The sequence below is a fragment of the Alosa pseudoharengus genome, unplaced genomic scaffold (assembly GCF_046254945.1).
Source record: "Alosa pseudoharengus isolate Yale_2024_CS ecotype anadromous, Long Island Sound unplaced genomic scaffold, YU_APseudo_1.1 YU_APseudo_1.1_scf_1, whole genome shotgun sequence".
Taxonomy (NCBI): Eukaryota; Metazoa; Chordata; class Actinopteri; order Clupeiformes; family Clupeidae; genus Alosa; species Alosa pseudoharengus.
The window spans coordinates 34,971,995-35,044,083 of record NW_027468564.1 but is presented as its reverse complement, the minus strand read 5'-3'; the positions used below and the strand labels follow the sequence as shown (position 1 = coordinate 35,044,083).

The window sequence follows — 72,089 nt, the reverse complement described above, 5'->3', positions numbered from 1 at the left end:
ACCATTACATTTCCACTCACATTATTAACCGTTGGTGGCAGGGATGCACAGAGTAAAGCGGGGAGTGAGTGTGGACTGCTTGTGGCTTGTTCGATTTGAAGCCACGCAGGAGCAGTGCCACTCCACTCTTTCAACCATAAAGAGATAGCATTCAGATTTGCAGCCCAATAATATGAACGGAGGTTTGGTAAGGAAAGTCCACCACAGGTTTTTGGTCTCTCCAAAAATTCTTTCCTTATGCGTGCTGATTTATTATTCCAAATAAAAGGAGAGATTGTTTGATTAAATGCCCTAAAAAATGTCAGTGGTATAAAAATAGGTACAGCTTGAAATAAATAAAGATATTTGGGTACTATGTTCATTTTTACAGAGTTTATTCTCCCAATAAGGGATAATGGTAAAGTGGACCAGCGTTTGATGTCTTTTTTGGTCTGCTCCAGAAGAGGGGCAAAATGTTTCTTAAATAAATGATGGTAGGACTTGGTAACTTCTACTCCAAGATATGTAAAAGAGTCACCTGAGAGCTTAAATGGTAGGTTGGGATATGTTTCGGCAGTTTTATTAATGGGAAAGTACTCGCTTTTGTTATAATTAATTTTGTACCCTGATATTTTTCCAAAGTTCTCCAGGACAGTTAGAGCTTCAGGTATGCTCGCGATAGGATTGGTGGTATATAATAATAAATCGTCTGCATAGAGTGAGACTGTGTGTGTTAGGCCACCACGCACAATACCTTGAATGCGACTATTGCTTCTTAGAGCTATTGAAAGTGGCTCTATAGCTAGAACAAAAAGTAGTGGACTTAGTGGATCTCCTTGTTTGGTCCCCCTGTGTAAAGAAAAGTAATCAGAGGAGACTGAATTGGTATAAACTGATGAAGTTGGGTCAGTGTATATCAACTTAATTAGTTTAATGAATTTACGGCCAAATCCAAATCTAGACAATGTATGGAAAAGATAGTCCCATTCGACCCTATCGAATGCCTTTTCGGCATCAAGTGATATTACAGCTTCTGGAGATTTGCTAGGTTTAGTATATATAATGTTAAACAGGCGCCTCAAATTAAAATAGGACTGCCTGTCCTGGATGAATCCAGTCTGGTCTTCTGAAATTAAATAAGGAAGGGCTGACTCAAGGCGGAGTGCAATAACTTTTGAGAATACTTTACCATCACAATTTGTCAAACTGATGGGTCTGTATGATGAACAGTCAAGCGGGTCTTTGTTTTTTTTCAGCAGTAGTGTGATAGATGCCTGACGGAGGGTGGGCGGGAGAATTTTATTTTTTAGTGCTTCCTTATAGACTGAGAAAAGAAGAGGGGCGAGTTGGTCCTTACATTTTTTGTAGAATTCTGTGGGGAATCCATCAGGGCCAGGGGCCTTACCACTTTGTAGAGACATTATTGCAGTTAATATTTCTTCTTGTGTGATTGGCTGTTCTAAGTTCACCTTGGTTTCAGAATCAATTGTAGGAATATCTAAATTAGAGAAAAAAGTGTTGAATTGGTGCTGATCAGGTTCTAGGTCTGAGGAGTATAAGTTGGAGTAAAACTCTCTGAATTGATCATTGATGGCTTGATGATCCTCAGTTACTGAGCCATCAGATAATGTAATTTGGGAGATGACATGAGATGCTGCTTTTTGACGAAGCTGACTGGCCAGTAATTTGGAAGGTTTATCGCCCTCTTCGTAGAATCTAGAGCGGGATTTAAAGATTAACCTTTCTGCCTCAGTAGTTGACAAAAGATCAGCTTCAGTTTGCAAGCCTATTCTCGCCTTGACAAGATCTGGAGTTGGAGAAGCCGAAATGCGGCTATCCAGAGCCTTAATTCTAGAGGACAGATCTGCAAAGTTATTTTGGTGAATTTTCCTTGTGTAAGCATTATGAGCAATGATCTGCCCTCTAAGATATACCTTAAGTGCTTCCCATAATGTTGAAGCTGAGACGTCATCAGTAACATTTGTATCTAAGTAGATATCTATTTGTTCTTCAACAAACAAAACAAAGTCAGAGTCAGCAAGCAGAAGTGGATCAAGCCGCCATGACCGTCTTAGCCTTTGAGGTGGGAGTTTTATAGTCATACTAACAGGGGCATGATCAGAGATCATAATTGGATTATATTTACATTCAGAAATAGCATTCAGCAGAAAAGGATCCACTAGAAAAAAATCTATTCTTGAAAATGATTTGTGTGCATTAGAAAAAAAAGAATACTCTCTCTTGGCGGGATTTTTAATTCTCCATGGGTCTATCAATTTATGCATATCCATGAAAGATTGTACTACTTGTGCTGACTTATTTGGCCTTGACACAGAGTGAGATGAACGATCCCAAACTGGGTCCATTACCAGATTGTAATCACCAGATAAAATAAGACGATGACTGTCTAGATTAGGAATAGAACTAAACATTCTCTTAAAAAAACAGTCATCGTCAAAGTTGGGGGCATAAATGTTAACTAATATGACTGGTAGCTGAAACAGCTTTCCCACGACCATTATATATCTACCATTTGGATCGATCAGAAACAGTATTAGTTGCATGAAATTGAATATTTTTATGAATAAGTATGGCTGCACCTCTACTTTTACTATCAAATTTCGAATGAAACATCTGTCCCACCCAATCCTTATGAATCCTATTATGATCTCTATTACGAAGGTGGGTTTCCTGCAACATGGCAATGCCTACACCAAGATGTTGTAGGTGTAAGAGAACCTTTTTTCTTTTAACAATATGATTAAGACCCTTTACATTCCAACTCAGAATATTCACATCCCTGTTACCTGGGGTTGCACTGAAATTATTTTGTGCCATTGATGCTCCTCATTTCAGATATTTCAATATCTATCCTAATTGAATGATAAAATGTAATAGTGGATGCACAGAAAAAATAAAAAACATACACATCACACACGCAGTCACATTTAACATATACTGAACAAAACCCCAGTGCCATAAAATGGCAACCCCCCCTTAAACACTTTGAATTTCCGCAAACTCTCATTTGCATTCTTCCTGCTGTTAGCAAGAATTTCTAACATTGTGAACCACGAAAATGCCATGTAGTTACACAGCTAACGATAATGGGAAAAACCAACGATTGTCCATCATAAGTCCTTAGACTTTAAGTAGTTGCATTGATGGTCGTGAGCAATGGAACATAACAAAGTAGAACATATGTATTTTCTCGTAATGGTGCAACTAGAAGTAACCTATTCTGCATTCGACCCGTCACCTTGGTCCTCATCCGAAGCCGCGGGTAGAGAAGATTGGCTAGCGATGTTGTGGCTGATGTATGCGTGTGCTTCCTCGGGATCGGTGAACTTTATGCGCTTCTTGTCATGGCTGAACTGTAGTGTGGCAGGGTAGTACATGGCGAACTTGACCTGTGCTGCGTGGAGCAGCTGCTTGGATTCGGAGAAGGCGGCGCGGCGCTTATTAATGTCTGGGCTGAAATCGGGGAAGATGTGAATTCTTGTTCCATTGTAGGTAAGTGTACCTTTCTCGCGCGCTAGGCGCAGGATCCGCTCCTTGGTCTGGAAGTGATGTAGCTTTACGATCAGTGGTCTTGGTCTGTTGCCCTCTCCGGGCTTAGGGGCCAAGCTTCTGTGAGCTCTATCCACGGATGGTGGTGTTTGAAAGTTGTCTTCCCCAAACAATTCCAGAAGTAGCTTAGCAATGAACTCCGTTGGCTTGGCTCCCTCTGTATTTTCTGGTATCCCCACTATTCGAATGTTCTGCCTTCTTGTGTAATTTTCCAAGTACGTTACCTTGTCCCTCAGCTCACGATTCTCTTTAGCTAGGGAGGCTTGTGACAGTTCCACACAATTCAGTCTTTTGTCAAGATCATTAAGTCCATCCTCCACACTCGCGATTCTCTGGCCAAAAACATTGAGCGTTGTATTCAGAGAGGCTATAGATGTCCGGTTTTCCTCTCGAAACGAGTCGATTGAAGCTTGTATTGCGTTAACTGCTTTTGCTAGCGCCGCCATGCTCTTGGAATTAGCCTCTGCTTCTGAGTTAGCCATGGTGTTGGCAGCGGTTCTTGAAGTCGACCTAACTTCTCTTGGCTCTTTAGGGGTCTTATGCGACATCGTAGAAACACCATAAACGACGTAGTGCGCAAGATATCAAAGTCTGGCTATCAGTAAGGTTCACAATATATGAATATAAAAAGATTTTGCAGGAGCTCCCGTAGACACGTCTACTCCTTAGGCATGCTCAATAGCGCCCCTGGAAATTGATCTTAATGCCATAATTAAAAAAAGAGTAAAAATCCAACCTTTAAAGACACTAATTTTCTTTGTGAATGAATAATGTGTCGTAAATAAATAAATGCTCTGCATTAAGATCAATTTCCAAAAGATGTTTTTTTTTTTATTCCTCTTAGTCAACTTTAGCATGGGTGTCCAAACCTTTTCACATGACTGTAGTTGGGACGCATTTGAATAAGCAGTGTTGTACCTGTGGTACCTGTGTATTGCTGTGTGGGGTCCTTGAGGTTGTTGTTGATTGAGTCTTCAGTCTCCTTTATTTCAAACACATAAACAAAGTCTAAACTATTGTGTGCAGACACAGAATAGCTACAGCTACATCTCTATCTCTCTCTTTCTCTCTCTCTCCAATATATATTTTATTCTGTAAAATAAGTCTCTGTAATTATTCACAATAAACCAATATAAAGGTGTTATGGAACTTGCCTCCAGCATGTGACTACCACCAGCAGGAGAGCTACAGCCGAGATGCCCCCCAAAGCACTAAACAGGACTCCTCTGGGCAAGCCAGGATCTAGAGAGAAAGATTTAGAAAAGCAATGTTTTGCTGACAAATTACTGTCACTCTAAATGTCAATTACTCTAATTCAGTTACTCTAAATTACTGTGTGATTTCATGAATGATTTGATGATTTCAGAAGCATAGGGAAGAATGTTAAAATTCACAGTTGTTGAAGTCTTGTCGATCCCCACAACATCTCATCAGCTGCATTGTGAAGTCACATATGCGACCCTACTGTCTGATACTGTAGGTTGAATCTCCAACTTATTGTAGTAACGTAATGTAGCAGCACGTAACAGTAGTAGCACAGTGCTCACAGTGGACATCCACAAATGGATGTTACCCCACCTGGGTAACACATGTATTGGCGCTTGATGGTGGTTTGGGCCCCCACTGGCGACCTCAAGGCAGTGCTGCCTTGCCTAACCCTGACCCTAATCCTAACCCTAACCCTGACCCTGACCCTAATCCTAATCCTAGCTGCCTTGAAGTCGACAGTGGGGCCCCAAAATATATTATTTGTATAAAACAAAATATTTGTATGGGCAGATAAGGTTTAAAGGTTCAAAGGTTAGATGTTGTCTCTAAAAGAGTCTGTGTATTTCAAGTAGAGGTCTGCGCGGGACTGATTTTTCAGTCCCGCGCCCGCCCGCTCCCGCAATATTCTGTCCCGCTCCCGCATTAATGTGTCATTTTTAGTCCCGCTCCCACCCGCATCTGTAACATGATGTCCCGCTCCCGCCCACTAAAGCCCGCATGCAGGAGGGATAGCCTATTCAGTTTTTCTTTCTGTCTCACGAAAGGAGCACACACACCTGAGAAAGACTCCAGATGTCAGTTTCTTGGTTCTGAATGTAGGCTAACAACTGAAGTAGGCCTAGTCTGGTGCCCTCTTCCTCTGTCATGCTTTCGATTTCGAGTTTTGACAATGAGCACAAGGAACAAATTAAACCTACGTAAACGACAATATAGGCTATAGCCTAGGCCTGCTATCCGTCAGTTATGCTTAAACCCCGTTTTTAATGCTGCCTAACAGAACATCCAGCTGAACTATAGTTATGAACACTACTTTAATAATTTCCATATATATCAAAAGTTGTTCCGCGCCGCACTCTTTTGCGTCGGGACCCGCGGGTCCTGCGGGTCTACCGCGGGAGTGCAGACCTCTAATTTCAAGTTTCACACTTACATGTTACATTTATCTGTACTGCTGAAGAATTGTGTTTCCCAATCACATTCACAGCCACACAGTGGTAGAGTCCACTCTGCTCAGAGCTGATGTTGACAAGGCTGTAATTCTGACTTGATCCAACTTGTGATGAGCGATCTTCAAGCATCTTGTACCAGGTGTGATTGTACACTGGTGGGTTGGCATCACTGCTGCAGGTCAGAGTCACTGAACTGCCCTCTTTTATTTCACCAGAGGGACTGACTGATACTGAGGTGTTTTTTGGAGCATCTATATATAAACACAGAAATCGACACTGATCACAGCAGAGAAATCGGTGTTGATTTTTTAACACCATGCAGTAGGTAGATATTTGACAAAATGTTATTCGAATTTCACAAAACAATTAACAAATATATGATCATAACACATAGGTAACACGTGTATAGGCAGGTTTAAATGTTGATATGTTGTCTCTAAATGTGTCTGTGTATTTTCAAGTTCAGCACTTACTGGTCTGTTCTGTCCGATCACATTCTCAGCCTAACAGTAAAATAATCCACTCTCTTTAGCGCGGATCGTTGTAATATTCTGACTTGATACTACTTGTACAAATCTATTTCAAATCTTCTTGTACTTTCTGTCCAACAGACAGTCAGAGACTTAGTACACAGTTCTCTCCAAGTCTTACCATCAACACTGGGGTGCCGCAGGGCTGTGTCCTGAGCCCAATGCTCTATTCACTGTACACTTTTGACTGTATTTCCACGAACCCAACAAACACTTTAATTCAATTTGCAGACGACACAACAGTGGTGGGTTTGATTTCAAACAACAATGAAACCCATTCATTGTGAGGAAAAAACAGGCTGACGGAGTGATGTATGGACAATAACCTCACACTCAAGACAAAAGAACTCAATAACCTCAAACTCAACACCAACAACACAAAAGAACTTAATAACCTCACACTCGACACCAACAACACAAAAGAACTGAATAACCTCAAACTCAACACCAACAACACAAAGGAACTCAATAACCTCACACTCAACACCAACAACACAAAATAACTCATTATTGACTTTAGGAGACAACGGCAGGACCACACTCCTCTTGCCATCCGGGGAGAGGGAGGTGGAGAGGGTTGGCTGCTTCAAGTTTCTGGGGACTTACTGTACATTAGTGATGACCTCACGTGGACAATGAACACCTCGACCCTTGTGAAAAATGTGCAGCAGCGGCACTATTTCCTACGAACACTGAAGAAGAACCACCTGTCTGTAGAGCTGCTCAGAGCCTTCTACCAATGCTGCATAGAGAGTGTCTTTACATACTGTCTGACAGCCTGGTATACAAACTGAGGGAGTTCACAAAAAACCCCAAAGGATCATAAAAACACTGGACTCCCATTGGCCTCTCTGGAGGACATGTTCAGGACTCGTTGCCTCCACAGAGCCAACATCATCCCAGAGGATTCATCTCATCCATGTTATTCCTGTTCTTTTTGTTACCCTCTGGAAGGCCTTACAAAGCACTGAATATGCACACTTTCAGACTGAAAAACATTATCTATGCAAGGGATTACCTATCAGGTAACCTAGAGAAAAATTTGAAATTATGAAATATGACTAAGGCATTAAAATGCTGCTTGTTTGTCAGGATACTTTTTCACTGATTTATTTTAAAAATATGAGCTATGAGTGTGAATGTTATATATTGCATCCCCTAATTCTGTTTTACTGGTTTATTTGACAAATAATCTATATGGATTTGCTCTATAAAGACCTTATGTCTGTTGATTGTTTTGAGAGCCTATTGATGTATCTCAGAATAAAGGAATGTCCACAACATTAGTGATGTTTTTTTTTGTGTGTGTGAATGTATTTTACTTAACTCATTGAATGTAGCTGGATACTCATGAACGCATGTCTCTAATAGCCACAATAGGAGTAATTTTAGCAATACCGTATTTTGTGTGGCCCATTACGACCCAGTGGATCATGAAAATGTGCCAAAATTCACATTCCTTGCTTGTTGTTGGTACATTAATCCCATTCAGATTGCCACTTATTGTTATATATTTGTCATATTGAATATCCATATTTATTCTGTTTTATTATATTCTGTTAATACACTGCATATATCTATATTATTATTTCTACTATTATAATGTTACTGCTACATCTACATAGCCTACATTATTCTACTTATTGTATGAGATAACTGCTAATACACTGTACATATTTATATTTAATTCATATTACTCTAAACCACGTTCTGTAAATCAACTGTATACTACTGTTTACACTGCACTATATTTCTTGACCTGTCTCTGTATGTTTCATCACCTTTCTATACTTTACCTCACATTGCAACACAGCTCAGATCTTTGGTTGCTATGAAGGCCAGTTGTTCTAAATGGATGGTTGCTATGGCCAAAGGCCAGTTCTATCTCTGCTGTTGTCAAGCCGTTGTCAAGCGGGCATATCGTAGAATTCTGATTAACCTTATCTTATTTAAAACATCTCGTTTTACTTAGCCCACTTCCATACAGTGGGTCCCATTAAGAAGTGGCCACTTCATTCACCGTGATTACCGTGATTCACACAGCAGCATTATTAAATTAATCTGTCACCATACGCCTATGCCTACGTTTGCAAAGAAAACATTTTAATTTGATTCACATGAAACGTTACATTTCATGTACATGTTGACAATGAGTAGGCTAGTTTTGGTTGTTGGTGGTGTTATTGCATCCCTTAGTTATGCCTACAATGCAAGTTCCCTCGCGATTGGAAGCTCCTGTAGACAATAGTAGACGCATTTCAAAACATTGCGTTAGGAGTCCTTGCCACTTAGCTGTTGTGCCTGTCGTCTTCTGTGTCGTTTGGATCAGCTGTTGTGCATGTCGTCTTCTATGTTTGGTTTTAATGTTGTGCATGTTGACTTCTGTGTTTGAATCAGCTGTTGTGCATGTCGTCAACTGTCATTTGATTCTGCTGTTGTGCATGTCGTCTTCTATGTCGTTTGGTTTTAATGTTGTGCATGTCGTCCTCTCTGTCGTTTTTTTTAAATGTTGTGCATGTCGTCTGCTCTGTCGTTTGATTCTGCTGTTGTGTGTGTCGTCCTGTCGTTTGGTTTTAATTTGGGTTTAATGTTGTGTCGTCTGCTGTGTCATTTCATTCTGTTCATCTCGTTTTCTCTGCTATAGTGCAGATGTGCCATTTTTCAAGTCGCCCTCCCTTTCGTTGTATCCACAGACCCACTGCCCCCCCCCCCCCCATCAAACGTGGATAAACCAATCGCAGCTCAGCACCAGGCACTCTCGGCCAACTTCAGCCCAGACAGAGCTCGAACTACCGAAATTCTATCGAAATTGGTTGCCCACCCACTGCTTTTCGATGGATTTTCCATCGAAAGAGAAACACCTGTAGACATTCTCTGACCCTGTAGAGCCATGGACTGAGTTGCGACACTTTTTGATGTTCGGCATGGTTCATGTGCACCTCAACAGTCCCTATATTTCAGTGTTTCTCAATTTTTCAGACCCAGGACCACTTCACCAAAAAAAAAAAAAAAAATACGGACCACCTAGCTGAAAAAGAAAGAGTTGTATTGCTACCTGTGGCCATCAGATGTGCCATCTTTCAAGTCGCCCTCCCTTTCGTTGTATCCAGACCCACTGGCCCCGCCCATCAAACGTGGATAAACCAATCGCTGCTCAGCACCAGGCACTCTCGGCCAACTTCAGCCCAGACAGAGCTCGAACTGCCGAAATTGGTTGCAGTTCACCTTTAGTTCCTCTAGGGGCGGTCGCAAAAAAAACGTCCCCCCACTGCTTATCGCAAAAAAGTATGGATTTTCCATCGAAACAAACACCTGTACAAATTCTGACCCTGTAGAGCCATGGAGTTGCAATACTTGTTCCGTCATGGTTCATGTGCACCTCAACAGTCCCTATATTTCAGTGTTTCTCAAACTTTTTCAGACCAAGGACCACTTCACCAAAAAAAAAAAAAAACGGACCACCTAGCTGAAAAAGAAAGAGTAGACCTACTTCAACAGTATATTATACAATAGCTTACTCACTGAACCACCTTGCTTATCGTCTTTGCACCTTGCTTATTGTGTCAGAGGATTCATATGATTTAAACTGGCATAGCTTACATAGGCAGTGTTGCAGAACTGTTTGGAATTACATACAAGTTGGTTCAATATTGAAAATGTTTTCAATAAAACAGTTGCAACTCATATTTCAAATAGCTGGTGAGACTGCAGCATAAAAAGGTGACTGATACATTTTAGATATTTTATTCATTTTTCAATGTGTGAAACAAGTGTGTGTTAACAAAAAAAACAGGGGGAAAAACAACAAAAATACCGGAAGGGAGGTGTGGTGGGACTGCAACATAGAAAAGAGGTTTGACACTTATTTATATTTTCAAAAAAGATTTCAGTTCCTAATGTCTGAAGTGTGTGTGTGTGAACAACAGAAAATACACAATGTGCAAAGGAAGGGTAGCTGTCTATAAACTCTGCACACCTATAACAGGGACAAGCTAAGGAGGATGCAGCACGTTTGATGGAGCCAGGAGTGTTAGGGGAGATGTTGAAGCTGAAGCATCCTTTTTCGTGGCCTGAAGATTGGTCACAAGGGCAGCTGGATACCAGTTCAAAACGTAGCAGTGACTGCTGCATTAACATTAATCCTGGAAGTAAGCCAGGTACAGAAGTGCATTCTCACCAGTAGCTTGTCCGAGGACTGCCCGGAGAACACTTTCAGCTGCATCAGACAGAGGAATCCTGTCCCAACGCCAGTGGAGTTGACACAGTTGTCCAGTTCCTCTCGATGGTCAAAACCGGAAGCTACCAGGAGGATGGCTGTGACCATCCTCCTGGACTTCCAGGATATCAAGGAGACCATCTGCAGTCTTGGTCTGAGGGAGGAGGAGAGGAGCTGATAAACGCTACAGCAACACCTGACTTAACAAAAACAGATACTACTGTATTATATCATATTGCAGGATTCATTGTTAAGAGGGTCAACAGCAATTTACTTTGAGTAATGCCAGCATGCTGTAACAGGAAATGGCAATGACGACACACTTCTTTCATGCCATGACCTAAGAAAGAAATTGTCAGCACATACATCAGAAGCAAACCTTGAGAGCAAGATTCAAAGCAGAGAGACAAGGAAGTGTCGTGGAAATTATCCACTTCCCGAAACCTCCAATCCAACTAGCACTCTGATGTCAAAGACCCGAAGGAGAACACCAAGACGAGAAATGCTGAAGACTGTTGATCCTTTATTCACCGTATTGCAGTGATGATACAATCCAAACAATGTCAGGACTGAACCGTCAGGCAAGAGAGTGATGAGTTGCAGCTGCTACCCCGATGAGATCCGATCTGAATGTGCCTGAGCTCTCTCTTTTATGCTCTCAGGGGCCTGAGAGGCGTTCCTATCATCAGGAGCGTCACCAGGCCCCTTCTAGCCAATCAGAACGTTTTGGGACTTGAGATATTGGTGGAAACTCCTTCTCATATAAACATTAAAAAAATGTGTGTTGCTAGGCAGAATACATGTGATCAGGTTCTATGTGTAATCTGTTGCCAGGCAGGGTATGTTTTGATTTGGTTCTATGTGTCATCCCAATTTTGGTTTCACTTCCCCTCCCTGGAAGGTCCCTGCATCTCCTCTTCTGCTAGCCCCTTCTATTTATGCCCTTCTGGTAAGCACCTTTCTTTCCCAGGCCCTGTTTTTACTTTCACTCTTAGCCTTTGACCGCTCAGTCTCATGACTTTCAGTAAATGTTGCATAACAGTTGCACAAACAACACCTTTATAGTAAATGGAATGTTTTCCAATAAACCAGCACACACACACACAAGTATTATTATTATGTCTAGATAAAATCACCACATATTCCCCCCTTTGAGGCTAAATCAGCCTCACTATTCAGCATAAGCAGTATTTAAACACAGGAGTGTGTCATGACCCCTTATATATCGTCGCGACACCTCAGGCTAGATGCACATGAGCAAGTTACAGGGGAATAGTGTCTATTATTAAAAAACCTAATGTTAAACATGAAACCTTAAACCTTATGTAAGAACTAATAAGAATGTGTCGGCATCACTGCCCTTATGTGAGTGAGTAATAACATTGATAAGCAAACCCCGAACGCCCAGATCAAGTGACAGAAAGGCCAATTGTTCGTTAAGAACGAGTTGTGAAATCTCCCCATTTATTGACTGAAACAAATGGCTGGGACCCGAAACGGATACGTCCCCAAAGTGACCTGAAACCTCATATATTTCAACCAGTCACTTTTTGCACACGAGGTTAAGTAAAACCCCATGCTTCATGGCACTCAATGCACTAGGTATGGTAGCAGGCATTGGCGCGGCCTAATCCGTCACTCATCTATGCCCTACGGGCGCAAGGTTATTCCGCAAACCTTATATATAAGAGTAAATGATAAATCAAGAGCCCTGGACGCCCAGAGCAGGTGACAGAACGACCAATTCCTTGTTATGAACATATGGCTAGGACCCGAGACGGATTTGTCCCCAAAGCGGCTAATGTGCTAGTCACTTTGAGCATAAAAGAATTTTCATGCAACGGCCATCGGTGCCAAATCGGAGTTACATAACAACTTCATGCTCCCACTCGTCACTCACCTATCCTTCTCCCAGGTATATGGCTCCTTAAGTAAATTCTTATATAGAATATGTAAATGGCGTATATATGGCCCTTGTCTGGCCTTTACGCACCACGCACCACCCCCCTTTGTTACTCGCAACGTCATCCCCTTACTCCTCCGGATTCCTCCGGGCATTCACACTAGCGTGAGAACGGGTGAGCGCGCCGGCCGCAGGCGCGCCACACCGAGGGGACGGGCCGCCATGCTCTGCCTTAGGTTGCCCCTGCTGGCCATTGGGGTCGTACCCGTCCTCGAGCACTGACCGCGCCACATACCTGCCACACCACTAGGCGGGCCAGGCCCGACGTACGGTAAGTTGGGGTGAGGTGAGCGCTTCTAGTAGCAAGCCTTGGTTATACCTGGCCGGGTTTGGATGGCCTTGCAGTTGAGGGCTAAAACCTCATATAAAATTGAATCAAGATTACTTAATGCGACTTGTTCGTGCGACTTATTCGTGTCAGGTCACAGCCCATAACCCTACCTTTTTACTCTGTCACCTGGGCGTGCAGGCATGTGTCTTGTGAATTACCTGTCAGTGTTGTGTATGTGAGCGTGAGTCAGTGTGCGTGTGTAGAGATGGGTGACTCGCAGGACCCCACCTCTACTCGTACATGACCGGGAGAGGAAACTCCGGGGGAGGAAACTCCTGTTCCTGCCCCCGCTCCTGTTCCAGCATTCGAGCGAGGAAGTCGCTCTCCATTACATGACCCTCGTTGAACTCGTCTTCCATTATTCGTCCCACACTGGTTTGCACTAAAAGAATTCTCTCACTTTCATCCTCCTCACCCCATGGTGTCATTACATTCTGGACCAAGAGCTGTCTGGCAACCACCTTTGAGCAAACTTTTCCACAACATTGAGTAATACAGCAAAACATTCCTACCACTAAGGCTGCTCCTAGCAATAACTTCCCCAGAAATGCTACAATTTTACCCCCCCATGACCCAAAGGTGTCCGTCAGCCACCGGGTTACAGGGGCAAAGATTCCTGAGATATCCGGGATTCCATCAAACGTCAGTCCTTTTCCAGAGTTCTCGTGGGCTTCCTTGTTTACAGCCTTGAGTCTTTTCATTGCGTTTGTGAAGTCGTCCATGTTCTCGCCTTCACCTGGGACGTACGTACAACACGAATCTGTTCCAACGATCGCGCACACTCCACCTTCCTTTGCTAGTATCCAGTCCACTGCTATCCTGGTTTCCATTGCCATTTTTGTGGTGGCGTTCAACCTCCTGTCAAACGCGTTAAACGCGTCTATAGTGGCATTCATGAACCGCAGGGCGTTGTAGTGGATATAGTTGATCCATTGAACATTCTTGGCGATGCCTACGGATGCTCCGTAGAAGGGGAGGGCGGCTTCAAATCCGGCGAGTACCTCGTCCCGTGCCTTGAACTGTCTCGGGACGTTGTGGGGTTGTCCGAATACGTCCATATACACTCCATCGTCAGCGTCTCTTCGGCTTCTCCTCTGGTTCCCTTTTATCGGCGTTTGCTGGTTGGCCCCTGGGCCGGTTGAGTTCAGTGTTGAGTTGCGTTCTGACCAAGGGACTATGTAGGTTTGCTGGGCCAGGGTGACCCTGGCACACTTTCCTCTCCAGTATTTTGGAAGGGTGTTTCGCAGTCCCCATCGTCTTCCACAGGCCCACCATAAGTCTGCCAGCGGAATATCCTGCTCGTGCATCCAATTCACGCTCAGCATCGTGGTGTTTACTTCGACTCCAATCCTCTTCCCGTTGTCGCTGCTTTCTACCAGGCGAAACGAGAGGCTGTTGGATTCGTGGACCCACTTTGCTGCACAGCGTCCTTCAAATGCTCCTACATCCTTCGCGCCCCCCCTGACTGTGCTTTCAGTGGGGTGTACTTCAAAGCATTCAAACCCTACGTCTTCTGGTATCTCATAAAGGTGGTGGGTTTTCCTTGCTACCCTGGCCCCCATGCCCGGGTAGTCTCTTCTACATCTTGCCTCATTCTCTTGGGTCTTGTGTGCCCCTTTCCCTTTTGTTTGCTCTGCATATAAGGGGCCTATACTAATCCACCCCTTCCGTAGCTCCTCACTTCCCAATCGTACAAGGCATCCGAAAGGAGAGAGTTTGTCTTCCTCGTATTGCCTTCCTGACTCTTGGTGCACTATATCTTCTTCTCCAGTTCCTGGTGCTGGCAGCACTGTCAGCTTTGGTTTCACCGCCGAACACACGTAACACCCTCCTTCTGGTTTTACTGTCTTTGCTGTGTATTTGGCCCATTGCATCCATGAATTATTCTCCCAGGCGCCCAAAGCGCCCGTGGATCTTTTCCTTCTGTTCTTGGTTTGAGTCCCATTAACCTGTTCCTTTTCCAAGACCTTGGGAAGCATGCTTGTACTATTTACATTCTTGCTCTCATTTTTGCTTTGAGTCACTGCATTGTCCAGCACCGGGATGTATTCGTTACTTCCCGATGCTTCTGGTTCTGGGGTGTGTGTCTCATCTCCTGATCCTTCTATGTACAACATATTGTCCGTGTCTAGGGCACTGTCTTTGAGCAGCTCCTCTCCATCTCCTCGCAGAGAGTCATTGGGGGTGGCAGTCTGCACCCCCTTCGTCGCTCTCGTCGTTTTCTGGGGAGCCCGGGAGGGGCCAGTCAAGGGCCTCTTCGAAGCCTCCAGTCCAATGGGTACCGGGGGAACTGTCCCAGTTGGTCCTCTGGAGAATTCGTCTTGTTTCCTGGCTGGTTCCTGGGCGGTCATCCCCGGAGTGGGGGCCGCCCGTGTCGTGCCCTGAGTCCGTCGGCCTCTCCACCACAGGCTCCGCAGGAAGCCGCGAGCCCTGCTGAGGAGGTGTCCGGGGGGGAGGCGTATGGACAGTGGGTAGTCTGAGTGCGTCGAGGGCCTTGGCCATTTCTGCGGCAGCTTGCTGTGCTCCACTCTGGTCGTTGGCAGGGGCGTCGGCTGGGTATGGATAATCCCAGTCGGCGTAGAAGTCCCCAAAGTCGATGGTGTCGTTCCCTTGCTGGTGTGATGGTGGCGATGGCGGTGCTTCTTCTTCCGGCCTCGGCGCTTCTTCGGCGTCGCCTCCTGTGAGGTCGGGTGTGTCCGTGGCATGAGAGCGGGCTGTAGGGTCGGCTGGTGGACCACCGCTGGTTGAGGCTGTGGCAGGTCTGGGTACTTGGGATTCGGGAGTGGCTCCCATCTCAGGTGGATGTCGCCTTCTCCTCCTCGAGCCTGGCTCGGCCCCAGCATCGCCAGCACCTGTAGGCACAGATAGGGGAGGGAGAACAGCAGGCACCCTAGGTACATTGCGCCCAGGGCCATCAGCAGGAGCCGGCAGTATCCTCTGCCTCGTACTCCTACGCGTACTCGGTCCTCCCCTTTGTTCCCCACCACCATCATCCTCCCCGGGGGAGTCTGGTGGGGGTCCTGGCGGGCTCTGGTCCCCATCATCGTCCTCCGACTCCTCTGGACCTCTTGCTCCTTCTGGTGGCACCGCCCTGTAACAAGAGTTAAGGTGATACCACAAATCTGATCCTTGCACTCTTACCGCCCGGGGGGTAGCCTGGGTCACTCTGTAGGGCCCCTCTGCTCTGGGGTCGAGACACGATCTCTTAAACACCCTCAGGTACACCCAGTCTCCCACTTGGATCGGTCCTGGCTCAGTCCTCCGCTCCCGCGCTCTCTCTCTTCTCTTCTGTTCGTTGAAAACTGCCCTGTGAACTTGAGAAAGCTGTTTAATATAACTGCTCACCTCTTGTTCTAGAATTTCCAGCGGGGGCCTCTGATCCCCTCTGAACCGTGGCGTGGGCATCGCCCGCCCCGTCACCATTTCGTGCGGGGTCAGATGCGTGGTTCGATTTTTTTCACAACGCATTTTCATCAGCGCGATTGGTAGTGCGTCAACCCAATTTAGGTTTGGCAGGTTTGGGTCGTCGTGCGCGCTTCGGACGATCTTCGCTATTTTATTCTTCAGCGTTCCGTTCGCTCTTTCGACCATCCCCTGAGATTGCGGGTGGTAAACACAACCAAACCGAGTCTTGATGCACAGCGCCTGTGCAATCTTTTTCCATGTGTTGGCCGTAAACGCTCGGCCATTGTCGCTGCTGATTATTTCTGGGATCCCAAACCTGGGTATCACCTCCCTCGCTAGGAATCGAATCACCGTTTTCTCGTCCTGCCCTCGGCTTGGACAGGCTTCTACCCATCGTGAGTAGCGGCATATTATTACCAGTACGTGTTTGTACGTGTTCACCGTTCGACCCATGTCGATGTAATCCATCACCAGGTGTTTGAACGGTCCCTCTGGGAGTGGCACGTGTCCCAGGGGCCGTGGTCCTATACCTATTGTTATGTTGTTTCTGTAATTGTGTGTGGCACAAGTGTGGCAATTTCTTAACACGTAATTGATGCGATCTTGAAGGTATGGGGCCCAGAACCCCTTGTCAAGTATCTGCCGCTTGACCTCCCCCCTTGCGCAATGATCCACATCATGCGCATCATGAATGAGGAGATCAAGGAGCCCACTTGGGGCCACCACCCTTCCGTCATGACTTCGCCACACCCCATTCCTGCCTTTCGACGCGCCCCTCTCTTCCCATAACAATGTTTCGGCCTGCGGCGCTGCATTCTGTGCGTCTTTAATAGCGCTAAGCGTGAGTAAAGGATCCACAATCCTAAAGGTTCGTTCGTCAGGCAGGGTTCGGACCACTGGGGCTTGTATCACTGTGTCGGTTGCTGTGAAATAGCGATCAATTACGCTCGGTGAGTATCTGGCTTCACAAGGCTTGTCGCAGCACTCAGGGCAACTGGTCCTCTGGCATAGCGCGCAACAGGCGGGATCTACCTGGTGCTCATGGTCGTCATCACACCATTGGGAGCACCACATACACGTATTGTAGGGGTAGGGGCATTTTGTAGGGCAAGGCATACTGTGTATTGCCCTGTTAAGCAGTATTTTGTGCGGCTCGTTATCCTGTGGGGATTTAGGGGCTGTATTCAACTTCCTAGCCTCTAACGCCGCTTCCTTTGCTGCCTCATCTGCCTGTGCATTCCCTAGGGTAATGTAGTCCTGTCCCTTACAGTGCGCTTTGCATTTGCATATTGCGAGTGTTTTTGGACGCATCATAGCTGCTAACAACAACTGAATCTGCTCTAGATGCTGAATTGGGCTCCCATCCGATTTCTTGAACCCTCTCTGTTTCCACTGGGCGCCATGCACATGGCAAACATTGTGGGCATAGGCGCTATCTGTGTGTACGGTTGCATCCTGCCCTTCTGCTAAAGAGCATGCTGCTGTCAGCGCCTTTAATTCAGCTAGTTGCGCTGAACATGGTTGTGTGCACGGTTCGCTCATAACTGTCACAAAGGTTTCTGGACCTTTCATCTGCACTACGCTGAATCCTGCATGCGTCTTGTTGTCATAGTTATGGCTAGAGCCATCCACAAAGTAGGTGATTCCTTGTCCTAACGGCTCACTCTGCAGGTCTTCCCTCAGCTTGGAGAAGGCGATTGAGTCCGCCACACAGTCATGTGGCTCGCCCTCATAATCAAGCGGGATGAGATCCGCCGGGTTTCCTGCCGTGTCGCATGCCTTTATAGTGACATCTGGGCAGAGTGACAGATTGTAGTACCTCAACTGCCTTTGAGGCGTCACGCAGAACTTCCCTTGTTCCACTAACTGCGCTATTGCGTGGCTGGTGTGTACCACCACTGGCCATCCCATGGTAATGTTGGAAGCTTTGACGTATGCCGAATACACTGCTTCAAGACCCTGGAAGCATGGTGGGTAGCCTTGGGCCACCGCGTCCAGCTTTGAGCTGTAGTAGGCGATTGCCTGTTTGCCGCGTCCATGACACTGTGTCTGTGCCACAATCGCGGTCATGTACGCGTCTTTTCCTGTTTCCTTCCTGACCGACACGTACAGATAGAAGGGTCTTCCGTAATCCGGCAGTGCAAGTGCAGGTGCTTGCTGTAGTTCTCCTTTGATGCGTTCAAACGCTTCATTTCCATCCATTGTCCATGTGAGGCGGTTCCTCAGGTGGCTGGTTCCAGCTTGCACGATCATGGCTCGTAGTGGGGCTATTTTTTGTTCATAGCATTCCACCCAGTCGCTGCTGAAACCTATGAGTCCAATGAACGACATCATTTGCTTCACTGTGTTTGGCTTCGGTGCCTTGGTAATTGCTTCAATGTGTTCTGGGGCGATGCCCTTGTGTCCATGCGAAATTCGGCGACCTAAGTAGATCACCTGGGGCTGTGCAAATTGCAGCTTCTTCCTTGACGCTTTGTACCCCCCTTCGGCCAGAACGGTCAGTACGTAGACTGTATCCTTCTCACACGTTTCCTGGTCCGGTGAGCATACCAAGACATCGTCAACATACTGCAGAATCGTGCTCCGGCACGCGATGTGTTTTAAGTCCTCCTTTAGCGCCTGGTTGAAAATGTGCGGTGAGTGCTTGAACCCTTGTGGGAGCCTTGTGTACTGGAACGTCTTGCCTTGATATTTGAATGCAAAGAACTCCCTACTTGCGGGGGCCACTCGTATCGTAAAAAATGCTTGAACCAGATCAATGGCGGAGAACGTCGTTGCACTCGCCGGGATGTTGGTCATCAGTACGTTAGCATGTGGGACGTCCGCTGGATAGTCCTCAATGCGTTCATTAACAGGTCTGAGGTCCTGGACCATTCTCCATCGCACTCCGTCTGCCTTCAGCACAGGAAATATGGGTGTGTTGCACCTCGCACTTGGGACTTCCTCTAAGACCCCTGCTCCCAGGAGATCTTCAATTGTTCCTCTTATTCCTTCAGCTGCTTCTGCTGAAATGGGGTACTGTGGTTGGAAAGGCAGCGTCGCTCCTGGTTTCAGTCTGAACCCCACAGGGCTTGCTGACTTTACTAATCCTATGTCGCCATCTCCTTGTGACCATACCACAGGCGGCACTTTTCTCAATATTCTCTCTGTTCGCTCGGTGCCTGTCTCTGTCGCTTCTTGTAGCATCATCACTTTCCAGGGGGTCGGTCCCGGCCTCCCTGTCTTTTTATCCGTCTCATTGTCTATGTAGTACTTCTTGTATTCCTCCCATTCTGGGTCAGATTTGTTGATGGGCACATGGTTCTCCTTATCCCAGCATCGATATCCTGCTCCTCCCAGTAGGCCATACATGCAGTATGGGTTGCCATAGGGGCATCCCTTAACGTAGGGTATGTCATGAACCTCCTCCGAGGCCATTTGTCCGCCCTGATGGCCTTCCTGGGAGTGTGTTGCTGGTTGTGCTGCCCTTTTCTTGGGGCACCATGACAGCTGTCGCATGTATGTGCCCCACTCCGCATCTTCTTTGCTGAATGGCACATGTCTCGTTTTGTCCCAGCAGCGGCGCCCCGCTCCTGGGAATAGGCGGTAGAGACAGAACCGATTCCCATATGGACACCCTTTAGCATAGGGTATCTCCTCTTTCTCCTGCGGTTCTGTGTCCATGATCTCGATCACTTGTGGGACTCCCCACACGGTGACTGGTCTGTCCAACCTTATCCTGAACATTGGTTCTCCTTCACAGCTTATGGCCGTTTGTAGTCGGTCATTCCCTGTATCTTTCCATTTGATGCACTTGGCCTCGAGCATTACTAGGCCCATTTCTCTTGCTCTGTGACCTCTGGCCACTCTCAGGGTGATGTGTGGCATTGTTCCGGGCATGTTGAAGATTACGCCTAGATCCCATCCTTCCACAAATTTCACCTCAGCGGCTACTCCTTCTTTGGCCACCACTAGTGCGCGTATGTCAAGTGGGATGCGTCCCCACTTACCCACTTCCCTATTCCATTTTTCTTCTCTCTCTTTGTTTGGCGTTTGGTCGAATTTTATCGTGCAGTGAAAAGGGCATCTTGGCGTCCTCAACTGAGCATGAAGGCTGTTTATTTGAAAGGCATGCTCGTTGTAGACCACTCGCTCTATGTTTGGTTCCAATCGTCCAATCCAGTAGACCTGGTGAGTTTCAGTTTGAGATGGGGCACTTATTCTTAGGGCCATTTGTGTTGCCAGTCCTGTTATCTGTACTCCTGTTGGGGAACACTCAATTTGGAGTCTTAGGTTGCACAGCGCATCTCGTCCCAATAGGTTGACGGGCGTGTGTTCTGCTATTAAGACTGGTATCCTGATTTCCTTGTCTTCTATTTGGATTGATACTGGGGCTGTCATTGGAATTAGCTGCGTTTTCCCCGAAAAACCCACTGTCTTCATAAACTTTCCTGAAGACCTGGGGAGGTGTTGGGCATCTTTTGGGTGAAGACAAGTATACGTTGCCCCTGTATCCACTAAACATTCTACCTCCATGCCCTCGATTAGAACCTGCAGCATTGGTTCTGCGTCAGCTCCCCTTGTCAGGGCGGGGAACTGACCCTCCCCTGGGTTTTCTGGGCCTCGTCAATTCCAGCTTCCCCCGTAAGGGGAGACTGGACCAGAGGGTGCCTGCATTTGCTGTGGAGCTCTCCCTTGTTGGGGAGCATAATTTCCCCCTTGCATTTGTCCTTGATTTGCCTGTCCTCCTTGGTTGTTCTGGCCTCTGGCTTTTGTGGGGCAATTCCTGGAGATGTGGCCTATTCCTCCGCATATCCAGCATTCAATGTTGTTCCCTTGGTTTTGCTGACCTTGGTATTGTCCTCTTCCATAGCCTCCTCTGCCTTGTCCTCCTCTTCCCTGGCGGGATCCTCCTCTGCCTCTTGGCTGGTACCATTGTTGTCCCTGTTGCTGTTGTTGTGGGGGTCCATATGGCGCTTGCTGCCATGTCTGCATCATGGGCTGCACAGGCTGTGGTTGCATCATTACTGGCTGCTGCATCATGGGTTGTTGTACCACCGGTTGTTGTGCCACTGGTTGTTGTGCCACTGGTTGTTGTGGCTGTGGGACGGGGGGTGTAGTGGGCATCACTGGAGCTTGGGTGGCTGCCCTTTTTGCCCCCTTTGCTTCCTGGAGCTGCACATGGGTCAGCTTCCTTATGGTCTCCTTTTCTTGTTGCTCCTCCCTGTCTTTCCCTTGTCTGTACAGAGTTACATGGTGCACTACTGCCAGCCTGAATTCCTCTTTGGGCATGGCTGCCACGCGCCAGTCATTTTCCAACTGTGTTCTCACTTCCTTTGGCAGGGCGTCCATGACCGCTCTCCTGAATTGCATGGTGAGAGGTCCTGAATCTTCTGGCCTTTGTTCCATCCTTATCGTCCATTCCTGCGCTGCCTTTTCCACGAAGGCTGCGGGATTATCACTATCTTTGAGCTTCTCTATCCAGACGGCTGAGGGGCTGTACTGGTTGGGGTATGCTGCCCTCAAGGCTTTCCATACATCATTTCGGACACTGTCGAAACACAGGGCATCCCTGTTGGCATTCATCAACCGCCCTAGGTTTTCTCTCTCCAGTACAGCCTCTGTGTCCGCCTTTCCCAATATCAGGCCGAGTAGATACTTTATGTCTCCCACGGCCAGATTTCGGCCTTGAGTTTCTGATTCTAGCCGACTTATCCATCGGCCCGCACCCTCATGCAGGACAGGGAGTCGTGAAATGAGGCCATTCACATCTGAGTGGGTCCACGGCTGGTAGTGGGCCGTTTGATTTTTTGTTATCAATGGTGCCATCACCACTGTCTCTTCTTCATCCGATTCTTCTGGGATGGCTTCCCTCCTTTCCTTTTCTCTTCTGGTTCTTTCTCTCTCCTTTTTTCCCTCCTTTTCCAATTTTTCCAGCTCCTTTTTGTTTTCTTTCAGGCCTTTTTTCACTCCTCCTTCAATTTCGTTGAGTCCCTTCCGCACCCCTTTTCTGATCTCGTCCAGGCCTTTCTCCACTCCTTTTTTCATCCTGCTGATTCCGAACAGTCCTGTGGCGAGTACACTTGGCGGGATCATCATTGGGAGCATTCCGGCCCGTCCTTTACATGCCTCTGTTTGTCGCTGGTGGGCCCTCACACCCTGTACTCCTCTGAACGCTCTTCCGCAGCCGAGACACACTGCGGGGTCCGCTTCTTTCGGGGCCTGTGGCAGTTCTCTTTGAACCTGTTCTGTGAGGAACTGTTCTACGACACCTAGTCCTTCCTCCTCCTCTCCTGCTGACTCATAGTCTTCTCCCGAGCCAGCCTGGCTGTCTGCCCCGTCCGTGTCTTCCCCTTCATCTTCCGCTATCGTGGTTGGGCTGCAGGATAGTTTGAAGGTTAGTCGGCGGGCCCCCTTTTTCTCGGAGGACTCCCGTCCGAGTCCTTGACGGTTTCTTCTCAGTTCCTCATTCTTCTTCCTTTCTTCCTCTCTGAGCTTTCCTTCCCTTTCTTCTTGCGCTACCATGGTCTTCATTCTTTTCAGGACTTCTGTCATTTCTCTATTTAGGCTCTCGCAGCATTCCCTGCAGGCCTTTTTATACTTGGCATGCTCTGGCGTGCTCCCTGGGCCTGCCCCTCCGTCTCCCCACCTTTCCACCTCTATTATTTCCTCCATAATCTCCTCGGCCAGCTTTCCTTCTTTTGATCCAATTCTTTTAGCGGCTTTCAACTCCTTCAGACCTTCTTCCATTCTCATCATTTTTCTCTCATACCGTTCTTCACTCCCTTGTTCCTCTTTTCTTTTTCTTCGGTGTCTGTCTTCTGCTTGTCTAACGGCCTCTTCCACTTCCTTCCAGCATGCCTGGATGTATTCCTTGAGCCTCCTCTCTAGCTCCTTGCACCCCTCCATCACAGGTTCCTTGTCCACCTGCGACCTCACCCAGGCCAGGGTTTCCAGGGCCTCTCCATTTCGGGCCTCTCTCTCCTCCTCCCCTGTGGCCTTTATCCATTTTTTCATGACTGCCTCCAGGTGGTCCCACAGCTCTTCAAACCACTGTTTCTGTCTTTCTTCTCTCCCCCCAGGGGCCTGCTCCCTCCTTTGGTCTGGGAGGCGTGGGGGTTCGCTCCTTTCAGCTTCCGGGTCACCCGCGCCCGTCTTCTGGCTCTCCCAATAGGGCTTTTGGGGGCTGGTTACTGGAGGTCCATTTGTCTCCCAATGTCCTTTTGTGCTCGCTTGGAAGTCGCTTACCACCTGCTCTTCCGTAGCCTCTTCTCCAATCCATTCCTTCCTTCCATCTGGCCCTGTGTTTTCCAGGAGGTATGCTGGGATTGTCGTCCCGGTTGGGGACGATGGTGGAGATGGTTGTGCAGACGCCGGTTGAGGTGTCGATAGTCCTGGCTGGGGGTTAGCCTGTTCCCATCTAATCCTCTTTATTTCTTTCAAAACCTCCGCGCAGGATCCTTCCAGGGTGATTCCTTTCACCACTAGCGGGGCCTGCACTGCCAGGTGCACCGTTGGGGCCTGTGGTCCATACACCGGTGCTTGCATCGCCAGGGCCCGCGGGTTTCTCTCCTCCAAGCGTCGGAATATCTCCCGCGCGTTATCTTCCTCTCGTGGCACATCCGGGTATAGTTTGTCCTTTTCCCTGTATGGGGGAGGACGTAGCTCCTCCACGGGTGGAGCTCCTGGTTCTGATGTTTGAGTCAAAGCATCCAGTTCCCTTCTCGTGGGCTGTAGTTGGGGGCACTTTTCTGTAATGGGTGTTGTGGGCGGAGTGTCGGGCGGTGTGTCACTCTGGTCAGCCCTCTGCCTCCTCTTCCTTTCCGATATTTTCGCGAAGGCCTCCAGAGTGTTCAACTCCTTCTCTCTCTTTTCCTGCCTCCGTGTGCTCTTGTCATAGCCTTTGTAGTTCATAATTTTCTCCCTCATCTGTGCAATTATTGTCGGGTTGAGTGACCCTTCCTTTGGCCATGCTGTGTGGTCTCCTTTGTATCTCAGGAACCATTTGTGGTTGATGCTCTTTACGTCTTTCTCAGCAATGGCATTCTCCTTTACTACTTCCTCCAGGGGTGTCATTACTCTGGTCGCCATTCTTCTTAGAGGTCCAAACCGTAGTCTCTCCTTTCCTGTTCTGCTATGTCCTCGCGGTCAGTGCAGAACATAAGATAGTCCTTCTTGTATCGCCTTTCCCTCTCCCTCTTGTACCTGTTTTGGTCTTTTTCTTCCCAGTCCAGCCGTAGGTCGCTCACTAAGTATAGTATAGAATTCCGCACGTCGTCCCACTCCTTGAAGACAGTATTTAGTTTGCCTCTTCTTTCTTCAAATGCCTTCCCTTTATCGTTCACTGCGCTTACGCTCCACCCGTTACTCCCGTGCTCGGAGATTCTTATTATCCACTTTTCTTTTATTTTCAGGTCACCTGATGTAGCTCCTCCTTCACTTCCTGCTGCTTGGGGCTGTGGTTCCTCCTGCTTCCTCACTGGCAGGCTATTAGGGGTTAGTTCATACACCAGGGGAAGTGTTGCCTTCTCGTCTATTTCGTCCCGATATCTGCACCTGAAAGGGAATCTGCACCCAAAGGGGAACCGCCCTACGTACCCCACTTGTTCTTGATCCTCTCGGTCTCGGATGCTTATTTTCCAATCGTGTTCGCCGTACTCAGTGATATCTATGGTCCAGATTACGTTTTGTTGCTGATGTTCCATATACTTTCAAAGTCTTTCCTGGACCTAACTACTGAGTTACTGAGCTTTGCTAATCTGATGTATCGCTATCGTCACTCCTTGTGTCCATAGGCGTTCCTAATTCTAATGGGTAAGCTTTCCCTATCAGATGTTCTACTTTCTCTAGTAGCTCTGTGTAACTATGGCACCGATATGCACCGCTCACAAGGCCCTCTCGGTTTCTCGTGAATATGCACCACTTATTGTCCCGTTGTTGAATGAAAGTGATATGCCACTTACTTTCTAAGTTCATTCGCTATTTGTGGGCGTCACCCTGCCTATTCTCTCTAAATTCTTACTTTTATCTATTATTATAACTATCCTTTTTATTTTACCACCGCTATTTCATCAGTGGGGACTTTAAGCCCTTACCTTTCCTTTCAATAATATTTCTTCACTCAAAATTATCCTTTAACCTTTTATTTTATTTTTCACAAAGTACATTTATTGGCTTTATTTCCCCTTTTATTTATTGAAGCAAGTACAAAACTTTTCACTTTAAGCAAAATCAGCAGATTACAAGTTTTTATTAAGCAGCTATTATAGAATTTTATTCAGCTAAGCAGTCGTTTTAGAGGTCTTGCAGCAGTACCTCCCCCTTCTTACTCTTCCCTAGTTATTTGTCCTTCTCCTCCTTGTAGCTGGAGAATCTCTCTCAAACTTGCGCTTTCTGCCCTCAGGTGGGGCAAAGAGCTGGTCAACCACTGGCCTTGTGTTTACCCCCACAAACTTTCCTACCTGCTCTATCACTGTCTGTAGGGCCAATGGCGCTACGCGGGTGCCTAGCCTGGAGTGGGTTCCTCCGTATTTGTCAAACTGATCAATGTGGACTGAATACTTGTCCCTGCTGTTTCCTTCCTTGTTCCAGAATATTGACACTGACAAAGACCCTCTCATAAAACTGGCCAGCCTACCTCTGTCTCGGCCAACTATCTCCCTCACCTCCCGCTCTATATCCTGCACTGACTGGGGCTCAGCCGGGCCGTGAATCTCTCCCTGCTCTCTCTCTTGCTCTGGCTCCTGCTCAGGCTGAGACACAGTGGGGCTTTGGCTTGGGCTATACTGGGGATTGGTTGGGCTGTAGCTTACAGAGGGTGGTGGGTTATATCGGGGAGTGGCTGGGCTATTGACTATACGGAATGGGCTGTGGATCAACTGGTGGGATACGGTGTTACCTGGATAGGGAGTTGGAGCTCTCACTGGACCCCCCTTATCTGGCTCCTGGCGCCCCTCTTCTTCTGACCCTAAGCTGCTGTAGCCTGTCTCTGGTGGGGCACTGGCCTCCCCCTGTCCAATGTCTACCTCTATCTCTCCCACACTACTGTTTGGAGTGAACTCCTCTGAGGAGTCTGTGTCGGGCTCTCCCTCACCTGAATCGTCGGAAACCTCAAGGCGGTAAAGGATTTCTCCTAGGGTCTCTGGCCTATGGTCTCTCACAATCCTAAGTTTAGGCACCGTTGCTCTAGCACGGGGCTCGGGGGGGGCATCTGCAAAAACCTCCAATAGCTGCAACAATCTTCTTATGTTCAGACTATGGTTGTTGTGCAACCTTCTTATGAAAATGCCCGCAGCCGCTTCGATTATGTGAGTCTGACGCCCGTCTGTCAGTGTGACGATCCTCCTTCCCTCGCCGAGCTCCTCTACCTCAAATGTGTATGTGTACTTGTCTTGCATCTATTGTGGGCCCATGCCCAGGCAACAAAACAAAACACAACGGCGCACACTCAGCTTTTACAGAAACAACAACAAATTATGATAAAATATGTTTTGTTCATCACCCTTTTTGTTCAGGACGGTTTTTTACACATTTTAACTCACAGCTAATATTGCAGTTTACCTATTAACCCGTTCTTTTCTCTGAGACACACATATATTTTAGGGCAGCCCGTGCTCCCTTTACACAAAATACTATTTTAGTTTTCTCCTTGAAAACTAGATTTCCTCCTTGGAAATTAAAACACTATTTCAGTTTTCTCCTTGAAAACTAGATTTCCTCCTTGGAAATCATTACATGGCCATTTAACTCAGTTTTCTCCTTGAAAACTATTTTTAACCGGTTTTCACAATCACAAAACGCTTTTAAGATCAACGGTACAACCCAATCTCTGTCTTGTGTCTCCACTATTCTTTTGAGGATTCTGGTAAAACACCCCTTCCCGGCCTACCCACCGACTCCCACAGTACAGCTCTCCTAATAATAAGCAAAACGCTTACCTTGTTTTGGGCCCTGAGAGCTGCACTGGAGAAGTCTGCTTCACCCGGGACGGAACTGTTTCCCCTGTTGAATCCTTTCAAATCTCGGTAGGAACCTCCAGATCTGTCGTGGAAATTATCCACTTCCCGAAACCTCCAATCCAACTAGCACTCTGATGTCAAAGACCCGAAGGAGAACACCAAGACGAGAAATGCTGAAGACTGTTGATCCTTTATTCACCGTATTGCAGTGATGATACAATCCAAACAATGTCAGGACTGAACCGTCAGGCAAGAGAGTGATGAGTTGCAGCTGCTACCCCGATGAGATCCGATCTGAATGTGCCTGAGCTCTCTCTTTTATGCTCTCAGGGGCCTGAGAGGCGTTCCTATCATCAGGAGCGTCACCAGGCCCCTTCTAGCCAATCAGAACGTTTTGGGACTTGAGATATTGGTGGAAACTCCTTCTCATATAAACATTAAAAAAATGTGTGTTGCTAGGCAGAATACATGTGATCAGGTTCTATGTGTAATCTGTTGCCAGGCAGGGTATGTTTTGATTTGGTTCTATGTGTCATCCCAATTTTGGTTTCACTTCCCCTCCCTGGAAGGTCCCTGCATCTCCTCTTCTGCTAGCCCCTTCTATTTATGCCCTTCTGGTAAGCACCTTTCTTTCCCAGGCCCTGTTTTTACTTTCACTCTTAGCCTTTGACCGCTCAGTCTCATGACTTTCAGTAAATGTTGCATAACAGTTGCACAAACAACACCTTTATAGTAAATGGAATGTTTTCCAATAAACCAGCACACACACACACAAGTATTATTATTATGTCTAGATAAAATCACCACAGAAGTTTAAAAATCCTTCTGTGCCTAAGCCCATGCCACCCACCTTGGTTGTTGCCATGGATGTACTTGGCCTGTCAGTTCCTGCTTCAGGGAGCCCCCAGCAGCCTAATCTTCATGCCAACCACCACTCCAATAACCACCCGTCAACCTGGTCACAGCCCGACAGAACAAAAAGGGCTGAGAATAACGTCACATGTCTATGTCATAATGAGGTACCTGTTGTACATGTGGTGTTTACTCAATGTCTTGAAGAAATGTTCACCAAATGAAGTCTGATGTAAGGTCTGAATATCATAACCATGGGTGTTAGCTACACATAGGTGATGGAAATATTGAGAAATGTTAGGTGGTTTCACTACTAACAATTAGAACTTCAGAGTAACATTTATAATATTGATGAGGTAGGTGTTAGCAAACCTGTTGTTCCCCTCCCCACTGTGACTGGCAATGGCACATCCTGTTAAGGACAAAGTCCCTGGAATATCACTGTAGCTCCCTGCCTGAAATGGGGCTTTGCTTGCTACATGATTCAATAACGGCTGCAGATTTACCATGCCATTATCATATGAATATACCTCATTTTTTAATGGGTGGCAGGGCTGTATGTTAACTTTTTCGTTGTTAGCACTGGTGATACAGAACCACACAAGGTAAAAAGGACATATATCCACAAAAGGTTAAAAGGACATTTTATCCTTCTTATAAAGATTACTGACCTAATGATAGGCAATGTCCTCGTCACTTCAGCTTCTCTCGGCATCTGCAAAGCTCATGTATTAAAAAAAATTATTTGGCAGATACAGCAATTATTCCATCAACATTACATCAAGAACACAAACCTGCAGTGGTGAGACCTTAGAAGTGCAAATTTACAGGGAAATAAATTATCTGAAAGCAGTTGGAACTATCTAGCTATATCAGGTTCAAAGCAAATGTAGCACATTAATTTACTCCACTGTTCAGCTGAAGAACAGTAATCACAAACTCGTTGATAACCAGCACATCTGAACTGAATGAAACGTATTTGATCAAAATCACGTTGGTGTCCTAGCTTATAGCATGTCGGTGAGCTGTCTCGCTAACGTTAGACCTAACGCTTCGCAAATATCATTATAAACAAAACCCCATTGATAACCAATCTAATTAAACAACGTCGTACTGACATTATTATTGGGCAGACAGCAATGGAATTGAATGAGGCCAACTGGCGAATTTCAATTTGTCAAAGTTTGGCACTGTTGAGATCTTAGCACAATCAGAAGTGACTTGGGAATATCTCCGCCATTTTTTCCATGGTCTTCTAGTTCTGCCCTCTAGCACCTTCCCAGGGTCGACAGATAGATACACTCCTCTCCAACAACAAATCACGCAGACCACAAGTTCCAATTCACTTTTCATGGTGTTGATGAAGTAGGGTAAAACTGAGAAATGAAAACACAACATTTATCCTATTAAATAAGCTGGCTACAGAAAATTACCCTAGCTGCTAGGATCACCAGAAGGCTAACGTGACTAAATATCCTTCGGTGGTGTGCTAATTCAATTCCATTGCTGTCTGCCTAATAATGTCAGTGGTAAGTACGACGTTGTTTAATTAGATTGGTTATCAATGGGGTTTTAAGTTTATAATGATATTTGCCAAAGCGTTACCTAACGTTAGCGAGACAGCTCACCGACATTAGTGTTAACGTTAAACATGCTATGAGCTAGGACACCAACGTGATTTTGATCAAATACGTTTCATTCAGCATGGTAACTATATTCAGATGTGCTGGTTATCAACGAGTTTGCGATTACTGTTATGCAGATGAACAGTGGAGTAAATTAATGTGCTACATTTGCTTTGAACCTGATATAGGAGTTTTTGCTCCAACTGCTTTCAGATAATTTATTTCCCTGTAAATTTGCACTTCTAAAGTCTCACCAGTGCAGGTTTGTGTTCTTGATGTAATGTTGATGGAATAATTTGTATTGCTGTATCTGCCAAATAATTTCTTAAATGCATATGAGCTTTGCAGATGCCGAGAGAGGCTGAAGTGACAAGAGGACATTGCCTATCATTAGGTCAGTAATCTTTATAAGAAGGATAAAATGTCCTTTTTACCTTTTGTGAATATATGTCCTTTTTACCTTGTATGGTTCTGTAGCACCAGTGCTAACAACGAAAGAGTTAACGTACAGCCCTGCCACCCATTAATAAATGAGGTATATTCATCTGATAATGGCATGGTAAATCTGCGGCTGTTATTGAATCATTACGTAGCAAGCAAAGCCCCATTTCAGGCAGGGAGCTACAGTGATATTCCAGGGACTTTGTCCTTAACAGGATGTGCCATTGCCAGTCACAGTGGGGAGGGGAACTCACAGGTTTGCTAACACCTACTTCTAATTGTTAGTAGTGAAACCACCTAAAATTTTTCAATATTTCCATCACCATGTGTAGCTAACACCCATGGTTATGATATTCAGAGCTCACATCAGACTTAATTTGGTGATAATTTCATCAAGACATTGAGTAAACACCACATGTACAGCAGATACCTCACCGGGTTGATGGATGGTTATTGGAGTGATGTAGTGGTGGTTGGCATGAAGATTAGGCTGCTGGGGGCTCCCTGAAGCTGGAACGGACAGGCCAAGTACATCTTCCTTGCCTCTCTGCTTTGAACCTTGCTCCCAAGGTGCCAATAGTCTGTTCTCTTTTCCTGCCTTGGTGCCTTATTTGATTTTGCTTCTAATGTATGTGCTGAAAATTTCTTTTTTAGGTCATAGCATGAAAGAAGTGTGTCGTCATTGCCATTTCCTGTTACAGCATGCTGGCGTTACTCACAAAGTCAATTGCTGTTGACCCTCTTAACAATGTATCCTGCAATATGATATAATACAGTAGTATCTGTTTTTGTTAAGTCAGGTGTTGCTGTAGCGTTTATCAGCTCCTCTCCTCCTCCCTCAGACCAAGATTGCAGATGGTCTCCTTGATATCCAGGAAGTCCAGGAGGATGGTCACAGCCATCCTTCTGGTATCTTCCGGTTTTTACCGTCGAGAGGAACTGGACAACTGTGTTGAAACTCCACTGGCGTTGGGACAGGATTCCTCTGTCTGAAAGTGTTCTCCGGGCAATCCTCGGACAAGCTACTGGTGAGAATGCACTTCTGTACCTGGCTTACTTCCAGGATTAATGTTGCAGCAGTCACCACTAAGTTTTGAACTGGTATCCAGCTGCCCTTGTGAACAATCTTCAGGCCACGAAAAAGATGGAAGGTGTCCCAATGCAAGTTTATGGCTTTCTCTAACTCATTCTTTTTCAATCTGCTTAGGGCAATTACGACAAGGTCGAACCGGTGGTCTACTTCCTCAAGGAACCATGATGTTTTCAGGGAGGACTGTGGCCGTTTCTCCTCCTCAACCAGGTTTTTCAGGACAGCACTGGTCACTCTACTAAAGACGTGCATGGCAGGTTGGACACTGAAATGGGAGTGGGTTGGCAGTCATGAAGGATAAATGGGTATGTACGGTTGTTCCTGTGTTAATGGCCGTTCGCATCAGGAACGATAACTATAATGATAAGTGTCCTCACTGATCAATTAAGAAAAGTCTCTCCTTGAATATGATAGCTAAAATTTGATGGATTTTGGTTGGCTGTCAGCTTTGTATGGTTCTCAACATCGCTCGGAAAGTGATCCCCAACAACATCTTTCTTCATGTTATCGTTACAGTTTATGTGTGGATGTAAGGTGGTCGGCCGTGTGTGGTGGGTCTTGCGGGAGATGGCCTGTTGCTTTGGTTTATGGTTATGACTTAATGTGGCAGCTGTGAATGTGTTGTTCCAGGTATAAACTGAATGTTACCTGCTCTGTTCTCCCTCCATTCTCCACTGTGCCTGTTCTGCTTACCTAGGACCAAGGATGCTGAGGACGAGAAAGGTGTGCGGTAGGATGAACAGCCTTCAGCTTCAACATCTCCCCTAACACTCCTGGCTCCATCAAACGTGCTGCATCCTCCTTAGCTTGTCCCTGTTATAGGTGTGCAGAGTTTATGGACAGCTACCCATCCTTTGCACATTGTGTCTTTTCTGTTGTTCACACACAGTTCAGACATTAGGAACTGAAATCTTTATTTTTTGAGAATATAAATTAGTGTCAAACCTCCTTTCTATGTTGCCATCTCACCATACCTCCCTTCCGGTATTTTTGTTGTTTTTCCCCCTGTTCCTTTTGTTAACACACACTTGTTTCACACATTGAAAAATGAATAAAATATCTAAAATGTATCAGTCACCTTTTTATGCTGCAGTCTCACCAGCTATTTGAAATATGAGTTGCAACTGTTTTATTGAAACGGTTGTTTGCTTATTGAGTTGCAAGAGTGTTATGGAAACAGTGGGTGTGTATTGATAGAACTTTTAAGCTGTAATTGATCATTTGTATATTTATTTGACACATGATTATGGCTGAGTCTTACAATATTATCAAGGCTGTGTGGTGGCAACTTTTATTTGATCAAAATAACTGAATAGGACACTAACAGAAATGCCTAAACACTAGATCTGTAGGCCACAGCATGCTGACATATCTGAGACAATGTTGTAAATATTGGGTAACTAAATTTGCAAGTAATAAAGCTGTTGCCCGGTAAGGCTAACACTCTTTTGACAACCACAAAATACAGCAGTGTTTCTCAAAGTGTGGTCCAGGAACCACAGGTGGTCCGCAAGCTATCCCAAGGGGTACGCGAGCAGACCTGGTAAAATATAATATAGATGAGTTTGCAATATTGAACCAATATTGTATGTAATTCCAAACAGTTCTGCAATGCCAGTTTAAATCATATGAATCCTCTGACACAATAAGCAAGGGGATTCAGTGAGTAAGCTATTGTATAATATACTGTTGAAGTAGGTCTACTCTTTCTTTTTCAGCTAGGTGGTCCGTTTTTTTTTTTTTTTGGTGAAGTGGTCCTTGGTCTGAAAAAGTTTGAGAAACACTGAAATATAGGGACTGTTGAGGTGCACATGAACCATGACGGAACAAGTATTGCAACTCCATGGCTCTACAGGGTCAGAATTTGTACAGGTGTTTGTTTCGATGGAAAATCCATACTTTTTTGCGATAAGCAGTGGGGGGACGTTTTTTTTGCGACCGCCCCTAGAGGAACTAAAGGTGAACTGCAACCAATTTCGGCAGTTCGAGCTCTGTCTGGGCTGAAGTTGGCCGAGAGTGCCTGGTGCTGAGCAGCGATTGGTTTATCCACGTTTGATGGGCGGGGCCAGTGGGTCTGGATACAACGAAAGGGAGGGCGACTTGAAAGATGGCACATCTGATGGCCACAGGTAGCAATACAACACCAGTCAATCAATTGACATGAGAGGCGACACATCTGACATCATCTGAACTTGGTAACGCCACAATCAACAGACAAAGAATATTATACATGTATGCACAGTCAAACGACAGGGGAGTCAACCTGCACTAGCCTATAACAGAGAAAACGAGATGAACAGCAGAATTAAATGACACAGCAGACGACACAACATTAAAGCCAAACGACAGAGAGGACGACACACACAACAGCAGAATCAAACAACACAGAAGACGACATGCCCAACATTAAAACCAAACGACATAAAAGACGACAACAACAGAATCAAATGACACAGCAGACGACAGGCACAACAGCTGATCCAAACGACACAGAAGACGACATGCACAACAGCTGAATCAAACGACACAGAAGACGACACGCACAACAGCTGATTCAAACAACACAGAAGACAACATGCACAACATTAAAACCAAACAACATAGAAGACGACATGCACAACAGCTGATCCAAACGACACAGAAGACGACATGCACAACAGCTGATCCAAACGACACAGAAGACGACATGCACAACAGCAGAATCAAACAACAGGCAAGTCGACATACTTGACGACATGTGCAACAACAGAGTCATGGCACAACATCACAGTCAACACTAGGGGGTGTCGTTTTGTAGGGTGAGCAATGACATGAACAAGGCCGTTTTGTCACGTCTGTCGTAAAGTGAATGTTGCATAGACATCTTCAAAGGACAAAAGTAGTTGACAAAAGCAATATTTAGTCGACATAGGCATTAATTTTGGCACTAATGGAACGCCATACTGCTTAGCATTCTAATAACAGAAGGGGCACATTTATGTTGACCACTACAACATGACTCATTATGTCTGTAACGTTAACTGTATAAAACACTTACTTTCATAAAGGACGCACACCATCCAGCACATGGAAACCGATATTTTAGGTTCTTGGCCACAAACTCAAAACGTGTCTCTCTGAAGCCCTGTTCTAGAATCTTTGCTCTGAAGGCTGTGTTGCTAGGCGACATCAAATAAACGAAATGATAGTCTTTCAGTATTAAATGTGTACATGTGATTCCGAATGGATGTGTGTGGTTTGCAATTAGGATAAACAAGAAATAACATTTCCAATAATTTCCCATGATAAATTACATAATATTTGCACCTTCCTTACTTGTGAATCTCACACCGTATTTCAAGTAGGCTACACTAGTGAAATGTAATACAACGCTGCCACCTAGCGTTCAGATAGGTAGGCTATTTAACATTAACGTGACGCTTGTTTATTCTTTCGTCAACTCCATGCTTTTAGGAAAACAATCTTTTTATCATAGTTCCCTCTTCAATGGCGATTACCAGCTCGTTTTTGTAATAGAGATAGCTGTTTATTGTCCCTAGGTTTACAGAAACACCTATTCATATTAATACAGGAAATCAAGTTAACGCTGCCGACCACTGCTTTGTCTATTACATGGCCCAGAATGCCTTGCATGTCTTTACAACAAAACAACACAGTAAAACCTAAATGCCCGTAAACATATGCATTTGCATACTTGTAACATTTTTAATAATACTCTCCCATCATGATATGTAACAATAATGAAAAATGTAATTTGAATACCGTCAATGTGAAAACAACTCTATTATGTAAGCTATATATAGCTACTGTTCTCCTTAGTCTTTCAGTTCGTAAGTCCATACTATCCCATGGCAGAGCAAGGATTTCATGATTGGGCAAGGTTGCCTGGAGACATTGTGCATACATGGAAGGCATTGTGATAGAAGGTGAATGGTGAAAAGTGAATGGTGTGAGTTACCAAATACTAGTGGGTGGTTTGCCAAATGATGAAAACTTTTGGAATATTTCTTTTTTTTTTTTAGCTTATGCACCCTCACACTGGAGTCCCCAGTTCATATACAAAATTTGGTATCGATATGTGACAGTGTTCCTGAGATATGGACGACTTCCTGTTTCGGAGCTTCGCCGCCAATTTCGTTTGGCTGTGACGGGTAAACACTTTCGAAAATCAAAAATCCTTCCGCTAACATTTGTGAGGCTTGGTCCAAGGATAATGTACGTCAAGTTTCGTGGCGTTCGGACCAAATTTGTGACCTGTGAAAATTTAGTTTCGCTTTCTGTTCAATCCAATATGGCGGACGAACGACACGCCCACCTGACGTTATCTTCGCGACCAACTTACACCGGTACTGACCGGACGTTTTAAAGTTGGAACGGTGTCTCTGTCTCAAAGGGCCTAGGCGCTAGAGCTGACAAAAAATTAGGGAGACGGGAAAAATAATAAAACTTAAGAAGAACAATAAGTGTGCTGCTTTGCAAGCACACTTAATAAAACATTAATGTGCAATAATGGGGCATCTTGCGCAATAATGAGACTACTTGTTTTAAAGCTGCTGATATTTCATAGTGATACTTTGACTGGATGCTTGCACAATGTGTATTGTGGGTGTGTGTATGTGTATGTGTGTATGGGTAAGAGTGTGTGTGTGTGTGTGTGAGAGAGAGAGAGAGAGAGAGAGAGAGCGAGCGAGTGTTCTTTTTTTACAATTTATTACTGTCTTTGACATGTATAGTGTATAAGTGGAACTGTGTGTCTGTGTATTACTGTCTTAAGATTCAGGCAGCAGAGCAAATTTCATTGTGTTTTATATACATTGACAATAAAAAGCTAATCTATTTTTATTCTATTCTTGGAGCATCTGATAGAAACATTTTATTTCAGCAAATCATTTATGTTTATTTCACATTCCATGCATGTGTTTCTAGTGTCCTCTCAGATGCCATAGTTATATAAAATCATCATTAAGAATGGTATTAATCACTTACATCTGACACTGAGAGTCTGTGCAGGTGAACTGTGAATCTCATGTCCCTGAACAGCACAGGAGTATTCGCCTGCATCTTCAGCGCTAACGGACTCTTTTGCCAGCCTGTTATCTGCTGTGTGTTTATGAAGCTGTGAGTTCCTGTACCAGATGTAGGTGGGGTTGTTACTCAGACTGCAGGTGCTGCTGCAGGTCAGTGTCACCTTCTCTCCCTCTTTCACTGTTGCTGGACTCACTGTTACATGAAGGTCTTTGTGCAAAAGGACTAAAAGTCATTATTATCATACAGGAAAATTAAGCTATTACTTTACTGCAACAAACAAAAAATATTTTATATTTGAAATTAATTTTCCAGAGTAGGCTACTAACCTGTCACTGTCAGAGAGACCTCATCTCCACTCCATTTCCCTGTTGGGGCATCAGTTATAAACCTGAATCTGTATTTTTCTTCAGCGTCACCTTCTGTCAGATTCTTGATTCGTAGGGTGCAGTTGTTCACTTTATCACCAAGATATTCCACACGCCCCTGATATCTGGAATCCAGACTCAAGTCTGTTGGTGTATTAGGCCTCCAATTGATGTGCCAGAATGTTTCTCTTATTTGACGACCACTTGGATATGAGTAAGTGCAGTAAATGTCCACAAATGACCCCTTTAAACCACAGATGCTGGTAGAGGAATATGTCACACCCCAGTTGCCCTCACCAAGGACACCTGGTCACATGATAGAGAGGTTAAAGCATCACTGCTAATGGACCTTTCACAACTGAAGATTTGCCTTAGAATTTAGATTTGGCAGCAGTTACTGGCTGCAATATGCAGTGTTGGAGAGTAACTGAATACATGTATTCGGGATTACGTCTTCAGAATACAAAATATGACTGTATTTAGTCACAGTTACATTTTCAATGAGTGGTATTCAGAATACAGTTACTTTGGCCATTATAAGGGGTTACTTTTACAATCTTTCTCATATGAATTTCTGGGCTTTTTTAACTGAAATTCTAATATTTCTGTGAGATGATCTTGTGCATTAACAAAATGTATAATGTTTCAGTTCATCCTATAAAGTTAAGTTGTAGGTTTTTTGCTGACATCGCCTGTGGGTCTTACAAACTGAAATAGCAGCTTGATTTTCCCACTTGATAAAATGTAAAACAGCGCTTATGTAATCCAAGTATTTAGAATACGGTACTTAGATAGAGTAATGTAACGGAATACGTTACAAATTACATTTTAGGGCATGTATTCTGTATTCTGTAACTGATTACATTTTAAAAGTATTCTTCCCAACACTGGCAATATGGTAAAGTGCATTGTGGGAAATGTGGACTAGCTGCTCATAACCTTGTAAACAGTAACACTGTAGATATGACCACCACTTTGAGATTAGTCACAAAGGGTCAGATGCAGCTTCAACATTTTATGAAGAGAGTTCAAAGTCTAAACTCGTTTACATTTTGGTTTTGATGCACATCGTAAACTAACTTAGAGAAGAGAAGGCCCCCAGAGCCCAGCCATGAGAAATAAAAATGTAACCATATGGCAGGATTACCTGAGAAAAGGCAAAAGACTGTAGTGAGAATGACAGGGCCTTTTGTGAATGACATGTCTGCGTCAACCTTCAAAAAAAGATAAGCCTTTGGAGACAGGAATTAAAATGATTTTATATTAATGGAGGCAAAAACTGAAATCTAGTTCCTACTTTTGCATTCAAGATGGTGATTAACTGTTTGCACAAGTTTACCATGAACAAGGGGGCTGCATATTTGGAACAGGATTGATGATGGCCTCAAGGTGTTGCCCTCTATCTCCAACTTCAAAAGACAACTAAAAAATAATTTCCTACTAACCTATATTAATATAAAACTGATGTTTCCTCATGGACTACTGGGATGTATGTGTATGATTGTATGTGTATGTAATGTTATGTATGTATGTTATGTGTTTTGGTGCGCTTTGCGCGCATTTATTCATCACCATCTGGTTACAGGTGGTAACTGTGTATACCATTGTCTGTACCACTACCCTTTCATGAACCATGGGCCGCCACCTATAAGCTTTCATAGCTTCCTTGGGGGACCCATTCACTCTACACAATTGATTATGTAGCCCTACTGGATTATTGTAATGTTTGAAGTAGTATTGTGAATAAACTCAACTCAACTCAAGGTAGTCTTACCACACTGTACTTTATATAAATCTGCATGGAAAGTGGGCAGTAAGAGGTAAGAGGTAAGAACTTGACGATGTTCCTTATTACTACTTGTAAAATAACAAAGGTAATTTTAAATCATGATTTTTAAACCAGCTCCAAAATGTGTAATTTGTAAAAGTACTCACTCAAACATTCTCACTAACACATCTGTTATTAGCTTACATTGCCTTCAGTGTTATGAATGTGATGACTGAAGCCAACATGAGCAGAAACGAACTTCCCCTTATGTAAAACAGTACGTGCCTTAAGAGGCGTTGACACAAGGGTAACCAAGACCTCTTCATATCTTACAAGTCTAATGCTATTTTTCTAGTTTGTTTGCATTTTTAACATGTTATACTGGTTTGCTGAACCATCAAGAGTAATACTTGTTATTTCAGCCAAATGCAAACATAAAATAAGTTAAGAAATAAATATAATCTCTATGCATGAACATACTTTGTTCACCAAAACAGACACAAAAATCCAGACATCTTGCATGATGCTATATCCATATCACAAACACCAACATTTTAAAAAGATTTACAAAGTAGCAGAACACCAGTCATGCATTTCCTATATTAGCACTATGCAAATAACTACTGAATTGGGAGACTTGTGATATTTCAGCATCATCAGCTCTAGCGGCAGCAGTGCAGTGAAGTGTAGTGATGTGGTCACATGTTCATGTAAGTTAAGAAGACGGGAAACTGCTTCTAGCTCATATAGTGTCTGAGTAGGGTGAGACTATTACACTCTCACAAGTACACAATTTCATATTGTTTTTCACTTTGACATTCTTTTAGACACACTCTCACACATAGGCCTGCAGTGCTATACTGTGCAACAGTTTTAGGCATGATGGAAAGAACACAGTTAACTGAGGATGCTTGCAAAATGACATGAAGAAGTTTATACAAACACTGTCATTGGTCAGCCAGAGTAAAGTTTAGCCTTGTTCTCTTTCATTAGTCAGCATTACCATGCACTCATCTGTATGCAAATCAGTTATCATTCTATATATTATACTCAGGAGAGTCTAGAGAAGCTGTCACATTCCTATCTTTCAAAAAAGAGGAATGAATATACCAGTTTCATTTTGTACATGATTTTGTTGTTTTTAAATAACTAATTGACTAAAGAAGTAAAATATTGCACTTACTTGTGTTTCCTGAGAGGAAGAGAGAGAGAGCCGATCTGTCTCGGGAACTTCTTAAGCTAGTGGTGAAAATGTATACGTGTGTGTGTGAGAGAGAGGGGGGGGGGCTTTTAGAACTGATACAGAGACTTCTCTTTTTGTCTTATCTGTGGTCATTGTGAAGTGAGGCCTTTCTACAGAAGAGCAGCTCCCTCCTTCCCTCACTCACTCCCTCACTTATTCTCCAGACTCCCCACTGTACTTACTGTACATCTTACATCTTACTAGCTGGACATTCAAATAGGTTCACAAGTTTATTTTATTTAAAATGATTACATTCCAATTCCAAAAATGTACTTTATTTATTTATTTACATTTATGAAGAAGAACATCAACGTGCCAGGCTACTCTGACACTGATCTGACATCATCATCTTCTTGTCCTGAGTGTGAGACTGTGGTTGTCTCAGTTTGCTGGTTGTTATGGTGATGGGCTAAAGTGGTCACTTCTTGTTTTCTGCCTGGAAACTGTTAGAATGTGTGATGGCGGTTGGGCAGCTTTTCTCCATCTCTTTGCAGGTTCTGCTCCTCTCCCCTTGGAGTCCTCCCCATTCCAGTGTTCTCCAGACACAAATGTAACTCTCATTGAAAAATTAATGTTCCTTAGTATTTGTGTCTTTCTTCAGTCTTCTTTATGCATCATATTTCTGCTCTGTTTTCTGTTTCTGTGTGTACATTCGGACACACTCTCTTTCACACACACACACACACACACACGCACACACACACACACACACAGACACGCATACACACACACACTTCCCATTTCCCAGCGCCAGGCTTCCAAAGGCTGGCTGGCTGGCTGTCCAAAGGCCACTTCCACTGTAAAAACACAGAGCTGCCAACAGCACCTCTGCACATAATAGCACTTCAATGAGGTGCATAATAGCAAAACAATGATAGCAGGGGATAAAAACTACATTAATATTAATGCATTAACAATTAACTACAGTGATTATTACTGCCTGTGGTAATAATAGTAAGAGTAATAATATACTAGTAAGAGTAATAATGACACCTGTTTTCACCTCCAGTGCTCAAATTCAATTGTTTCCCTATGGAACGGCCTGGTGTTTATAAAAGCTCATACTTGATACATCATAGCTTTTTGTGTGAGGTTGGTGCCCTATGTCGTGACATAGGTGCCCTTTTTTTATTCTCGCCCCTGCCCTTCAAGATGTCTGAGCGTGCCACTGCACACACACACACATGCACACACACATGCACACACACACACACACACATAGCAATTTGTACCAGTAGAATAGGATAAGTTCCCAGAGTGACTATCTCTCCTTCTCAACAAACCCAACCCAAGTACAATATTTTAAGCTTAAGACTACAATGTGAAATTACATTTGTCTTGTGCCCCACTGTGTGACTGCATAAATGACCTCATGGTCAGCCTTTTTCACGCTAGAGTTGACATTGCTAAAGTATCAGTAAATGTTTATCCAGTAAATATTCTCAGTGTTTCAGTGAAAATGTATTCAGTAACTCATTTTAAAAGGCTGATGTTTTTGACACGGTCTGTGAAATGGGAATGTTGTGTGATTTTGAGAACAAAGCCTGATAATAATGATAATTTCATTTTTGTTGTTTTTTTATTTAGGACAGCACACATTCATATACATTTCTGTAAAATGTGCCAGTGTTAGCCAGCCGGCTAATTTATCATCTGTAGTCCTTTGGCTAGATGTTATGAGGACCATCAATTGACTTGGTCAGTTGTTCTTAGATGCTCATAAAAACACAAAACAAAGAAGCAAAAACAAAACACATTAAGGAGACAACAGCAACTCAGGACAGGCCATCACTCATGGAGATAAAAACAGAAAAAACATATACAACCATCATCACTTAGCATTTAAAAAAGGACCCAAAGCTGGCATATTTGCCTGTATAAAGGATTGTCCTCTACACTTCTCTTCACAGCATGTCCTCCATCAGTTGGTGTGTCCATGGTCGTTTTTTTCTAGCTCCTCCCAGCTGCCTCTGACAGATCGCGTGGACAGTTGCAATCAATTATTTAGTAAATAAATATGAATTACTACTACAAATAAAAATATGATGAGACTAGTTTTTTCCCCATAGACAGTAAAAGAAAAAAGAGTTTTCCCCTGTATTCCCCATAGACATTAAAAGTATTCCTATGCCGATGGAATGAGCACTTCCGAATTAACACGCATTTGACATCACTCATCTCTCGTCTCTGAAAGACTAACTTCTACTGTAATTCGAGTGCACAGCAAGCCTCGAAGATTAGACACAAATGTTCTTGTAGCCAAGGAAGAGCCTTTTCCAATGACATGCAAATGTACCATAAGAACCCTACAAAACACTTTACCCGGACACATATTTTACCTTTTTTTAACTCAAAACGCATACTGACAATAAAAATCTTACTACACAAGAACCTCTTTGGGAAGAAGCATAACCTTAGTGTCAAATGAAAGCTAACCCGTTCTTGTTCGCATCTACAATGTATGGCAGTGACTGTATCATATAATTAAAGAAGCGTTATTTCACATGAATCTACTGTGCATAAAAGTTTTCCACAAAGGACACTGAGCAAAACACATGGGTATGCCCACACAAATAAATTTGTGAAAAATTCATATTTTAGTCTATAGTGATCTACTTTAAGTTATAGCTTCACAAGACCTGGTTCCAGGCCTCAGTTGTGTTTCAAAATTATCGAGATGACTCAAGCCTCTGTAACTCTCGATCTCCAAAATATAGATAAATATTTTGGAGATCGAGGGGTAGTGTGATGTTTCATTGGATTAGATACATTCAAATATTATGCATAATTTTGATATATATATGTATTAACATTTAATCCAATGAAACATCAAACTACCCCTAAATCTCAAAAAGAAATGGGACACTCTGAGACTAACAGGAACACACAAAATGGAGGGGTAGGGGGAAAGGAAGGTAGTATTGGATTCAGTGTTAATCATTTGTTTTCCTTGACAGCCAGGTAATATACAATATACATTTTAGCTTTGTTCCTTAGGTTTACTTTTTGTTTTTATTTCCAAGATTATATAAAGAAGGACTATTGTATCCTCTCAAATGGCCACACTGTTGTCCACATTTTTGGGGTTCAAATAAGTGTAGGGAGGCTCCAGCGTCTCGTTCCGCTCCTCAATTTGTTCCGACAACTTCTTCAGATTCTTCTGAAAATCTTCAATGTGTTTGCAAGGAACTTTCTCATCAAACAGCTCTTCTGGGAAATATCCAAGACGGTACTGCAGAGAGTGAGATAACTATGTATATTGACATTGAAAACAACAGACTCAAATAGCCAAAGTGAAGTTTTTGTTTTGTTTTAAAGAGTACATTTTATTTATAGTTACCGTACATGTATTGGGTGAGCAACCCCCAAACCTGGGTTTTTCTTATACAAACTATTTTGCAATTTACATATATTCTTCATATAACTTAATCACTTGGCACGTCTGAGGGCAGTAGTACATCAATAATAATAATAACTACAATATGAATAATGTCAGATCAAAGCCATTTAGATTTTGTGTTATATTACTGTTTTTTATTTTGTTTTATCTTTAATGGTAATCTTAAAACATGTGTCTTTGTGATGCACAAACTCACATGGTCTGTTGACTTTGTGCTTAGCAGTTTCAGGACAGCCATCCCATTCACCGTTGTGCTCATACTAGGTATGGTCTCCAGGATGGTGGCCATCGTAGTCTGGCCTTTCTGTTTGGGAGGGGGCATTCTGAGGGCAGTGGGATAGTTGGGCATCCAGCCGCCATACTCAAACTGGGGGTATTTAGATACAAAGTAAAAGAACTGTGTCATACATTTGACCATGTTGTTATAGCACCCCTCAGCCGCTGTGCTCCTCCAAGAAGTGTTGTCTGGCACTGCCACCCCGACATCCACAGCAATCCAGACTATTTTCATCTGTAGTCCCCCAATGATGGAGCAATCTGCCAAGTGCAACCAGAGCAGGAGGCATCCTCCACCCCTAGCCCTTCTGACAACCTAACACACCTGAGACATACCTCTTGAATTTCCCCTTGGGTATCTATCTATCTATCTATCTATCTATCTATCTATCTATCACCTGAGACATACCTCCCCTAGCCCTTCTGACAACCTAACACACCTGAGAGATACCTCCACCCCTAGCCCTTCTGACAACCTAACACACCTGAGAGATACCTCCCTTTTCTACCATTTTCTCCTCCTACCACACAATGTATCCACACCTAGCCCTCTATGGTACGCATTATGATCTGAATGGGGGAAAAAATGTTTGTAATGTTTTTCCTGCTTAAAAATAGTCTCTTAAACAAAATTAGTGAAGATTTTTAAAAATATATATTTTATTTTATTTTTATAAAACCGTTGCCTGTAGGCAACATTGTACCATAATGGAAAACATTAAACTATGCATGTTTTCTTAAGCAAAATAATAAGGCATATTTGTTTATAACATATTTTTATTTAACCAAATACATAGAAAACAGAATTATGTAGTTTTTACCCCATAATATTAGTTCATTTTTGCAAAAAAGTAAAACAAAATATCGTATCATATTCCCCCATTGCCCACAGGCAACATTGTACCATTGTGGAACCCTATTATAACCAAATCATAATATCTTCAAATCCTCATGTAGATTATTTTAAATGACTGTTTATTAAAATTAAAGTAAAATTCATTACAACAAGTAAAAAATTCCCTACATTCCCTAAATTATATCACGTATGGCCTATTGTGATTCCATAACGGTACAATGTTGCCTGTGGGCAACATGCAGATTTTTGCTATTTTTTAAAATATACACCGTACCATAGAGGGTAATTGAATTGACATTGCAGTAGTAATTCCTAGGGCCCTATTGGTCAGTCTGATCGGTACGGTCTAAAGCGCATGGTTTAAGCACATTTAGGGTGTGTCCAGTCCAATATTGCTATTATGACAGCATAATAAGTTAGCCAGACACCAGGCACTTTTCCCAAAAGAGTTGTTCTTATGTTTCTTAATTAGTCATGAGTGTGTTTTGGGTGCAACATCCATTAACATCCATCTGTCATTCTCTTTAAAGGACCCCTAAAGAGTTTTTTTTTTACCTTAACATAATGTTTCCAAAGTCATTTTGATGGCACATAAACTCTCAATAGGGCGGGCGCCACTTCTGTCGCACTCTGAGCAGGTCTTATTGCTTGTAACAGCCATAGTATTCCAGATATTGATATTTAATTTAGCTTATATAGTATATTTAGTATTTAGCATTTTAGTATCATGTTTATCTTCTACTGTCTCTATTGTACAGTTGAGTTTTTTTAATATGTATACTACTTTTTCTGCTGTAAGTGCATGTTGTGTGTGAGGTCTGTATGCTACTGAGACCTTGAATTTCCCCTTGGGGATCAATAAAGTATCTATCTATCTATCTATCTATCTATCTAAGTGATATGTGAAAATAATGTTTTTTTTCTTTGTTTTCATAAAAGCATGAAACTTGGTACAGTTTGGGGCCCTGAACATTTTCAGAAATGGAGCCATCGCAAAAACGCCTCGTGGCGGCCATTTTACTTTCCGCCATAACCTTGTAACAGCCATAGGAAGTTGCTGTTCGGGTATGAATACTTCCCCACCTCCGAAATCAAAATGGAAAAGAGCTGCTATAGAGCTGTGTGCGACAAACATTTGAAAAACTGCCTTGTGCCACACCTGCATGGACTGCAGCCAAACACACTCACCTGCACTCAGTTTGTTTTATTGCTGTTTATGTCTTGTGTATGTAGGTGTATGTATGTCTTTATACTGGGAGATTTTAACTGTGATTGGGTTAATGGAACAGACCACCACCACCCCCGCATTCCCTATAATGGTTTAGCCCAGACCTAATTGGGTAATTGCCTAGCCTATTTAAAGGCAGGCTTATTTCACACAGGAGAGAGACACAATAGACTGGAGATGCAGGAGAAACAGGAGGACATATGGGAGTGCCAGAGATCCAGGGCCAGGGAAGTTAAATGTTTGTTTGTTTTCAGTTTGTTAACCCTTGCTTGTTGTGAGGCAAGAGGAGAGTACTAGTGATGGCGAACTGAAGCTTTCTGAACCAGTGAAGCTTCCAATCCAATTGTATCGAAAAAAGGTTCAGTACTCGAAGCTTCAGAACTCTATGAGGACCTCTGCTGGTGAAAGTTAAGGATAGCATTGTGTCACGAAGTGTTTCAGACATTAGCCATGAATGTCTTTGAGTCGAAGATGAATAAATGTTGAGCATGAATTAATGGATAAATAAATAATGTCATAAATAGGCCTAACTAAGCCTATTTTGTACCCTGCATAAATACAAATGTAATTGCCTTCTCTACAAAAATAATAAAGGTAGTATTTTGGCTGTGAACATTTCTTGTATTTGTAAACAAAATACATCAATTTAGAAGGGAGATGAATAAAGAATGGGCATGCACATTGCACAAACATTTCTGTGATTACGTTGAGTACATAGACTATGATTGAGTACGTAGACCAATTGTAAACTGGGTTGTGTTGTAACTGTGCGATTTAGTCCTGCACACGCCTGGACTCGAACCCGCGAAACAGACGCACCTTAGAACGGGAGTCGAGCGTGCTGATAATTGAGCTAAAAGCCCAGCCTATAAGCTTTCGTGTCAGCAGCATTATTGACTCTGTTGGCTCTCCTTCTTCAACAACCCACAACGGCGCCCCCCGTGTCGCGCAACTTTAATGCTTTGAATTACATTTCGAAGCAGTCACGTGGGTGTGTGTGAAACGAAGCTTCGGACGTCACTGATCACGTGATTATCACAAAACGAATCAAGCGCCGATACAAAGCTTCACTCCAAATTGGTTCATATCTTCGATACACGCTTCGAAGCAGGGGGTTCACGGGTAACATCACTAGAGAGTACGTCCAAAGTTGCAAGGTCGCCTTGCTTGGACAGGGAGCCTAGAAAGGTTAGGTTCCTGGTGCCTAGTTTAATGGCACGGTACATGTTTGTTTGTCCACTGAAGATCCCCGGATTTCATGTTTGGACTCTAAATTATGCTTCCTGGATCTGCCTGCTTGTCTATGGACTAAATAAATTATTGTTATTACATTTTTGTATGGAACTGCTGTCTCCTGCCTTCCCTCAACACCACCTAATCCAGTGGAGCACCTCCCTAAACGTGGGGTGGTCGCCTCGGTCCCTCACAAAGCTGCTACAGGAATTCAGAACTTTGGGAATTCTATAGACTGCTGTCGGTGCATTCCGTCTTTATTGTATCAGAGTTATGTTTACATTTTGTCGCAAAAGACGCATATTTAGTTTATTTATTATTGCGCCTCTCTGCTGTAGGGGGACCCCGAGAGCAAATCTTCTTTGGTGATCCTTTAAGATCAAAGAGTGCAACATCAAACAGCATGTTGTTATTTTGCAAGGACAAAACAGTATTACACTTAGTTATTTATGTTGACTATTGATTGACATTAGATTGACATACATTTACTGTACTTACCCCAATAATATTCGAATGACTGAATTTAAATCCTAAGGATATTTATTCAAACAGACGAGTCGTTACAGTGACAAAATATGGCATATAAGTCAGATTCATAAATAATTACTGTGTATCTTAAAGATGGATTTGGCTTCTGTGCTTGCTCTACAGATTGTGGATGTTTCACAAAATGTATGGAAACAAAGGTTTAATTTCTGCTTATAGAGAAAACAACTAATAATGGTCTGTCATTACTTCTTTAGAGGGATGCTTTCTGAGTGGAGTAATGTTGTTGATGGACCACTTAGATTCACAGACCTTGATAAGAAATTACCTGTCCATTGCTGACAGCAGCATGTTGGGCCGATACAGTGAAGATCACCATGGTAACAAACTTGATGAGATCAGCCACTGTCTGAAAAGAGTCAGGTATTCCTAAGGGAAAGAAAGGCAGACATGTAAATTAATAAACAGTAAGGTTAAAGCAGCACTATAGACAATTTGCTCACGGGGTCCCCTTACAGTTGAGAAGCACAATATTATTGTTCCTACCCAAACACAGAAGGTCGGTAATTGCCTACAGAGGGCCGTCATGAGGTTATGTGCCATCAAAATTGTTTTGGAAAAGTTATGCTAAGGTAAAACATCTCTTAAGGGTGAAATCTGGCGAGTTTTCACATAGATTTCCATTTCTCGAGGTCACGAGTACTGTCAGTACGGAAAACAACTAAAACAATCGGTTTACCTTTCTCGAGTTGCTACAGCCAGCAGCTAACGCAGCCAGGCAGCTACAGCACTTTCTGGGGGCATGTACATGGGAGCTCACAGACATGCCCATAGAGTAAATATAATATAATAGTTCTTTTGGCATCTTCTAATAAATGTATAAACATAAACAAATGCAATCGCTGACAGCACATTTAAATAATCCATATTTTTTATATGTATGTATTCATTCATTTTAAAACAAGCTACAGATATCAACAGATGTGAAGAAAGAATAATTTCATAACGCTATGCTTTGCCCATATATCCTGTAAAGTTTGAATTAAAACCAGCAAGCATCAGTCTGGCTGTCTTGTAATACCACCATTTACCACATGTGAATGTCTGACAGCAATCATTTGACATGTGTCCAACCAAGGATATTATTCCTACACACACCTGTTTCTTCTATTCCCAAGAATCCCTTGGAGAAAATCTCACTGATCCAGCTCTGCAGTTCTGTGTCCTCCTGCACAACCGCATCAGATCTGTAGTAATGTTGCAAGACTCCTTCAACATACCTGCAAATGACAACACACACACACACACACACACACACACAAAGAGACAGTAGAATGTGTGATTTGTGTGTACAATCTGTAAATGTACAGTATGTAACCTTTCCAACGGTAAACTTATGTAACCATGGCTCAGGGAGGTTTTCACGACACAGCTGGGGAGCATACCTATGTCCCCAGGGTCCTATGTTCCCTAGTTTAATATTATGCTAACACACAGTGGCTAAATGTCTCACAGACGGATGTGTGTTACTGTTAATTTTGTGAGGGCTTAGGGCTGTGAAATTGTAAAGTGCATGAAGACTCACTCGCACCCTTTCTGTGCCCTTTCTAGTCAGCATTTATATTGATTTATACCCAATGGAATTACCAACAATTCCTAATGTTGTGACATGAAACGCAGGGTTACCCAAAGGGAGGCTGGAAGTTTGACAAAAACATCATAAACCTGTCATCACCTGTCATAAAACGGAAATGGAATCATCTTAGCAACATGCTATTGGTGTTGTCAATTTAACCTGTCACAGGTGATATGTCAACATTCCTGTTATTGCCATTTTGACCCTTACAGCCTCTCAAACTCAGATATCAGTTTAAGTCTTTGTGGGTTCAGGGCAGAGGGGGGCATTCAGCCATTAACCCTTCTATTATGTTCAGAACAAGACACATCTTAAATTTAAATATTTCAGTATTGTCCAGGCTTTCTTACAAAGAGTCACAACAACTAGGTTAAGTGCCTTGCTCAAGGGTACAACGGTGGAAGCCAGAAATTTAACCCACAACTTTTCTGACAAATGCATGCTAGCAGCTACTTAATCACTACGCTATGACTGCACCACTACGCTACCACTACACACTATTTGTCATGAGTGTGATGGTCTCTATGAAGAACAACATCTTTAGTGTTCTGTGTCAAATAAAATACTTACACGTAAAAACACACTTACACTTATAAATAAAATACTGTTTTTTGTTCTTCATTTGTCTGACAAAATTAGCACAAATCTAAAAGAAAACTTCACTGGCATAGACTGTAAATATGCCTGTGCACTATCTGATTTTTTTTTCTTTGTATGCAGACTTATTGGAAGGATCTAATTATTATGGATTTGATATGAAATCCAGCAGTGAAATGAACACAAAGAACACAAACCCCTTGTGTGATTTATAGAGCTGGGGAACATACTGTAGGACCCTGGGATCATAGCACCTTAGGAACATAGGACCCTCTAACTGGGGGACATACAGTAGGACCCTTTTTCATGTTCCCATTATCTACCATATTAATCTGGGGGATATAGGACCCTGGGAGTATAGGGCCGTAGGGACATAGGACCCTTGTAACATAGGGATGACCCCCATAGGGAGCTACCAGCTTCCTGCTTCCTCTCTCAACATCACTCCCATCCGGGTCAGGACACCAATGTAATCTGCATTGTGTTGACCACGTGGCTCAGTCCTACACATAACCAGACTCAGACCTGCAATTTATAGCACCTCAGATTGGGAGTTGAGAGCGCTAACAAGTGAGCTAAACCCCATGATGCTAGCATCGCTTTCTACCACGTCTTTGAAGGTGTCAGGTGGTTTACACAATGTACATAACGCACAGCCACATACCAGCTGGCAACCATTACACGTACTTGTAGATGATGTTCCACAGTTCCATGCCATCATCTCTGTAGTAGTAGTTGGGGACGTCCTCCAGGCCTCTCTCAGAGATGTTGTCAGGCAGACAGAGGGAGCTGTAGGTCAGGGATTCTGATGCACGCCTCAGGAACCTACCCAAGGCCAAAACACCAATGCCTGCATACTAGGATTGTACATTATAATCAGAAATAAAGTTGAATAATAGTGATGCCACAAATGAAATGGCATTAAACAACTAAATGTGTGATTATACAAAGGACAAAATTGTCCCCAATGAAGGTGCAAACACATGGTACATCTCTACAAAACTATTAACAAACAGTATATTTGTACTATGTTGTATGTTTATTGTTTACCTTTGCAAAGAATCCTCTCTCCGAAATCAGCAGATTCCGTGCCATGATATTGATCTGGAGTGTCCAATGAGTGTGGGGAATGAGGAGCTACAATTAAAGACAAAATGAACAGCTGGTCATTGCATGGTATATTGATGTTCCATAAGGTCACATTAAAACAATTTGGCAACAACTTGTGCTGGAAAGCAGTTCAGCATATCCAAATGTTTAACGAGTCTTGAATGTTTTCTCTTTTTGCGATGTCTAGTGATCAAGTTGTGTGGAGGACCAAAAATGACTCAAGTGAAAATCAACTAGATGTACCGCAGAGCGGTACAAAATATGACCGCCGCCCAGTCCAGCACATTTTTTCCAGAAAAATAAGTCACGCTTGTCAAATTGTGTTCATTTCCTACTTTGTTTCTTTTTTGTGTGTTTGTAATTGAGTGTCTGCAGAGTGTGTGGTTGTTTTTGTGTATATGTGTTTTGTGTGTGTTTTTTTTGTGTGTGAGTGTATGTGTGTGTGTGCGTGTGTTTGTGTATGTAGGTGTGTTTGTATGTGTGTGTATGTGTGTGTGTGTGTGTGTGTGTGTGTGTGTGTGTGTGTGCGCATGTGTGTGTGTCTTTATGTATGTGTACATAAATAAAGCAAATCAGGGAACCACCTTCTCTTTGCGATAAGTGCCATGGGATCTTTAACAACCATAGTGAGTCAGGACCTCAATTTAACATTCATGCAAAGGAAAACATCTCCTGCAGTACATTGTCCCTGTCACTACAATAGGACATTGGGATTGATATTTGTTTGGTGGCTTTTGGCCACAGGGAAGAGTGCCACGTACTGACCAGCCACCAACACCGCTTCCAGCAGGAACCTACTCTTCAAAGGAGGTTTCTTATCCAAGTACTAACTAAGCCTGCTTAGCTTCAGTAATTCAGCAAAGTTAGGGTATCTGCTGGTCTGGCTGCTGGCTAAAAACAAAAGGTGAAAGGCATATAGGATTCTAACTGTCTCACTGAATTGCATTATGCACACTCAATTCTCACTGGTATCTGCTAGACAACAAGTACCAAAACATGATTAGTTCATAGATTTCACACGTAAAATACATTTTATACAACCCCACCATCTTGCCTGTTCATAATTCTGAGAAATTCTTGAATTGTGTACTTGTGTGCGTGTACGTGTTTATGTTTGTGTGTGTGTGTGTGTGCGTGCGTGCGTGCATGTGCTTGTGGGTGTGCCTGTGTGTGTGCATGTGCATGCATGCGTACATATGTCTACTGTGTGTGTATGTGTCATACGTATGATTTCTGTGAATGTATGTGTGTGTGTGGGTGTGTGAATATCTGTTTATGCACATGTGTGCATATGGAATGGGGTAACATGACCCCTGGAGGCAAACAAACGCAAAACGAAAAACAATGGTTCCATGCTATCCTTGTGGGGCTACATGTAAAAATGAGCTGTTGTAATTGCAGGTATCTGTGACCTAACATGGTCAAAACTGCACAAAATTGGAAGTGTAGGATCAATATGACACCCTCTGAATGCACGCCAAGTTTCGTGGAATTCCGTTCATGGGGGCCCATACAATAAATTAATTTATGTTACTGTACACCAACTGGCCTGCACACATATACACAAAAACAACTGCACACACTCAATTACAAACACAAACAAGGAACAGAGTAGGAAATGAACACAATTTGACAAACATGACTTATTTTTGTGGAAAAAATGTGCTGGACTGGGCGGCGGGCATATTTTGTACCGCTCTATGGTACATCTAGTTTATGCAGAAGTGGGACGAGCGTAATGTTTCATTCGCCCTTCAGGTCAGGACAAATGAAACAGCATGAGAGAGAATGAAACATATACTTTCTCCCGTATTTTTTTTGGCAAATTTGAAAACAGTCAGCTTACACTTCGAATCATAGCCTACTTCTTTCTCTTTCTTGCCATGGTGGAAATTAGAAAACAGAATAACGTTCCTGAACCCTTTTGTTTTGTTGCCAGCATAAAAAGTGTAGGCTTACCATCGGCCTATCCTTGTCATAAAATATTGGACATATCATTAGCATAGTTCATATTGAAAAAAGTTTAAACAATTTGAAACTCTAGCTTTCACCACTGCAGTCTTTATTAATGCCATCTAATCATAACGTTAGCGTGTGCAATCTGCACCATAGAACTGGCTTAAACAGGCGATATAGCGGGTATTTGAAGATTAAATGCAAACTGAAACTAAAAAACAGACCAGGCCTCTATTTGAGAGCGGCCTTTATTTATCCAAACCTATAGCAACACCAGGCGTGTAAAAGAGGCAGGCGTCTATTTGGGACTCAGCTTTTATTTTAAGTTTTACGGTAAAAGGCCATTTCTTGTATTGTTTTTTTTTTAAGGCCAGAAATGTGAATACCTAAAACAGTGGAGGCCTCATTTTGACAAAAGCCCCCCCCCCCATTAAACATTGGATTAGAGGGTCTCTGGTTTCAGCTGCTATTTGGTCTTGCCACCCTGCTGAGGGCTTAACTTAGACCCGGGCCTGTCTTGGACCACAGGAAAATATCTGAAATCTAAGATATTTGTCAAAGGAGAAATTATAATCTGCTTGTGTTTGATATCATTTTTAAAGTCTACATGTGAGAAATAAAGTATTTTCAGTTGTAGAACAGTAAATTTAATGCATATGATGTTTCTGTAACCTGGGATATTTGAGGCATTCTCGGATGGGATTTACTGTACCCATACCAGTGGCGGCTGGTGGTTCTAAAAATAATGGAGGAAGGAAGGTGCGCTTGATTGGTGTTGGTGGCAAATGTGAGGTTGTGATGGTGTTGGAGGCATATGTGAACAATAGAGTATGTAGGCCGCCTACCCAGACACGTTTAAAGCAGCAGTATGTACTACAGTATGTAGCATTTTAACTGGCAATGTTGTGCTATAAAAGCTGTGCTGACATTCTCAGGGGTGGTCTGACATAAGGAGCTAGGCTAGCATGCAGTAGCCAGAAAAGTTATGGGTTCAATTCTTGACTTCCACCATTGTGCATAAAATGCATTGTTTTATAAAACCATGTAACTATTTACTATTAAAAGATAGACCTTAAATGTGGTTATTTGTAACATGCTATTGTTTTAAAGCCAAATCGCTATAGTTTAAAGACAGGTTGTAATAGCTAAGTGGGAATTTACTCGAAAGGCAAATGTTATTGAAGACGTCATTAAAAGAATGCATCAATGCCGCTGGGGTCTGACGCCAACAGAGTTGTCCTAGTGATTCGGGGGTTTCCAGATGAATGCCATCTATATGTTAATTGTGCTAAGTTTAGATTTAAGAGAAGAACACAGATGCTTCCGGCCTCTTCTATTCTGCTCCTTGTCTGCCTGCACACTCTTCTGGAGGAGGCCTTGCTCTCTCTCTGGCCTCTCTCCCTCTCCTATGTTTGTTTTAATTATAGGCCAGGTCCATGTCAGATTCCATTCTTTCATACAAGCTGACGTCACAGACCACTCAAAATTAAAAAAGAAATACCTTGTAAAGGGGGTGCAGAGATGGGAGGTTCCGTAACGTTGCCATGGTGAAAACCTCAGCCAGCAGGTGAGTTCTCAGCAGGTGGAAGTCGAGCTCGTGCACGGTGAACTCTGCGGCTCGCACAAAGATCTTCGCCAGCAGCCAGTCATCCTCAGAGTCAGTGGGCAAGAAGATGGGGTTCTCAGGTCCAACCTTTTGCCTTAACTATGGAGAAATGACAAACATGTAGAACTGCTACACCAGTATGTATTCCTAATCTGCATAATATGTTAATTACCGACCATTTAATTTACCCAGTGTGCAACTGGCACGGAATCAAAACAAAGTTAGCCTACACCAGTTCAAAAGCGCTGATTGTCTTGGCAGAAGAACAAGAGCGAGACACTGTCAACAATGCTTTATATCAGCCCCCCCAAAAAACGGTGCACATCAATACTCCTAATTTTACTATTGATTCTTTTTTGATCATTTGCCATGAAATATTACCATGAATATATTACTTGTGCATTAATTGTGGAATATGAAATATAGCTCATGTAATATAAATGTGACAAAAATGGCCATTTTCCACGATGAAATTTGGCATGCAGGGTGTCAAATGAAAGCTCAGAGACTGTAGTTTCGGGATGTGGTGTAATATCTCACGGCAAATAATGTGTGGGCAATAGGCATTAAATCAAGTGCACAAATGGTAAAATATGAAATATAGGTAATGTAAAGTAAATCTATAAAATATGGCCATTTTCCACGACGAAATTTGGCATGCAGGGGGTCATATGAAAGCTCCGAGACTGTAGTTTCGGGATGTGGTGTAATATTTCACGGCAAATAATGTATGGGCCATAGGTATCAAATCTAGTGCATAAATTGTGGAATATGAAATATAGCTCATGTAAATTAAATCTATGAAATATGCCCATTTTCCACAACGAAATTGGCCATGCATGGTGTCAAATGAAAGCTCTGAGACTGTAGCATCGCGATGCGGTGTAATATTTCACGGCAAATGATGTGTGAGCAATAGGTATCAAATAGCTCATGTAATATAAATGTAAGAAAAATGGCCATTTTCCACGACGAAATTTGGCATGCAGGGTGTCAAATGAAAGCTCAGAGACTGTAGTTTCGGGATGTGGTGTAATATTTCACGGCAAATGATGTATGGGCCATAGGTATCAAATCTAGTGCATAAATTGTGGAATATGAAATATAGCTCATGTAATTTAAATGTAAGAAAAATGGCCATTTTCCACAATGGAATTTGGCATGCAAGGTGTCATATGAAAGCTCAGAGACTGTAGTTTCGGGATGTGGTGTAATATTTCACGGCAAATAATGTATGGGCCATAGGTATCAAATCTAGTGCATAAATTGTGGAATATGAAATATAGCTCATGTAATTTAAATGTAAGAAAAATGGCCATTTTCCACGATGGAATTTGGCATGCAAGGTGTCATATGAAAGCTCAGAGACTGTAGTTTCGGGATGTGGTGTAATATTTCACGGCAAATAATGTATGGGCCATAGGTATCAAATCTAGTGCAATCTAGAAACAGAAAAGCTTCCAAATCTGCCCCCCTCCCAAACAAGTGCAATATGAACCGATCTATTTGACTGAAAGCATGTTGTATCATTTACTTAAAGATTGGTCGACAATGGAGTCACCAGAAAAAAAGGCTTTTATTCGTCTGTGAGGAGTAGCCTACATGTTCGTCTGCTACTAGGCAAATGCCAGTGTCATCGCGTATAAGCACTGCCCCCTGTCGGTAGAAAATTGCAATATTTAAGGTGGAATGGAAACTTGACTGAGAAAACAGCGTCGCTGTCAAACCTGTCCCTGGGATAAGTAACTTTGCGCCGATATGAAAAAGGAACTACGTTACGTTACCAAATTTTCAGTAGTAGCGCGTTACACTACTTTTTACTCGAAAAAGTAGTTACATTACTGTAACGCGTTACACACAACACTGTTTGTAGTATACCACCAACAACTGTACAGGAGTGTGTAATACCATGAACGTCATGGAGTCTTACCAGAGACTTTCTAATGAGGAGACACAGCACTCAAAAAATCCTCCATAGAAATGCATGGGGTTAGTTTGTTGTCTACACATATCCCACCTCTTCCTCGGCAAAACGTCGACATGTGAATACATTGAGCTAATCATGTGGTGTGATGTGAATACATTGAGCCAATCATATGATATGTTGTGAAGACATCGTGCCAATCATGTGTTGTGAACTTCGCCGCTGGAGCAAGATCGGTGTTGTGAAGCCTTGCGCACGCGCATTTCTGCCGAATAGGATGCCCGATGAGTACCCAAAAAGTGTTGCAATATGGCCGCCGAGTGGAGGGACTTGCCTAAAAGGACTTTGGTCTTAACTATGCTTTTCACTAGCCTAAAACCATTGAATGCTATTTACTTTCACGTGTTTCTTAAAGTGACAGGCACTCAATACACACTACACACCACATGATATGCCTGTAATAGATTAAAAATCAATATGAAGTGTTCAAATTGCTAAATATTTTTACCTACTTGTCTTGTAATAACGCACATCATAAAATACTATAAATCATTGACAAAATATATAATCTTTATATGAATTCCAAAATAAATGAAATACAAACATATGACATTTAGCCATAATCTTCTATGTGTGTTTGTGTGTGTGTGTGTGTGTGTGGGGGGGGGGGGGGTATAGCAGAATTTAGGATGTTCTCCAGAATTCAATTTCTATCTAGCCTATTCCATGTTTCCATTATCTACCTCCAAAACAAATGTTCGAATGCACAAACTGGAAATACTAGAACACTTTCTAATGGTGTGTTAAATTATCAGGAGAGAGACTACAGCATTTTACTTATTTTTTTTTTTTTCCAAAAGGGAAATGCGAATATAGTTTACAAAGCCGAGTGATTATTTTATTATTACTATGCAGTGTCTTACTGTGTTTAAAAAACAGCAATAAATAACCTTTAAATATCAAAACCTCCGAAGAATGTGTTTGTGTGATTTTATACATTAGTACTGTTGGCGATCAGCAAAATGATCGTAATAATCGTGAAAACATGATTATTCTTCAGACAATTATCGTACCAACAAAATCTGTAATCGTGACATCCCTAAACTGCTCCAAATGTGCAGGTTGGTGCTATGCATGACAGCCTCCGCCACTGATGTATGTGTAAAGCATGAAATTGAAAAGCTCTTTGGCAAAGGCACTATACAAATGCAGTCCTTTTACCCATGCTGTCTCTGCATTTATATCCACAACTATTGAATATTCCACAATTTATGTTGGATTCCATCAAGCACTTCTGTTGCATATCTTAATATGTTTATCCAGATATGTATGATTGGTCCACACCCCTCCCCAAACCCCGCCCCTAATGTTCCCCAGTAGAAAAAAGCCAACCAGAAGCCAGAAACCCCAGACCAGAGCACCCAGCTCAGAAGGGGGACCACTTCCTCGAGTCTGGCCAGGTAGAGAGGAAGGAAACTAAGATCTAGGACTTACCACTCGACTATCCCCCTTCTACAACTGTCACTCGATTAGTTCTTATTGCTGTATTAAGACCTCACTATTTTCCCTCAAATTTAAAAACTTGATTGGCATTTGCCATTGTGGTGCACATACTGTACTATACTTCCTTTTGTTCAGGTGTGTTTACCTGTATGGCGATGGGCAGCATCTTGTTCTCATGGTTGAGGTGGAGCAGCACCAGAGGAGCAGTGAGAAAAAACAGCTGTTTGTTTCTCACCGCTTTTCCTATGAGTCCGTCCAACATCTTGTAGTCACAGAGGAAGACATTCCCTTTCTGGATGGATTAGATGTGGTTGAAGGTAAACAACAAATGGACTGATAGGTGTCTTGAAATGATCTTTAAAAATGAAATGTATCATTATTATTGTTATTGTTATTATTATTATTTACAATCATGAATTTGATAGCCAATAGCACACATTCAATCAGAAAATGTATGTCTACTGTATTTTACAGTAAGTTATTTCAGACAGCAGTATCTGTTAATTGAATGAGTGTAAAAGTGAATAAAAGTGAATCCATTGATGACTTCCACTGCTAGACTGTTGAATGACTGTAATGCCTACTTTTATTTCCAGTGCTAAGGTGCTTTTTCCAAGAAGGCCTTTGACCATCTCCTCTGTGACAGGGAAGTTCCCGGGCAGTTTTGAGCAGCGCTTGATCATCATGGGGTTGATGCCATTCAGGAACTGGTAGCCAAAGAACTCGTCCTTATCCCAGTGCTCTCTAACATATTCTGCAAATGATGGCAAATCAGAATATATGCTCAAATATAAAGGTCAGTCGATACTTTGTTTTAAAATACAGAAATTGTGAACAGCTCTTTAATGATGAGCTCTTGTTTAAGATGAGTACCCAAGGTTTTGTTTTCAATTTCGTAAAGGAGTGCATCTAGTTCTTCCATGTTTTGCCAGAATCTTCTGCTCTGAGCTAATCCTTTTAGCTGCATATCAGCTAACCTAAACAGAAAGAATTGGTAGACAGTCCATTAATAAAAATAAAAGGTAAAATACTGGTAGGTAAACATTAAAAAAGCCAAACATATGCCGGTTTTTATTCTGGAACCTTTTCCACTTACTGCTTTTTTTCTGTGTACCAAGCCTCCATTTCCTTTGTAGAAGAGAACTGGAGTTCAGCAGGCAGAGCATATGGAGAATCAAAATTGATAATGTGGGGCATGCACTCATCGTACACACGCCACCTGTGAGAAGAATATACAGATAGTTAGATTTTTTATTTTATTTAACTGAATTCAACACAAATTTGGTGTGCTGTCCACAAACCTCAATGCATGCTGTCGATTTTTTAGCTGCATCCTCCTTTCTCGAAGGGTTAATTTGTTGGTGTCCTGGAGCACAAGCAAAGCTGAAATGGAAATGTATTTAACATTAATTTAACAATACATTGACACTGTTAATTGACAATCTGAATACATCTTACATGTTTATGGTAATATCACCCAAAGCAAAACTATGCAGCAATTTTGTAACTTTATAGGCATGTTTTTTTGGGAAAAACAACCATGCTGGCACTATGCAACAGGAATTTGTCTGCAACTGTGTGTGTGTGTGTGTGGGGGGGGGGAGGGGGGGGGGACGGTTCAAGATATGCAAGACGTTTGCAAGATATCAGCAATGAATTCTCAAGAACAATAGTAATTGCCTACCTTTAGCAGGTCTTAGAACAATCTTCTCGTCACAGGCCAGCCAGCGGTAGCATGGAAACAAAATCTCATCACCTTCAGGCGTTTTAACCGAGATCTTGTCGCAAAACCAATTGTTGTCAAAAGACTCAAATTCCTTTAAGTGTAGTGTGATAAAGATGAGCTTCCCCAGGCCCTCTTTACACTGTTTATTAAATGTCCACACCTGTAAAGACGTATGAAAAGCAAATTTATTCATTTTTTTGCAGAACTCAACCCGCATCCACAGAAAAGGCTACACTAATTTAAAACCAAACATTGCAGTTAGTGGTAACTGGAGCGTCTGTCATAGTGTGATTGGTTAGTGACCCCCCTTCCTCCCCCCACCATACAGTGCACGTGCGTTAGTGGTAATCAATCAGAAAGAGACTTGACTTGGCTTCAATAAAATGGATTTGTGGTTAGAAAAGCAAAAACATATAATTATGCAAGTGCAGGGACATCTACCAGTGCGAGAGTTCCACCAATGCCCTGTCAGATAACAACAGGAATGAAAACAGGAGCTACAGCAGCAAAGATGGATGACAGAAAAGAAGGACATATCAGGCTAGTTGGAAAACAGAATTCCCCTGGATAGCATGAAATGCACTTCTGCTACTGCTAAACACATCCCCCTCTTCCATCATCAACCCAAGACTAGGGATGTTAACCAGTAGCCGTTTAACCGGTGGTTGACCGAATCAACGTTGACCGGTTAAAATTTTCTGCCGCCGGTTAAAAAAACAAAAAAAACACTATTTTTAAAGCTCCCGAATGCCAGCCAGCGTCTGTTATTACACTGCGCACACACGTGTTATTGGTGTTGTATTGTATGGGGCGATATGATCACTCAATATCTAAAAATGATAAATGTGAGCATAAGCCGTCCCACGGCGGAATTTATTAGCGCAACCACAGCACAGAGCCATGGCTCTGCCACAGCAGAGCTCACGTAGCCATTCCGAAAACAGTTTATACCGGTTACTATAGTGACTATTTGTACGCCTTACATGACAGGTCCTGTCTGCGCAGCTAAAAAAAACTTCACTGCTTGTTAGTGGCTGCTTGTTACTGGCTGCTTGTTGACTATGGCATGATGATAATTGTAACAATGTAATGGCAAACGAAGACACGAAAGACTAACTTAGCATATGCCTACTTGTTGTGTTTTATTATTCATCTGTACTTAAATGGCATGACGACAGGAACTTATTGCAAAGGATTTTGTGCAGCACGCTACAGAGGCTGTTGGCAATCGGTACGTTTTTTTTACGAAGACGTTGGTTAATATACTTTCCTGTAACACCACCAAATGTAGCGTTCTCTGTTTGTGACTTTGTAACGTGAGCTTTTTATAGCCCGAGCTCCAAGGGCGTAGGTTTGGTCTCAGCTTTGGTGGGGACACATCCCCAACTCCTGTTGTCACAATACCAACATTATTGTTTCAATACCAATACTAAGGGAAGAATCTCAATTTCGATACTTTTGCGATTTTTTAAAACTTCTTTTGGTTTGTGTGATTTGTGAGATCATTCACATCAGTGGCAATCATAATTTGATTGACCCTCCACACACACACACACACACACACACACACACAAACACAGACATACATAGAAAGTGATGGTTGCCATCAGTGTTGGGCAAGTTACTTCAAAATCGTAATGTATTATGTATTACTCATTAGGCTACTGTCATTTTAAAGTAATTTGTTACATTATAATATGTATCTGAATTGTAAGGCATTACACTACTATTGTATTACTTTTGAGTTACTTTCACCAAAATATCTAGAAATATGAATTTGGAATTCTAAATGCAGTTTATTATGCTCAATGCAGCTCATTGCACTTCTAATGGAGGGCGCTGTGGTACAACATAATGACTGAGCTAGGCTTAAGGCTAACAGAATGCAATAGGCACAGTGATGGCTCATGATGCAATACAAGGAACAATCATAGCCAGAATTCTGTTAAAAGCAGACCAAAGGTCAAAGTCTGGTCAATTGTGATAGAAATGTTGTAACTTTAGGCTTAGGCCTACTCATTAAAATTAACAGAGAGCCCACTACCTGTATATTGCAACCCAAAACATGTAATATGTATTTCAAATACAAAATAGTATTTTGTCATTTTTATTTTATTGGGTTGAAGGAAATGGCTCTGTATTTTGTATCAAAATACTTTATTGGTGTGTATTTTTGTATTTTAAAAATACTGCAAAATACTATATGTGAAAAACACTAAAAAAAGTAGATACTATACACACAGGTGTAATGAATAATTGGTAATTAGGCAACAATGGTTAATGTTTATCGCAATCAGCTAATGTGAGAACAGCTGTGTTCAACGACATTCACAGCTTTTCAGTGACGGACTTTGCATCAGCTCTGGTCTGAAGTATAAGTATAAGTATAAATACTCTTTTGATCCCGTGAGGGAAATTTGGTCTCTGCATTTATCCCAATCTGTGAATTAGTGAAACACACTCAGCACACAGTAAACACAGTGAGGTACTCACTAATCACGGCGCAGTGAGCTGCCTGCAACAACAGCGGCGCTCAGGGAGCAGTGAGGGGTTAGGTGCCTTGCATAAGGGCACTTCAGCTATGCCTACTGATCGGGGTTCGAACCAACCCTCCGGTCACAAGTCCAAAGCGCTAACCAGTAGGCCACGGCTGCCCTGAAGCACTGGTGTGAAGTCATACGCAAGTAAAGATGAGCAAGGTTACCTGTGCAAGTTCACATAAGGACACCGACAAAGGCAACAATGTCCTTTTGTTTCCAAGCCAATTAACAGAAAAAATGTCAGATATCTCAATGAACCACAATGACATCAATAGATGGTAAGGTGTTGAGTGTGTTCCTTCCTTGTAGCATCCTTTTCTGCATTCCACAGTGGGGAGAAGTTCACCTTGTTTAATTAAATAACAATTCTATTTCCTTATTAGCTGCATACTTGAGGTTGGAGATATTAAGGCAAGTCAAGTTTCTCACATACTGGAAGTTCAAGATATATACAGCCTTATGATTTTCTTATTCAGTTCTACACTGGACTTGAATTACGAAATTCGGCACAGATACACAATTATGATTTTGGCCTATTGATTATAATGTTAATGTATAAACCGTTGCAACTCTGCCATCAATCATTTTGTTAAGCCCAACAAACGACTCTATACGCGATTTCAATGCCAGATTTAGTTTCGATTTCTAGAGCTCACAAGTCAACGGAGAGTTGCTAGACTAGCCCTGCCGCTAGGGGCGCGTTTAGATTTCTAGTGCTTTCAAAAAGTATTTTGAGTATTTTCTAAATACAGTATTTTATTTCGATACATTAAAAATGAGGGTAGGCCTATTAGGTATTTTATTTTGAAATACATTCTGATGTATTTTTGCTCATCCCTGCCTGTTCCCAGCATTAGCACAACACTTTGCGATGGTTAGCTTTTGTTACCTGTGAGGATATATGCTAGGCCTAAGTGACTGACCTATATGGGTGCGTTTGGAGATGAAATCAGACGTTGTTGCCACACACCTTGCATGTAGCTGTTCGCTTATTTCCTCTGTGCACGAAGTTATTGTAACCGAAAGTAATGATAAAAGGCACAACTCCGGGAGGACTTCTTGTCGCCATGGTCAATGCATTTTTTGAGTGTGCGCACATTCGTTACGTTGCACATTATGGCAAAGGGGCCATGCCGCTCGTTATAGGCTACGTTTTCCAAAGTATTCTGTATGTTGCAATAAAATAGAAATACATGAAAACATTTAGATTAAAAAAGCAATAATTGCATGAAATACAGCTTGTTCAGGAGTCTCGAAGCGTCCGAGTCTGAAGTCTTTTGAGAGGAGTCGCAAGTTAAGTCTGAAGTCATTGTTTTTGCAACCTCATTGTTTTAGGCTAGTGAAAAATAGTTTTCGCAAGTGCAAAGATATGTGGATTCAATTAATCATGTTTGCTATGTCATTAGATTAAATAAATGTTCAAAAAACTAACAAGTCAAAGAAAAGCTTTATGGGATGAGAACATAGAAGAAATATCTGGTGTCTCGCAATGTTTTTTTTAATTTCTATGGAAATGCACTTAGTTTATCTTTTATTTCTTTGCATTGTGCAGGCTACATTCAGAAATATACTGCAAGATTGGCAGCCTAGTGGCTTCTTTTCTGTGCTATTAGGCTTATTCGATCTACGTAATAATCAGGTAATAACGTTCGCAGCGGCCATTTTGTTGATATAGAAAATGCATAGGTGGGTCTATTTAATGCAGCTGTCAATGACAAGCGCGACAGCGCCGGTATGATCGCTGTAGGCTATTTATTTATTTGTACAAAAGGTAACGTGATGGTAGGCCTATGTTGTGCAATAGGCCTAGGCTACAGGGCAGGCCGTTCTAACAACAGCAATACAGGCCGTTCTAACAACAGCAAATAGCCCTAGAGTCACCCACTGTCAGAAACATACCTGTCAACTTTTTCCAGCTGTCTTCCTGTTTTAATATTTTCCCGTAAAATATCCCATATTTTATCACTTTCATAACATTAGCCCCATCGGACTTGGCCGTCTCTGTACTGTTGTCCTGTACCCCCTGCCCTTCCAGCGAAAATATGTTTTTAAAGCATCGTTTTGCTTGCCTGAAGGCGACCAGAGTGATCAGAACAGTGTGGGAGAGAGCACGATTTGACGCCAATCTCATTAGACCTAGCTTAGCTTCACCTCGTTTAATTAGTGCAGCAGTTTCAGTAGGCCTACGAATTCTTGCTCTCAGCAGAGGGATAGCAACAGAAAGACGAATGTTGAAATGTCCCTGTATTTTGGGTGAGTAACCTGGAAAATCTCCCTTATTTTCGTTGCTCATTGTTGACATGGTCAGAAAACGAGAAGAGAATGAGACTGAGAAGTAGTCAGCGCAGGAGAGACTGGTGGCTACATAGGATAAATAGCCTAGGCTAAACTTACAGCCAACTCCTCACATCCATCGCCATTATTATATTTGTATTAATACTATATTATATTGTCCTCTGTGGGCTTAAGTTAAATACGTTTTTAACAGCTGCCCCTATGCAATGCGGAGACATCAGCAGTAGCTTGATGTAGTCGCCTACCGTAGATTACCTTTGGACATTTGCATAGATAGTATTGCTAGGTAGGCAATGTTAGCCAACGTTAGTAGCCTAGGCTAATATATTTATTCATGATACGCCCTTTTCAGCTTGTCTTAGTGGCACGGCAAGTGGCAAATAGTAGGCACAAACTCAGCGGAGAAAGATATCAGTAGATACTTCTAATTTGTATAGTGTTTTGTTCACTTGGATTTTGGAAATGTTACAGAGAAATATGTTAGCCCTTTCTGCCTCCAGACCATGTAGTTGCATCCTCCTGTAGAAGTTATCAGACAAAAACGATCACTGGCTAACCCACTTTAAACTACTTTAGCAAAGTCCTTGGCTGCAGGTTGTGAGCAACAGGCAAACGCAAGATACAATTGCAGTCCAATGAGATGCAACTTTATTCTCTCCGATCATGGCAATGTTAGACGATGTCGTTGGTGGAACAAATATAAGTTCGCCGACCTTGACTCAGGCGACTTGAACGCTTGTCCCCTTCAGCTGCGACGTGTGCCGATGTATGAACAAGACAGTTGGGCTATAAATAAATATCGGGGTAATTTACAGTTGACAATAATGACGGATATTTACTTAATGCTATTAGATATGGGTCCATACGTTTATTTACTTATATTGACGAGATGAAGCTGTTAGGCTACTGTGCTCTGCTCAGCTCAAATCTACGCGCTACAGGCGATTGTCACATAGAATAGCCTATAGAACTGGAATGTCATATCAACAATATGGCTGCGGCGGTGTTTGCGAATAAGCCCTATAGCCTATGCGACTCTCCGTACGGCACACCCATATTCAACATGACTCCTAACTTTGGTTGAAAGATTGCAGAAGCTAGGTTTAGCTGTGACAATATCCTGGGTAATCCTAACAGCTAATGTTATTTTACACAGTAGGCTAAAATCCGAATTTGAAAGCCTGGTCACTAGTCGCCAGTTTGTATGGCTAGTTTGCCTACTTAGACTCTGCATAATGAAAAAGCTTTGTATGTCCCCTTTCTTCTTCTTGGGTGGCATAGCTGATCTACAAACCACAAAAAGGGGCAAACATGTACATGCTGAAGGGCAAAGGGAATATCAAAATGTTTTACTTTGGCCTTTTATGGGGTAGGCTATGTATTGGCAGACAACCCTGGTAACTTACCGTTGTCATTGACACACCTGCTCGCTTGACTGCCACTGCAAAGTAGCCTGTGCATTGGCATTCTCTATGTGTAGCCTGCGTGTCAGATAACCCTGACGTTTCTTGTATTGTCGTGCTGGCTGTCGGAATGATCAGCAGTACAAATAAGTTCACTAAAGTATTGGTGGGGACAATTTTGTCATCTTAAAATTTTGATTAGGACTAGTCCTTAGCGTCCCACCCTAAATCTACGCCCATGCCGAGCTCGGTGCCGCGTTGCATGGAAGGTCGACGTTGTGCGTAATGTTTGCCTGTGCGTGGGTGCGCAGGGAAAGCAATTATTTTTCTCCCCAAAACAAAACCCTTATTCCTCCACAAGTAGTGGACAATGATTGGGGAAAATGTATAATACAAAGGGCACGAACTAACATTGTGTGACGGAGCCTAACCATTCTAAAATGGGGGGATAACCCATTTTTAGTTTCACGAGCAGAGAAAGACGCGCGACAGGACACGGGTATCATAAATGGCAGAATTTTCGGTGACCGACTTTAACCGGTTAATGAGGCTCAGAGGCCGGTTAAGATTTTTTTAAAATTTCGCCATCCCTACCCAAGACCAAGCATTTTTAAAAGCTTTTCTTCAAAATGGCTTTTCAATCTAGGCTAAAGAACTCAAACGATTTAGATCACATGAAAAGGTCAATTTGCATATGTGTTTGAATCCCTTGTAATACCTGTTGCTGCTGGATTACATACAATACAAGTCAATGAAAGAGTGTCATGTGGCTGCTTTCAAGACAATTCAAATCATACATACATAATACCTTCTTGCATTTGTTTCATTCCTCCTTAAAATGTTTATACTCACAAATATTTTCCATTAAAAGCAATAGTCTGATATTTGCTTGAACTGTTATTATAAAATATATGATAAAGTATGTGCAGATATGATCCCTGTGCACACAATGCAGCACACCTTTTGTCTTTAAGGGCCCTATTTTGGCGATAAGAAATGGATGGTCAGAAGCATAAAGTTTATAAACATTAAAGGCGTGGCCAGTCCACATTCACATTCATTAATGGTGTGATTTTGTGATCAAACGCTGGGTGCAAAAAGGGTTGTTCTTAGGTTTCTTAATCAGTCATGGGTGTGTTTTAGGCGTAACATCCTTTACACCAATGAGAAGGACATCTGTCATTCCCTTTAACAGCACGCAGCGCATCTTCAAAGAGCACATCGGTATTTTGATAGTCGGCGCATTTCAAGTCAAGTAGTTTATTGTCATGTACTAAAAGGAATTATACGTTTTATAAGTGGATTACTGTTTTATCGTCTTTGATCCAGAAATAAATCAATCAATCAATCAAAAGTAATGAAATTTTTGTGCTCAAGAGACAGCTCAACTTTAAAGAATAATTTAAAAGTAGTAATTAAAAAGGTATATATTGTGTGTGTGTGTGTGGGGTAGGGCTGGGCGATAAAACGATAGCGATATGTATCGCAATAGACATGTAGTCGATATCAATAAAAAATGCGTTCGATAGAACATTCGATAATTAAAAGCAACACACACCTCCCTCCTTACGTTGTCTATAAATATAATATATCTTGCATTGTAGCTAGTATGTGCAACTCTACCAGAAGTAGGCCTACCTCAACACAGACTCTGAATGAGTCCTTGCCCCGTGCGCGCGCTCTCTCTCTCTCTCTCTCTCTCTCTCTCTCTCTCTCTAGGTGCATCCCTCCTCAGCATGCGCATGTAACCCAAACATTCACAATCGTGCAAGATGACTGAATTGCTATTAAATCCGGTTAGCATCATTAGCACGCTGCACAAATTTGTTAAAAACTGTTGCATTCAAATTGACTGCTAAATTCTAATCAACTCAATCCCAATGCAAATGGAAAAGTATTTTCCAAGACTCAAACGGGCCTGTCCCAAGGAGAAAAAGTATTCATTTGAAACTTAAACACACGTGGGGAAACTGAACAGTCTAACCAGTAGACTTACTATGATAAACTAGCAAATTACTTTGTTTACAATATTTCCAGGCTTCGACCAGTGCTACTCATTCAGACTTATGTGCACAATTAGTTATTTGAGTGTTTTTCATGATTGTGTTGCTATTTCTTTTCCCTGTTTGCTTTGATTGATAACTGAGGTGATTCAAATCAGAGGAAGGTTAAGTTTAAAATAAAAGTGTTTAAAACTTTTTTTCCCCTTCTGGTCCTTATCTGAAATAGATTTAAAAAAAATCAATAATTATCAATATCGAGCGATATGAAATACTTATATCGTGATACAGTTTTCAGCCATATCGCCCAGCCCTAGTGTGTGTGTGTGTGGGGGGGGGGGTATAATGAAACGGTGTGTGGGGGGGTGTTGGTGTGTGTGTATGTGGGGGGTAATGATGTGTGTGGGGGAGGGGGTTGTACCTGTGTGTGTGTGTGAGTGGGGAGGGGGTATGTTTTGCCCAGTGTTCTCTGTTCCTGTGATAGTTTTGGGTCTTTCAAGTGGGGCCTAAACGCATATCTGTTCAACATGCACTTCTTATGAGTTATTGTTTGTATATTATAGTATTTGTTTTCTCATTATGCTATTAAAGGTCCCCTGTGTAACGTTTTAGTTGTTTGTTAACAAAATCAACATTTCCCATTTATAAATGAGGCCCAGTCATGTTTAATTACCACCACCACCAATTTGAAGCATACCTATTGGCTTAGAAAATCCTTATTTATAATAGCGCAGGGACGACTCTCCATGTACGTGTGCCATTTTAAACTAACGGTGGCCAGCAAGGGACATATGCGAAATACAGCTCAGTGGCCTCTGCATGCAAAGGAAAACATTATCACTTTGGTAGCTTGGATTCATCTGCAGAATTCCTCTACATTCAGCAATGTAAGTTACAAACCCATTTTCTACAAGCCACGGCTTCCTAACGTTCTGACACTGAAATTGTATTTTCCAACTAAATAAATTAAGAGAAAAATAACTTTGTGATCTGTCACCGTCTCACTTGATCTCTAGTTTCTAGACCCAGAGACAGTTCATAAACTAACCTAACATAGTTTTGCTAGAACTAGTAGACTACCACAAAGTTGCTGAATGTGTGTTGTTGCAGGTTTCAGTTCGCAACAATACAAGTTTAACCAAAGTCCTTAGCTGCTAAATAGCTAGGGAACATAACTAGCCATTCCTATTCACTTTCTGTTTACTGTGATAACGTGAGCTAGCTAGCTCAGTTAACATGCGAAATGAAACTATTTATTCCATGTCCAAAAGAGTGTTTTATTGACATCACACACAAGCAATGGCAATAAAATAGTACACAAAATGATATGATTATATTGTTATTACTTATTCAGAGAAAAGTTTATGTTTTGACGCACCTAAGAGTCCGGACCTAGTGACAGTTTTGGTAACACTTTACTTGACTGGTGAGTTCATAACACATTCATAGCAGCTGTCATAAACTGCACATAAAGCATTCATGACTGTTTCATGAGACATGACTCAACATTCATACTAGGGCTGTCAATCGATTAAAAAAATTAATCAAATTAATTACATACTCTGTGATTAATTAATCTAAATTAATCGCATATATAATTTTTGCTGTGAATATATTTTAAATATTTAAATTCAAATGAATCATTGAATAATCAGCATTAGTGACATTAAAGTTTAAAAACTCTTTCATTATTATTTTCACTGTTCAAATGATGGCCATAATAATCTATGATATGACGTAATATGATGAGGAAATCAATTCAAAAGTGCTTCGGGAAGAAGTTTTTTTTTAATACAGGCATTTCAGGCCACAGATATAACCCAGGGGACACAATGAAAATAAATTAACACTCCCTTGAATGTCAACACTATTTCTTTGCATTGATGTGCGACTTTAGAGTTGACAAACTCCGGTGATATGCAAATTCCTTGCTGCAGACATTGCAGAGGGCTTTATTTTAATCAACACTTCATTTTTATCAACATCAGGCTGTTTTTTAAAAGTAAATGTTCCAATCAATGAACTAGGCAGCACATTTTTCTCTCTCCTTCATTTTACAGTCTAATGGTTACTGACTAGAATGGCTCGGGGTCAAAGGTCATACGGAATCGGTTAATCTGCGTTATTTTTTTTAATCAGTTATTTTTTCTCAAATTAATTAATCGAAATTAATCAGTTAATTTGACAACCCTAATTCATACCAAACCTTTCATGAATGTGGAAGACAGAACGACGAGAGCTTGTCAAAATAAAAGTCCAAAGTCGCAAAGCAGCATTGCTGTTTTTGGTCCAAACCTCTTATCTGATCATTTCACATCTGAGTCAATGGGCAACTCCAGTGCCAAAAAGACAGAACATGGTCAAGCAAATCATTTTTGTTTCATAAAAATATATTTGTTTTATGATGTAACCTTTGCAGATGATTTCTCATCTTTTGCTACTGGGAGTTTCCAACCGTTCCAGGTTACACAAATACGGGTCAGCTGAATGTAGGCTAGTTTACCTCCCAGTGTTAAACTCAGTGATTACAAATACTTCACAACTTGTATAGTAAAGTGACATTCGATGTAGACTTCATTCGATATTCATGAAATATTTACAAAGATACACAAATAAGATGTTGGACTTTTATTTTGACAAGTTGTCGTCGTTCTGTCTTCCATATTCATGAAAGGTTTGGTATAAATGTTGAGTCATGTCTCATGAAACAGTCATGAATGCTTTATGTGTAGTTTATGACAGCTGCTGTGAATGTGCTATGAACTCACCCGTCAAGTAAAGTGTTACCACAGTTTTTGATGTGCGATGGCTACCGTAGTTATGGGAGAAATTCTTACACAGGGGGGCTTTAATTGAATTGGCATTATTGTTTATTATTGCTATTCTCCTTAATGTAGTCTTGCCAACATTTTAAATTGTTCACTGTTAAATGTAACTATTGTATTGTTTATATTTGTATGTCACCTTGGATGTGTATGTCACTTTACAAAAGCGTCTGCCAAATCCCATAACCATAACCATAAAATAAGTGCACTTACTGATCCTTCATAAAAGCTCAGAAAGCTTTCAGATTCAAGCTTCTTTTTTTTACTCTCTTTCTTGAGACCATGGAATTGGATGGAGATGTAGCTGGTTGTGCCAGCGAAGACCCTGTTTCCTGTGTATACTGTCACTTTGTACATCCCCATGGTTATTCTGAAAAGTATTGGAAATTATTCATTAAGTGATGATTTGTATGAAATAAAATTATGGACATTTGATAACTGTTTGCAGGCTATAGTCACAGATCTTTCCACTCAATGAGGAAGACCTTTTGTTACTGATGAGGACAACTGAAATGAAAACTTTGCACATTCAATTGCAAATTGCAAAACATTTACAAATCGCATGACCAAATTGTATACTGATCTTTCAACTGCATGAATTGTCAATGAATTCGTATTAGAATGTGAAAAAAAGTTCTTTTTTTACAACACTCAACATTATTCTCAAGTTCAAATAGGTCAAAATCCATGAAATTACAAATCATTTTTTAAATTACAACATTTACAAGTCTATTTCTTCTATTATCCAACTAACAGTGTAGATGTAGAGTAGTTCCCGCCCATTGTGTGAATGTGTGAACAAGAAGGGGGGGAATGGAACAATGTTGAACTAAATGTATTAAATAATTAATAAATTGTTATTACACTAAATGTGTACTAAATTATTATTATTACAGTGCATGGAAATGTTATGTTATCCAAGGTTGTCTTCTTCTGCTTCTTCTTTTTCTTCCCACCAAATTTCTGCGTCTAATTCAGCTTCAACCGTTTAATGTAGAAAAAATTGTATTGTAAATTTTGTAACATAGGTCTTGCAAAGGACACTTGAGCAGTGCATATTTCATTTTTGTAAACTTAATACTTTTTGACATATTAATAAAAAACAAGCTTATTTTTCCCATAGATTTTGCATTAGCATTATGACATCATAAAGTACCAATTAAACTGATTTGCAACTACTGAGGTTCCGACCTATGTCACTATTCCTTATTGTTCCCATAACAACCAGAATAGAGATATTAACACCGCCATTTTGGGAGTCAAAAGATAAAGGAGTCTACAGTAATAGTGATACACATGTGAATTAAAGAATCAAAGTTTGCTTTATTGAGTATTTTAAATTACCTGGTACAAGGTGATCGACATCCTAGACCTCAAGTAAGGTACTGTGACACTAACTATTTAGTTAACACAACTTCTTGATACACGCATGACCATTAATTAAACCTTTAAAAACTTCAAACCATTAGTTTGAAGACTATTTTCTGGCTGGACATAACATAGTCTACTCAGTCCTACATAGTGCTACTGTTCTACAGGCTACATAACCACGTTATTGAATATGACAGACAGTAGCATGCAGGAATAAACAAAATATATGTGCCTAAGTGCCTGGATGAGTCGACGTGAGGGGCCTTTATAGCAAAGACGAAGTTGCATCCAAAGCTGGTAGCGCCTACCACATAGGCAATGGATCCTTCAAGCAAAC

At 42.3% G+C, this 72,089-nt stretch overlaps 1 protein-coding gene across 1 annotated transcript; it reads right to left on the bottom strand.

Moving 5' to 3' along the window:
- Window positions 1-42,833: 42,833 nt before the first annotated feature.
- On the bottom strand, window positions 42,834-70,744 carry LOC143118473 (arachidonate 12-lipoxygenase, 12R-type-like). The gene is made up of 14 exons (XM_076279529.1): window positions 70,595-70,744; window positions 59,277-59,478; window positions 58,894-58,975; window positions 58,689-58,811; window positions 58,466-58,569; window positions 58,177-58,346; window positions 57,738-57,884; window positions 54,061-54,264; window positions 50,544-50,630; window positions 50,181-50,350; window positions 48,419-48,540; window positions 47,589-47,689; window positions 43,378-43,548; window positions 42,834-43,013 (listed from the first exon to the last, which is right to left on the bottom strand). Exons 1-14 carry the CDS (start codon window positions 70,742-70,744, stop codon window positions 42,834-42,836), a joined length of 2,013 nt encoding a protein of 670 aa, XP_076135644.1.
- Window positions 70,745-72,089: the final 1,345 nt, after the last annotated feature.

Excerpts from the sequence above, each read along its gene's own strand:
- LOC143118473 (XM_076279529.1), bottom strand. The coding sequence starts at position 70,744 with ATGGGGATGTACAAAGTGACAGTATACACAGGAAACAGGGTCTTCGCT. Across the intron at positions 59,479-70,594 it reads TGAGCTTTTATGAAGGATCA|GTGTGGACATTTAATAAACA; the intron begins GTAAGTGCACTT and ends ACGTCTTTACAG. Across the intron at positions 47,690-48,418 it reads CTTGGGAATAGAAGAAACAG|GAATACCTGACTCTTTTCAG; the intron begins GTGTGTGTAGGA and ends TCTTTCCCTTAG.